Raw genomic sequence first — 72089 nt, forward strand, 5'->3', positions numbered from 1 at the left:
TCTCTACCTGTCCTCTGCGTTCTCTTGTTTTGGAATCACACCTCAACCATTATATTATAAGATATTATTATAAGATATTATGTAAAATGCATCATCGAGGACACAAGAACAGACACAAGCGCAGATTGAGAAAGGCTAGTTTGGTGGATTTCTTATTCGTTTGGTGTGCAAGAGAATCAAACAAGAAATCTTCGGGTGTGGAAAAATAATTGCCACATAGATACAGCTGTTTCAATACTTCACACACAGATAAGACCAGACAGAAACACCCCTACCAAAAACAATTCTCACTGCAAGCTGTGTATAGGTGATAAGGGCAGGTGACAAGGAAGGAGTGTTGGAGGGGGAAGGTGTGGCCAACCTGAGAGAGAGAGAGAGAGAGAGAGAGAGAGAGAGAGAGAGAGAGAGAGAGAGAGAGAGAGAGAGAGAGAGAGAGAGAGAGAGAGAGAGAGAGAGAGGCATGAGGAAAGACACAAGCGAGAAACAGAGTGCACAGCAGAGACAGAGAGATTCCCCCATCACCAGTGTCTGAAATGGAGACGTGGCTGCCTGTGGACATCGCCGCACACTGGAGCCAGACTGGGAAAACATGAAGCCGAGCAGCAGGTGGACTTGAGTCTGTCTTACAACTCTACAGTTATATGGATTACAGGGAGAGCAGAACCACATGCTTTGAATACTGGGAGCACACAGTGTTTGACACCAGGACTGTCCCGGAGAGCTGGCCAGGTGAGACGACAAAGTCCGTCAAGTCCACTCAAACACTGTTGATATGGGAATTAGAAGCAACCAAATCCGGACACACACTCTTTGATGATGTGATTTCCAGTATTTTAGCACAGATTTTTCCAACAGTTTCCTGCTGAAAGGCATGTGACACGGAATCACCGATATTTGAGAATATGAAATTTCATATCAAACAGGGTGTGTGTCCGGATTTTGACAGTGTTACGGTAACTTTTAGGCTCCTATTCATGGGGTATCATGTGTGTCTTTGTGTGTGTGTAATATTATATGTGTAGTGTGTGTTTCAGTGCACTGTTTTGTGTGTTTGTGTGCGTGCGTGCCTGTTTGTGTGTGAGTGGTGTGTCTGTTGTATTGCATTACTTTAATGCGTGAGTGTGTTTTTATGTATGTATGTGTGTGTGTGTGTGTGGTATCATCATATGTGTGCATGCTTGTGTCTGTGAGTTGAGAGTGTGTTTTGATGCGCTGTTTTACTTGTGTCTGTGTTTATGTGTGTATGTGTGTTTTGAATGCATTGTTTTGGTGTCTCATGCCTGTGTATGTGAATGGGGTGTGTGTGTCATGATCCATTGTTGTGGTGTGTGTGCGTGTGTGTGTGTGTGTGTATGTGTGTTGATGCAGAAAAGGTACACGGTGCAAATGAGAGTGAGAGAACAATGCAGACAGACTGGTTCAGTGACACCAATCCTATCGTGCCTACAGGGTAGAGGAGAATGTCAAGGTGTGTGTGTGTGTGTGTGTGTGTTTGCCTCCAAAAATGCACAGTTAGAACATTCCTGTGCGCTTTTGTAAGGGTGTGTGTGTGTGTGTGTGTGTGTGTGTGTGTGTGTGTGTGTAATGTCACAATGGGAGTGTTCTCCATAATAAGAACAGAATTTTTCCATGCTGAGAGAAGCAAGGATGACAACGCATTATTAATAGGCTGCAATTAATAGGCTGCAATGAAGCGCAAAGTGGCGAACACACCTTGGAGACGAGTCGGCGGACACATGTCTTAACTCTGATGTAAACCATACCATTACATCACCGTGTCAGCCTGTAGTATACAGTAGGCGACTGTCACTCTGTTGAAACACAGCTCTTTGGATGACAGAGGACAAGGTAGGCATGAGAATAATCTCTTAAGCATTATTACCTTGAGAAACTACAGGCTGTGTTCATAGACGAAGGTAAAGCCTAGATTTTCATCACTGAAAAACAGGTTAAGTAAGGGATACAGCAGCTATCTCACTGTATTGCTTTTGACAAAAAATATTGATTTAAAGTAATTTCATTACAAAGTAATTTACAAGCTTCCACCAACAGAATGTCTGCAGTAACCAAGGAGAAACTGATTTTTAGCACAAGTTGTCACTAGTTAATTCTAGTCACTAGTTAAAAATCAATAAAATGGTGTAGACTTCTTGACTGTGGAGTGAAATGATTTGATGTGAAACCGCGGTCTGTTATTCACAAATACCAGACCTCAGAATTTGCCATCATTTGCCACAAAACCACGCAATTATTTAGGATAAGGCTTCATATCGGTCTTTAATGTATTCAATGTTGACACCTCTACAACTGCTAGTATAACCAAACGTAGAGAGCAAAGTACTTTTTGTTTTGTTTTCTTGACTAGAAATGAGGAAGTTTTCTCTCTTTCCCACCACCACCTCCCTCCTTCTCTCCCTCTCTCTCTCTCTGTAACTCATGGTCTCATGGTTAAACCACCTGTGTTTATTTTGTCACTTGCCGTTATAGAGCACTTTGATATTTGCCCAGGTAGATAACATCTATACATTCAGCATTGCCCGCTTATCTGTTAGCTTAACCTCATTTCTGTTTCTGGGTCACATTAGCTCTCTTTTAAGACCATTACCATGCTTATAATTAATAGTAATTATACTTACATAATGGTTAATGACAGTGGGTTCAGCTAAAAACTTTGAGCATTTGATTTGGTCAGATACTGTGGTGACAAACTCAGTCTCCAGCTGTCATCGTCTTGACTCTGTCAAACATGCAGGCAGACAGACACACTGTTACTGTTTGCCACATTTGATAAACAAATTGAATGGACAGGAACACTAAGTGGTCCTCTAATTGGCCGTGACAAAGTGGTTACTATGGCAGCCGGGAGGCAGCACAGAGGGCTTTCTATCAATCCCATAATTATTATCTAGTTGACCTTCCTTTTACCTTTTGATTTGAATATACTGTCTGCTAGTTGTGTGGAATACACTGGTTTGATAGGCTGTGTACGCCGATTTAAAATATACAGGATCTAATGGGTTCAGGGGATATTTGCATACACACTCACTCTTGCTTGCATGCACGCACGCACACACGAACATACACACACTCCCACTTGTTACCACACTCTCACTATGACACCTATGACTTACTGTTATCCGACAAGGATATTTTAATCTAGAATATTTCCCTTGTTGTTATGCATCTTCTTCTCATTCTGCATCCGAATAATGATTTGAGTTTGTTAATCGATGCATTTTATTACTGTGTTCTGCACTAACCTACACCTACCTTTTCTTTGCCTATAATATAGTCAGTCTAGTATTTTTTACTGCTTGTTTGTATAGAGATTGGTGGTCTTAACGTATACCAATCTCCTCAAGTACCACAACAACACTGTTCACATTCTATCTCCTAATAATAATCACAATAATAACTCTAGCTGGTCTTCTTTGTATTTTCTTATTTGAAAATAGTCCCATTGTCGTGTGCAATTGTCATCCAGTGCGTAATTCACTGGATGACAATTTCAAATATACAGGATCTAATGCTGTGGAAGGATATTGAACCAAATTGAATCATATGACTGAGTTAGTTCCATTTGTGCGTAACTAAGGGATTGTCAGGTGTGTGTAACGGTGTGTGTAACGTGTTGAATGTTGAGTCTGTATGGTGGAAGTGAGCGCAGCAGGTACTCTACTCCTAGGACTGTCTGGCAGACGGGTTTAGATCACAATCCAGTGGTTGAGTGTGTGTGTGTGTCTTTGTGTGTGTGTGTGTGTGTGTGCCATGCCTCCTCCGGCTTGGGGCTCTCTGAACTCTGAATCGTCCCCAGCCAGTGTCCAAAATTAACCTTTTGTCTCACCTGCCAAGGGCTGGAAAACAAAAGAAAATTACCTGCCAAGAAGAATAACTATTCTATAATAATTACTGATTCACCTGCCAAAGACAAATGGTACTGGCATTTGGCGCTTGGCAATTTTAGACTCTGTCAACACCTTTCTCACTTCCTTCCCCCTCAGGTAGTCTGTTAGCCTTTTCTTTTTTTTTTAAATGGAGAAAGACAGGAAGGATGGGAGAGAGAGGAATGATACACGACAAAGGTCCTATGCCGGATTTTAACCCAGGATTTTTTGTAATTACATGGCACAATCTGCTGAGTCGCTCTAAACTTTGAGGATTTAGGGCAAGCTGACGAATGGGGGCACTACTGATTAATCTGAGACAGATCATAATGATCTCTAGTGTGTTCAGGACTCCTGTGACTGGGCTTGGAAAAATACAGGAATATGAACGTGTGCATTCACATTGTAGGCATTTTTGCAGACACTCTTACCCAGAGCAACTCAGAAGGAGGGTGACAACAGAGTACGCTTCAATTTCTACATCGCCAACATTACTTGGCGATGTACTGCAACCAACAGTAAGGAGACCAAAGGTCAGAACCACAGTGGAGCAGTTTTGGTTACTCTTTTGTTTCTCTACTTGCTTAATCCCAAACAGATAACAACTTTTCTATATGAACCAGATAAACCTAGCCAGTTCAGATGGTTGAGCACAAACAGACTATACAGTCTGACTATACTATACTATACTATTTAACCCAGGCATTTCATTCCATGTGAGTTTTTGGTGGGTCTCAACATAAGCATAGGGCACTTCCAACTGCAGTTCACAAGTTTTAATGTTGATTTTAGTGTGTTTCTGTACGACAGCACTAGAGAGGCCAATGGATTTATTGGGTCTGAGAGAAGGCAAACAAGCTGTCAGCTGAAGGGGGTAAATACAATTACAACTTCTATTTCCTTGTGCGATTTTGAAAAAAGGCCAGCTGAGGTCGTATAAACCAGGTACTTTCTCCATGTGGTACAACTGCTTTTGGTGGGACTGTACCAAGTCACTATCTAAGCTCTGGGGATTTGGGGCTGCAGCTGAACAAGTAATAAAGTTGCTCTCACTGTATTCCTCTACTCTATGGTAATTACAACTGGATGATATATTAAACATAACCAGATAAGCTAATGAGGTTACTGCATTAATTAGCAAATATTACTATGTCAACATACTTGGCTTCACACAACACATGGGTCGTACTAATATGAACTCTGTATCTTAAAGCATTAAGGAGTTAGAGTAGTTTCATGAAAATTAGTTTCCCCTCATTAATATGCTCGAACCACACCATCTAGGGGAACCTGTGGCGTCAGTGTGAAGTTTCTGTCATGTGTTGTTCTTGAGGTATTGTGTTCACAGGAATGTGTCCGCACAAAGACGAGAGAGAATAAAAAACGAGGCCATCAGGACAACATGACTCAGATACTTTCTGTTTTAACATCAAGGTTTTTAGGGAGGAGTAGCTGTCAGAATATTCCTGAAAGCGCTCATTGGGCTCATTTTGGAATGAAATTTTAATGAAATTTTTAATCTTTTTTCTTGTACCTAGGGTACATCCAAAAGTTAACATAAATGGGGCCAGAATATTCTTGAAAGGGCTCATTTTTATTTCATATCACATCACAACAGGATTACAGTAACCAAATAACAGTCATTGTAAATGGAATCTGCTATAGTTACCTAACAAAAGAAATAGCTGGTCATGGGTTTTATTTGGCTACTCAGAAACGCTTGAAGGGAAAAAGATAATTTGATTCTTAGACTGTACGCTCAAATATAATTTACCCCACTTGAAATAATGGTAAAGAATGGTACAATTTGTTATGACAGTAAGATCAGAACCTAACCAATTTTACAAAAGTCGGTTAGGTTCTGGGTTGGGTACGTCAATGTAGAAAAGACTAGTCTACACACCTCTGCTCATATATCTATTATTGACATTAACATTTCGGGCTGCTGCTGATCAGTTACTGTGTTACTCAGTGTGTTTCTCTACTTTCTCTACTCCATTCTGTGGTCATGATAGCTGGTTAATCACAAATGACGATGAGCTCGGTTATACGAGCTGTTGAACCCAGACACTTCCTCCATGAGATCTGAGAGGTTTATTAATGGGCCTGCTGGATGCCAAGTCAATCTATCTCAGCTTTTATGGATTTTGGGTCACTGCTGAGCGATGGTAATACTGATCTCTGCTCCTGTATTCTCTGTGTTGGCACAGATGTCTGGTTAACTTTACTAAATAACTAGTCATACTACTCCTCATATTTGCCGTGACATTTACTTGTTTTTACCCATTTGTCAAGCACTTGAGCTGAAATATCGGTGCGTAAAATAAATGTCACAGCAAATATACAGAGGGTGCGACTAGTTATTTTCTCCACTGCAAAAAATGACAAGTTGTCAAGTAATTTTATCTTGTTTCCAGACCGATCAAGCTTATTTCATGATATTTTTAGTCAAATTATTTCACTGAACCAGCAGATAATCTTGCTGGTTTGAATACATTTCACTTGATTCATGCCAACATGACTTCTTTCAAGAAATCATCATAAAACAATGAAGAAACAAGAAACTTTCTCCAAGACAATTTCACTTAGAATAAGCTTGATATGTTTGGATACAAGATAAAATAAGTTAGATAATCATTGCCAGTCTGCACCTCTTTGGCTGTTTTTTTGAAAATGACTGATAGCTGGTGAAACAAAACTCAACTCACTGCATATACAGTATCTCCCAGCTACTTTGTCCGTACAGTATGAGTTGTTGTCAAGTCACTCTGTCTAAGCTTTGGGGATTTAGGGTTGCTGCTGAGCAGAGGTAATGCTGATCTCTTCCTCCAGCTGATGGTAACGTTGATCTATGTGTGTTCCTCTCCTCCTCTCCAGCATGTCATCCAACTCCACGGCCGATAATCTGTGTGCACCGGAGGACACCATCTGTGGTGAGGACACGCCTGCCACTCTTCATCTCTCTCCTCTGATCGTCTCCTACACTTTCTGCTCTCTTCTCTTCGTCTCCTACACTTTCTGCTCTCTTCGTCTCCTACATGTTCTCCTCTCTCTTCTCCTCGTCTCCTACACTTTCTCCTCTTCTCTTCGTCTCCTACACTTTCTCTTCTCTTCGTCTCCTACACTTTCTCCTCTCTTCTCTTTGTCTCTGACACGTTCTGCTCTTCTCTCCGTCTCCTACACGTTCTCCTCTCTCTTCCCTTTGTCTCCTACACTTTCTCCTCTTCTCTTCGTCTCCTACACTTTCTCTTCTCTTCGTCTCCTACACTTTCTCCTCTCTCTTCTCTTCATCTCCTACACTTTCTCCTCTCTTCTCTGTCTCTGACACTTTCTGCTCTTCTCTTCGTCTCCTACACGTTCTCCTCTCTCTTCTCTTCGTCTCCTACACTTTCTCCTCTCTTCTCTTTGTCTCTGACACTTTCTGCTCTTCTATTCGTCTCCTACACGTTCTCCTTGCTCCTCTCTTCGTCTCCTACACTTTCTCCTCTCTCTTCTCTTTGTCTCCTACTCTCTCCTCTCTTCTCTTCGTCTCCTACCCTTTCTCCTCTCTCCTTTGTCTTACCCTTTCTCCTCGTCTCCTACCCTTTCACCTCTCATTGTCTCCTACCCCTTCTCCTCTCTTCATCTCCTACCCTTTCTCATCTCATCGTCTCCGACCCTTTCTCCTCTCTCCTCTGTCTGTCTCTCAACTCTGTGCCTCTATTCTCCTCTTTCCTTCTCTTCTGCACGTTCTCTACAGAGCTGAAACGTGCCAATTTCCCGTTCGTTTTCTCCGTACACATTTCAGAAAATACGATTCAGACACATTTCAGAAAACAAGATTCAGAAAAATATATATAAGAAAAATGAAAAAAGGCAAGGGTACAAGACTGTGTGCATAACGTTTTTTAAGAGTGATGTAATTTTCAACAGTGATTAGTAATTCAATAATATACCACAGCGGAGTGGTGCTAATCACCAATACAGATTGCTTGTCAACTAATGTTACTACACTCACACTTACTACACACATGTTGGCTACCAACCATGTGCAACTCTGGAGTGACCAGCGACCTCTCTGCAACCTCTCCAATTTGAAACTCGCTAAAAGCTTGTGGGTAGTGTAGTATTTCACAAAGAACTTGGGAATAAAACTCAACAAAGCTGAAATCGGACTGGCTTCTACAGGAACACACTGTACTTGTTTCACAATCTAATAGCTCATGGTAAGTCTACCTTACACTGTTAAAACATTACCGCTGATAATAGAATTCCCTGTGGGAAAAATGAAGGGAAAATTTACTAATGGAACCCAACATTTCAGCTCTATAGTCTGTTTACTTTCGCCACTTGTATGCTTCCACTACTGCTTCTATCCTCCCCTCTCTTATGCCACTCTCCTCCTGTTTCCTCTGCTAGTCCCTTAGTCTTCCTCCATTATCACTCCTCATCATTCCTTCATGCATGCTTTTATTGATACTCTCACTTCTCTACTCACTCTCTACTCTCACCTCCCGCCGTCAAGCTGAACTCAAGTTAAACATCTTAAAACTCAACAGTAGGCTCCTTTTTCTTTTCGTTCACTGGGAAAGTCATAGACTCCATTATTTTTCTTTTTTTAATCTTTAATCCTTCTTATTTTCATTTATTTTCATGCCCCCTGCTGTGCTTTACTTGGTTTTCCACTATTCAGCTCTGGTACACTTATTTCCATATAAATTTTTTTCTCGTCTACCCTTCTGTCCTCTCCATCTCTCCCTCTCTTTAGAGTGAACATGCTAAAGGTTTTTGCACCCATGAAAGGCTTTAGCAAATCAGGACCTGAGGTGCAACACCCAGCCTTCAAACAATGTCACATGAAATACAGGTGGCTGAAAAAGATGTGCGATTACACAATCAGATGGAGTAATAGCTGCTGATTTCCTTGATATTGCTGGGAAGACATTGTGATAACAGAGTTAATTATTATATAATCTAGATAAGGCTTTAAGGGCAGATAGCATATCAAGGTAAATAACCGAATCATAGTAGAAAAGATTACACACTAGGATCTCCATTCCTATATTGCCAATAGCAGATATATGAGTTCCTAGATGTGTAGACTAGTCTTTTCTACTGTGACGTGCCCAATCCAGAAGCTAAATTTTACAAACTGTATTTTGAATAGTATTACTTTCATTACAAATTGTACCATTCTTTAGCATTATTTGGGTTAATATTTGAGCTTCTAGTCTCTTCTTGAGCTTCAAAATGTCTTTTCCCCTTCAAGTGTTTCTGAGTACCCAAATCCATAATTATCTTTTATAAAGTAACTAGAGTAGATTTCATTTACAACTCTGTTATTGGGTTACTGTAATCTGTTGTGATCTGTGATATGAGAAAAAAAAAGCCCTTTCAAGAATATTCTGTCCCCATTTATCATTAGTTTCACATGTACCCTTGGCACAAGAAAGCTATTACAATTTGATTCCAAAATTAGCCCATTTGGACTACTACTACCTACTCTTAAACATGGGAGCTGGCATGAATAAGTTATGATCCATTTTAAGATCTTTTGAGTTTTTGAGGAGGAGAGAATGTGTTTTTGAAATAGTGATTTCTGTATTCTAGGTAGAAAAATTGTCTAAAATAGATAAATAGCATATTCAATAGGCTATAGCATATAACAAAAAAGAATGGGTTAGGCCAAACACTCTCCTTGACACATCTCTTAAGACTGTTTACACTGTATTTCAAAGGTTTGTTAGCCTAAGATGTTGGACTTGCATTGAGACTTTGTGGGGCAGAGGTGTGGAAAGTTCAGGCTCAAAGAAACTCTTTAATGAGAAAGACAGGAAACGATTACACCACGCTGCAAATTCCCCACCACACCTAAGAATGTACCAAAACCAGAATGCATTGTTTATACAGACAAGCCTTTTTACATTCCAGTTTTAATCCCTCCAACAACAGTGGATTCAATTCAGTATGATTTACTCAACAGGAGGCATGTGAGATGATATATTTGATTGCTACTGCTATTTTAGTAACTTTGTGTAAAGGGAGTGTGCATCCGTCTGAAGTGTGGCAATGGATGGCTTTCAGTGACGCAGCACACCCTCTCCCGGCCATAGAGGAGGCCCAATATGGAGGACAGATCGAACATAATTAGAAATAAATTAGTAATAAATTAATCTATTAAAAAATACAAAAAATAATAAATGTATAAAATGATATGCAGAGAAAAACAAAGCGTACTCAAGAATCTATTAATACAAAAATAAACTAGAAAATGTGCTCAGTAGAGCACAGACCTCCGCCATGTCAGACAACACCCCGCAAGGCAGTTATGCACCTTTTGGTGATATGCCACGCCCACCTCCACACCCCCTTTTGGCCAATCGACATGATTGCCCAACTTTGCCCAACCGGACGGACAGACAAACACACAGACGTGGGTGAAATCATTACCTCCTTGGTGGAAGTAATGTAGAAAATGATGTGCAGAGAAAAACAATCTGTACTCAAGAAAAAATAAATAATATATTTCCTTATTCATGTATTTCTGTATTCATCTGTGTATTTCCTGCTGAATGGCTGATGCTAATAAGATCAGTTTCAGTGCGCCTGGTGTCCCGACACTAGAAGTTGACCGACTTAATTCTCTGGATATCACAACAGTGTTCATCATTGCAGCAGCTGGTCCGGCCAGTCTTCTTGGCAGTGAACAACTTATGGCCTAATAGTGAAGTTATGTCAACAATGCGGCGGGACTTGAAGTCTGTTGCAGACAAAGTTGTTTTTGTTGTCAGCCAAGTAAGACAATCCAATCCAGCAATTCACCATAACCATGGCTAACCAACAGAGTGTTTAATACCACCCAAATGTGTTTGACTACAGCCTGATTATCATAATAGGGAGAATAACTGAATATATAAGGAAATAAATAAGTAGGGAAGTAAATGACTACACGGATCATTTCTCTTGTTGCATCGTCTTACTTTTTTTTACTTATTCATTTATGCTCACTCTTACATATTTATATAGTTATTTCCAAATGTATATGCATTTTGTTTTTTAACATTTATTTTTGTATTCATCAGTAGATTTATTTAACCATTCATCTATTTCTAATTATGGCCGCTTCTGTCCTCCTTAATCCACAGCTCTTGGGCAGCAATAGCATACTTATTTGTGATAGAGCTGCAAAGCCTGTATAGACAAGATGAGTCTTTAATGACGGGCTTTTCAACACAGGGGTGAGAAGAGGGTGACCTGGTGGTGACAGACTGTCCTGTCACCAAGTCACAAGTCCAACCTTTGCAACAGCCAAAGTATTGAGTATCCTGTCAAAGTGTTCTTGAGCAAGACACTGAAACCCTGCCTGCACCATCTTACAAACAGCGCAATTAGGAATTTGTCTCTTTGCATATTCCTCCGAGACACAAACACATGTACACACTTCACTAGAGGGGTCAGAGTGCAGCACATTACTGTCTCGACTCCAGGATCAGCAATAAAGGGATTGGACCTGTGACCCATTACTGTGTTTGTTTACAGCATATTACAGTGCTGTGAAAAAGTAAAATAAATAAATATACACAGTACATAAAAATGAATACATTTAAAAATGCATATGGGTGCACTTTCACTGGAGTTTGTCCTGTCCAGTATCTTGTAAGATAAACTCCAGTGAAAGTGCACCTGTATGTATTTGCAGAGAGTGTGAGGGGAGCATAATAATTTATTTTTTCTTTGAAACTTGAAAACCTGGACTCCAATGCCATCTGCAAGTGAACCTTACATTCCACATTATATTCATGTTTTCTAAGACTGAATCCATCCTACACCCTAAAATCCATTGAGATTCCATTGAGACGTGTTATCAGCTTCTGTTGGCTAAAAAGTCAGAATAACTACAATTTTGAACAGCAAATAACATTCAAAACCTATAGTTACAACCTGAATATGAGATCTGAGCAGCATAAGATATGAAATGTTGATCAAATATTTGTCAGTGACACAATCTAGCTTAAGGGGTGTACTTACTGTTGCACACCATATGTTTGATTTGAATATTCTAACTTCATAAAAATATATAGAATTTTCTCATTACTTTAGTGTAATGAGAAAATATAAATGTAAACATTGTATATGTCTCAGACAAAAAAATAAAAATCATTTTGTAGCACAACAAATTGTACAAAAAGGGGTTTGAAAACTTTTTCCACAGCACTGTATATACCTGGTAGCCTACTATGCAGTGTTTTGCACTCTCTCTTGGGCCTAACATTTGTCCATGCCCCCCTCTACTCTCCTCCCCTCCCCTCCCCTCCCCTCCCCTCCTCTCCCCTCCCTCTCTCAGTGATCAGGGTGTATGAGCAGGAGGTGATCATCGTTCCCACACTGCTCCTCCTGTTCTTCCTTTGCACCTTGCTGGCGGTGTGTTTGCTGAGGTATTGTCCCGAACGCAGGCGGGCTCGGAGTACGGCGCCCCAACCCTCCCAGAACCAGCACCCCTACCAGAGGTCGACCCACAGACAAACACAGAGGAACAGCCGCAGACAAGACTTACAGGGCATCGACGGTGAGCGAGCCAGCAGGAATCTGTGTTAGAGTGTATACTGTAAGAAAACATGACTAGGATTTGACCAATATGGGTTGAGACAAATTCTGATATAGATGATATTTTGTGCTGACATTCAATATTCTTAAATTTGACAATTTTCATACCAAAAAATTAAGTACTCAGTCAGGGAGGCATCTCCATCATATCAGAGGTGGATGACATTTACTGGTCGATATCTGATACTTAATAGAAGGCCAATATTGGCCCAACATATCTGCAAACTAATATATAACTCTAACTGTAATTAGGACAATTGTTGGGATTTTTTCCTATTTATTTATTTTTACCATTCACATTCAGTCAGTCTCGGCTTAATTTGTGGCTTCCATTTTCCCAAATGTACAAATAGTGCATCTAAAAATTCCCAAGAGCCTTCAGTGGCTGAGTGTATTAATATAAAATATTAGGATCACCTGCTTTTTCCATGAATTAGACTAATAAAATAAAAAAATAGACTCACTAGGTGAATCCTGGTGAAAGCTAAGATTGTTTTTGTTTTGCACCTAGTTTATTCTCAGTGTACCTTCCTGCTTTAATCATTTATGATGCTGTCATGAATGATTTTATTGTTTATCTTATTTGTTTTTATCCATCAGTTTTATTTTCTGTAGAGCACTCACTGACTATCTTGTCAACATACTAACAAATACATTTTATGCTCTTATTTATTATTACTCTGTGCCCAAATCTCTCTCCCAGCCCCCCCTGGACTGAACGCACTGGAACATGAAGAGCTGCCGATGACAGTTCAACAGATCCAGCAGAACGTCAGGCCGACCCTGGCTGCAGTACCGCAGACGGCCACAGCGAGGCAGCATGCAGACTTTAACCAGTTCACCACCCTGCCGCTGTCCTTCTGCGTCAAGACTGACGACTCAGTCCACCTCTACAGAGCCCGAATGGACAGCAGGGACGTCGTCCTGCGGGTCCTGAAAGGTAAACTCAGCTGTGCCGGGCCAAATCTACTACCATCTTAGTTTCATGTATAGAATCTGAACTATTGCTGCACCCGCGCTCGATCCCAAAAACAACTGGTTGGAGAAAAGTTAGTGTTGCCCTCTTTTCAGTTGGAAAGTACAAGGGATGGTCTGTTAACTAGTGGGTTTAGAGACACTAGAGGTTTGTATTACAGTACACTAACTTGGTTCTACTGTATGATCACAAAGCGATACTTCATTGATCGACATAGGGAAGTTCTCTTTTCACTTCTCCCACTTCTACAGGGAGGTCAGAGGTCAGGCTCAGCTACAGAACAGCAGCCCTGGCATGAGTCAGGGGTCAGTACTCACAGACAGTACTAATGCAGGATAGATGATTGATGGGATAAATGCATGAAGGAGGACATCAATAATGGCTGCTAATGTAGCATACAGCATGTGACTGTAGCATAATACTCTAAAAACGATCAGTAGTACCTAAGAAACAAAGGGCCTCAACTGGCAGCCAACAGCTGGGTCTAGTGAGCAGAAATAGTGAAGACGAGTCACTTCTATTAGAACATGAAGAATCGTAAACTCTATGTAATACATTTTTAGCAGTAAGGTGTTAAAACTATAGAGCTACAATGACAAAGTTACACTTCAAATTTATTTAAATTGATTATGCTTAATTAATACCAAGTGGCTGAGTTATGTGTTTTGTTGTGTAGTGTATTGTGTGCTGTCACATGACACTGTAAATAAATCATACCCGCTACACACCTCACCCAATTTTTGTTTTTGTTTTTTTCATTCTGGATCACAAATGACAATTTCATAATCTTGCCCAGGAACACATTAAAACACATAGGACCCACTGGAGCAGAAGGTAAAGGGCCAAAATTAATATGGGTGTTATGCAACACAGTTGGCCAAAACTAATTTTATTTGACACTGATTATTTAGATACATTTATGTACATAAATAATAGTACATAATCATATTCCTTATGAATATACTTTCACATGAGCCTTTTTCTCAAACTTTTAGATTTTGTTAAGTTCAATCACAATAGATTAAATGTAGAATACTTTGGAACGCCAAAATCTTTTTATGAAGAGTAAAACGTCTCTCTCAGGTGACACCTCGGGTGGCCCAGCACTACTACTCAGTCTGGCTTCTGACTCTACATCAACACTGCAGAAACTAGAACTTATTCTGTCATCTAACCTCTTCCCCAGAGACGGCAGACGGCAGCGAGAAGCAGCACTTCCTGGGTTTCGCTTCCTTCCTGTCGGGGTTGGGGCCACACCCCTTCCTGCCTGCCCTGGTGGGCGTGGTTTCAGTGCAGGCGCCCCTGGTGATGGCGGTGGAAGAGCTGCAGCACAGGGACCTGCTGGGCTTCCTGTGGAGATGCAGACAGGTACAGTAATCTATTACTGACCTAGAGAGAGACAAGTTACCTATTCTTGACATAAGAGATAGGTATGTTAGCCCATTGCTTACTTAAGAGACAGCGGGTATCTGCCGGTTTCAGAGAGCCAAATATAAGACTTTTTAAGACCTTTTTAATGCCACCTGCAATTGAATTTAAGTCCAATTTAAAAACCAAAATGGTATATTTTCGATTGAACATGACTAATGAAAGTTGTGATACTATAAATGGGCAGCATAAGAAAAACATGACATGACATCCAGTTGTGTTTACTAAAGCAGATACAATGAAAAAACAACTGACTTGAAACTTCTCCTACCCCACCAAAGAACTGCTGGCACATAAATGGGCTGCATATCATTAAATATAATTTATACAGGGTTAGGGTTAGGTAAAATTATGTTGGTATGAACTCTAAACCCTGGTCAAGACCTTTGACCTTTAAAACATAAAAAAGCAGTTACTGCTGCTGGCCTACGTGTGGCAGTATAGGGCAATGTAACCTGTTACTGACAGAGAGAGGTATGGTTGCCTGTTTGTGTTGTAAGAGACAGGTATAGTAACCTATTAACACATGAGACAGGAGCGGCAGTCAATTACTGATATACATAAGAGACAGGTTTAACAGTATGGCTCAAAATATTACCCTTCAACTGAAAGGAGGTTCACAAAAACATTTACCTTTCCCCTCTCCTTCTCTATAGGATAACTCAGGTGGAGAGTCTCCATGTGACCTGACAGAGAAGAGGATCTTCACCATGGCAGGACAGGTGGCCTCTGCTCTGGTTGGTTAAACTGCTGTCTGTCTGTGTCTGTCTGCCTCACTGCTTCCCTTCCCTGCCTTGTGGTAATTATTTGGTAAACAGAGCACGTCCTGTCTGTCAGCTTGTCTCTCAGTCTGTCTATGTCCTGCCTTTTGATTGCTTGGTAGAAAGGAGAACATAAAGTCTCTCAGTCTGCCTCTGTCTCTCAGTTTGTCTCTCTGTTAGTGTCATGTCTATCTGACCAAAAAAATCTTGTTGCTGTTTAGCAGACAAGTGAGAGTGTAGCCTCTATCTGTTCATCTGTCGTGATGTTTGTCTCTTTCTCTCAGTTTATCTATCTTCAATTTATCTTAAACTCCAGTAGTGGCGTTGTCACAATAACTGAAAGTTTAATACTACTTCAATACCGTTGCAAATGATTGAATTCAAGATTGAATTTTAGAAACATTACGACACTTTCACCAAATGTGTTCTGCAAGCTGAAAATCCATTTCATTGTCAACTCCAGAGGGCGTAAATGTGCAGATCGCACATGGATTGGATAGTTAAAAGGAGGAGGAGGATTGGGATGGACAGAGTCAGCACAAAATTCAACAACAGCTGAAAACATGACAACAGTGTCAAACAGTCTGCCCTGAATCCCAGTCCACCTAAACTGGCTGACAAAACTGGTGCCAGGGGAAAAATATGCCCCTGGAGCCGACAAGCAAACAACAAAACGGCTGTGCTAATACAAAGCTGTCCAGGTCAAATACCCTTTGCTCAATGGTTTCTCTTGTTTGCTGTGGTATCTAAGTAGTGTTAGATTTTTAGATATTAAACAAAGTATAAAAGTCAAAATTGTGACAACACTACTCCACAGTCAGTCCCTAAAAGAACCAAATTAAGGCATCCATTTGTTTCTCTTTCTTTATTTGCACATCTTCCTAGGAGTACCTGCACACTCAGCGCTGCATCCATGGCAACGTGGCAGCTCGCAGCGTTCTGGTTGGGGGAGACCTGACGGCCAAGCTGTGGGGATTGGGCCCCGCCTACCGCAGGAGAACGCAGGCCGGGTCGCCGGGGGAACTGGAGGACATGGAGATGAGGAAGTGGCAGGCGCCCGAAGTGCTGGCCAGGAGAGCGGTCACCCAGAGCAGCGATGTGTGAGTGACTGAGCCTCCTGAGAGAATATCACATCATGCAGAGAAGACGACTGAATATAACAAAAGTCATTAAAATGATCCCAGCCAGAGCCATTACATTACACTGCAGTTTGATTCTATCCCGGCTGATTTTTAAGATGTTGGAGAGCTGATGTATGTGAATTAATGCTTCTACCGCATGGCACACCGCAGTTAACAGATGTGGCGTCTCAGCAGCACTGGCATCTGCATTTTAACATCATCATATCACATCTTCTGTTCCATAGCCTTTTCCCAGTCTACTTCATATACTTGGAGATCAGCTAGACCATAGTGTGATTAAAAATAGGTCAATGGTCACTGTCAGTCCAGAAACCTCACAAAAAACAGAATTTTTGATCCTCTGATATTCCAAAATGAAAGAGCAGAGACTTCAAGATGTTTTGAATCACCACTTGATATTTTCAGCGCACACTGGGCTGCTGAACAATCGGTGGGTTTGAAAATCCACAAGTCTTTCAAAGATATATTCTAATCAATGGTCTTGATTTGAACGTTTGAACGACAATAAAACAGGAGCTAGGCCCATATGGTATGAAAGGCAAAAAGAGGTTCATCCCTCAACCCAATAAGCTTGATAAACACTAGTTCAGATGTTCTGTGGGACAAGAACAGAACTTGGACCACAAAGACCTTTTTCATTAACATGGTTATACTGTCTGTACCTATGAAGAGAAAAAATATACACATATATATATATATATATGTAAAAAGATCGATTTTTTTATTGAACCAATTCCTAGCCCTTTTATGGCCATGACTAATTCTAACTCTTCCTCCTTTTGGCAGATGGTCCTTTGGTATCCTGCTCTTTGAAATGGTCACATTAGGTGGGTGTTCTGAAATTACAGACTTACCTGCAAGAGCAGTTATTTATTTATTGATTCTTTGAAATCACATATCACTATATCACCACACAAGATTGCAAGCAAGTATATTGAGATACCCAAACTGTTAAATGTTAAATATGCTGTAATAGTTGTATTTGGCATTGGTTTGCTTAACATTTAAGGAAAATGTTGGAATTTTGATTATCATTAAAGCAAACTTCAAAGTAATTTTAAAGTAATGCAACACTTCTCACCTCTGTGTTTACCTCTTACTGCTTGAGCATATTCATTACACAATGTAGGCCCTGTTCAGCTTTGATCTAATACTGCCCTCCCATGTGTGTATAGGTGACCCACCGTTTGCTCAGCTCATGGCCAGCGAACTTCTGCAGTATCTCCAGAGAGGGAAAACACTGAAAAGACCAGCTACCTGCTCCAACTCACTGTAAGAGCAACAACAGACAACAGAGAATTATTGTTAAAGCTGTACAAATGCAGCTTCGCACATCAGCGGCCCTAAGTAGCAGCAGGATATAACCGTTTACATTTTTTGGAATGTTTGAAGAACTTTGTTACCCAGAAATCATGTAGTGTGACGTCAGGAAATTGTACACTCTTCTTCGATCTAAATCTCTTTCTAATGGATGGAAGTGGTGAATAGCATCTTTTTGCAGTAGCCATCACTGATGAGTCCAGCTTTCTCTGGACAGAGGACTCACTCACTGCAGTCTAGAAGACATTTATGAATTTTGCTCCTAAGTGTCAAATCGTTACTTCCTGTCCAGTGACCATACTTGACACCTAAAATCAAAATGAAATTTAATTGGGCAATTGAGGCAAATCTATGGGGTCTCAATTAGGGGGATAGGACACTCTCCTTTGTTGCAGCCCCACTGATTTAGGCTGATAAGACTAATGCTAAGGAGGATAAAAATCATGCCTAGTTTGGAAGAAAAGCAGACTGCATGAGACAAAATTATCTTTATTTTCAGTGTGTGGACTAGTGCTTCTTTATGTCACCACATTATTGCAATTAAAACACAGCCACAATTAAATAATAGTTTAAACATCCAATACTGTCCACTTACTATTTTGGCCTGTATAGCCAACTCCACCCACTTTAGAACTATTTGTAGATGCTTACCATTTGTCCCCTGGGTGTTTTTTTTCTTTTTTTTTTGTGGTTGTTTTAATCACCATTGTAGGCAGAGAAACTAATTTTGTTTAACCACAAACACTACACAGTGCTTGTTTGGAGTACAAATGCTTGAGGCCTGTTTGCCTAACTGTTGCCAAGGCAAAATTCAAATAATTTGTTAACTAGTTACTTGTCTAGTTAAGTTAAAGTTGGTTTTGCTGAAACAGATTAGCACTTAGCTAACGGTTAACATTAGCCCAAACAGCCTCGATTACTATTAACAGCAACAGCGCCATCTTGAGGCCGTTGGGGCGAGTTAGCACAATGTTTGGCTAGTGTAACGGAAAAAAACATCAACTTTTACCGAAACAAAACATAATTTTAACTACCTAAAACTCTCCCGTGCGCTGTGAAACTCCGGTGAGATAATATAGAAAGGGGTGAGTTAAATTATTCATGCCACTGGGTCATTATATCACCGGTATTTTTTACCGTCTCCAGGTTCGCCATCATCCGGTCCTGCTGCCAGTGGAATACGCAGCAACGTCTGTCCATGTCGGAGCTCATCAGGAAGCTGCACGCGGGGGAGAAATCAGCCAATGGGAGGACAGTCATCCGCGTGCCCGAGCCGCTGGACATGGAGAAATACCTGAGGGAGGCGGGGTATGGAGAGGCCTACAACTACGCTGTTCTCTGATTGGCTCCGAGTCGGATCAGTCAAAAAAAAAAAAACTGCTGCTCGGATTCAACTGTGCCCGTAGAACCTCCTTGGTCCCGCCCACTGGACCGCTCAAGTGATTTGCGGTACATTTCTTTGGGCCAGTTTCGAAGAACTTTGATATAAAAAAATGCACATTCCAATGAATTATTATTTTGCAGGACACTCACCTTCTATAAAGAGACTGTTGAAAGGTGTTATGAAGCACACTCACTTTACAAGAACTATATATTGAAAGAGTAATATATGATGAAATGTAAATACCATATGTCTTCTGTCTGTAAACTATATGTACTTTAAAGGGCTTATTATAAAGAAAGAGAACAACGCATGTTTCCTGCATGTTTTAATTGTAAAAGAGCTTATGTGTCATGAAGCTGCTCAATAGCTCAATAACAGGAGAGGACAGGTTGTACTGTACCTTTGCAGATCCCAGGAGTGACTGTGTGTGTAACTGGATGAATGTTAAGTGAAGCAGTGTTGAAAAAGAGCATGTGTTCCCAGCAAAAAGCCTTTCTCTAAGTTAAGGCTGAAAAAATAACCTGCAATGACTTGTTTTAACTTGTCATCACAGGTCCTGTCTGCAACCAATCTACATTTCTCCCTAGTATTCAGTTTAACTCACTTGGGGAAGCAAAATGGTGCAAGTGAAAGCAACCCATACAAAGTCTGACGTGTTAAAATAAATTAATAAACACACAACACAACAGTCCCTCATTCCTCACACAGGCTAGTTCTCCCATTTCAAAAATAAAAGCACAACCATCACGGCTTTTAAAATTGCTCCTTGATTATTTATTTGCATGATGATATTATTAACCTCGCCTCATCAAAGCTTCAAAACCAGTCCCCCCAAAGATTTTGCAGTTTTTCTGGGATTATTGCAAGCAAAAAAAAAAATGTTGATTCTGCAGCAGCTTCTTTGAAAAAGTTTCAAGGCCTTTTGCAGAAATCGACTGTTATTTTGTGAGAAAAGTGCTACGTTTTAGGAGAAACGATGAGTCGAGGAACGAAACTGCAATGATCTGCTTAACAAATGCTTTTGTTACACTGGTTATCGCCTCACGATGCAATGATTTGGAAAAGAAACTGGGGCTCATGTCACTTTAATGCAGTACAAGTGCAGTTTTTTGGTAAAAAAAACCACAAGCCCTTTCAATATGCGGAGGGACCTGTTGATTTTGCAGAAAAATCATGATATTAATACTACAAAATCCTGGGGCGACTGTGAAACATAAACACACAGCTATCAAAGATTATTATCCGTTTGGAAAGAGAATATTGTAATAACCACAGTCACTAACAATAAAGCCAAAGATAGCTAGCTAGGTAGGTATGTAAATACTGTAGGTAGATACACAATATGTGACAAAGCTATGAGGAAGACAGCAAGTTTCCTTGATCAAGGTAGCTACTACTTTTCAGTCATGGTTTTTTGGGGAAAGGCAACAGATGTCATTGCTTGAAATGACAATTGTAAAAAAGTAAGCACTAATATAAAAGAAGGAATGATATGAAAAGCAGTTTTAAAAACAGACAATCCTCGTCTAAACCTATTGTAGAGACTACTGAGAAAGGCCACAAGGTTCACAGATAGATAACATGAAAAAACTTCTACAGTAAATAGCTTAAACAAGGCAGTCCAGCAAACAAATGTGCATTTAAATATAAAGGCAAATATTACACTTATTACAGTATAGTTTTAAGGTATTCTCACTCGCAAACTCATTCACTCACTCACTCATTTTTTCTTCCCTTTTTCATTCATCCTAAACTTCGGTCCACATCCTGTGGCTACGAGCCTCGCTTTCTAAACAGACTTCCTTTTTGCTCACAAACGCAGCTTAAAGATACTTCAAATCAACATCATGATGCTGTAACTCCTTACTGTGAGTCTTTATCTCCTTCAGCTTTTCTTTTTAATCTTCATGTCTCTGCCCAAAATCAAGCCCCAGGCGTTTCCCTTTACTCAGATAAATCCTGCTGTAGAGCAGGAGAAGCTGCTTCCACCATTTGTACAGAAAGTGACATTTAACTCTAGAAAATGACTGACAGAACAAAATGAGGACAGATTATGGTTCTTTTTAGAGGAGAGTCGGCAACTGAGTCCTTGGTTGACAAATTATAAAATTGTTATTGGCTGGATCTTCTATATTTTAGAGACACTGAATGAAAATTTTGCATTTTGTGCTTTTGTCTACTGTTGATGTGCTCTGAAATATGTGTGGTCAAATGTAAAAATCATTGCCTATCATGGCTGAAAGTGGAGCTGTGAGAAAGTCATCTCAAGTCCCTTGCTTACAAAATACTCATGTATTTGAGTATGGATTTATTTGTGTTTTTGAGATATTGACTGGTGAATTTCAGGGAGCTGAACTTTAATCAAACCCTTTATGTGTTTCTAAACAGCATTTCAGACTTAAATCCATGCCGTTTGTGGATTAAGTTAGGGCAAGGGCTGTAATCAAAAAGTCAAAATAGAGACAGAAGAGTCTTATTTGAAACCAGAAGAGTTGGGAAATCTTTCAAAAACAGTTGTGAAAATGTTTCTGTGCAATATGATGCAACAATTGAAACAACAATGGTAGGGAAAACATTTTCTTTCTTTCTTTGAATGTTTGTGTTTGCCTTGAACAGAAACACAAGATGCAACTAAAAATAATCAGAAAAAAAACCAACACAACTCAAAGGTCAAAGTCAGAGGAAAGACAAGAACTTTAGCCCTTTCCACACCGGACTAGTGTTAAGCGTGGACCTCATGTAATTAATAAATTCACCCCCAAATGATGTATTAGTAGCAAAGCAAAACTTAAAGTTTGCATCAAAAAAAGCCTTGAAAACCTTCCTCTAGAGATTTTACCACTGCCTCCACTTTTTATGACAGGAGGAAGACAGAAATCACATATCTAGAAGAAGAAGAAAATGAAAATCACGCAGCAGAAATAAATTAGTAAGTTATTAGTTTGATTTGCAGAGGACATCCATCTACTACATAGAGATAAATAATTTGGTAGATAATTTGCATCAGAATTTTTATTTTCCAAATTAAAAATCACAGATGATCTCTGTAATTATCACAAATCACTGGACATCCCCAGGTAACACTAGTCCTGTGTGAACCGGACTTTAGAGAACGCGGTCAAGACTTAAGACCGGGAACAGATCCAAGAGCTAAAGCCCCAGTTAAGGGCTGAAGAGCTTAGTCTTGGTTTTTTAAAAACGTACCGGATACGTTCCACTGCAGGACTCGGTTCCATATCTGGGTACGGGACAGGAGTCTGGGGTAAAAGGTAAAGACCAGGACTTGATTTTGGACATGGAAGTAGGGAAACATTCACATCAGTCTCTCAGGTTGTTAATGTGGGCGCAGATCTTGAGGGCGGGACCCAGCTTGATGTTCATGGTGGACATGAGATGCTCCTCCTTCAGCAGCAGCAGCGCCTGTCCGTCAATCTCCTGAGGACAGGAACTGGGAGGCGAGCTCCTCACATCCTGGGAGGAGGAGGAGGAGGAGGGAGAGGAGGAGGAGGGGGAGGAGGAGGGGGAGGAGCAGGAGGAGGAGGAAGAGGAGGAGGAGGGGGGAGAGGAGGAGGAGGAGGAGGAGGGGGGGGGGGGGGGGGAGAGGAGGCAGAGGAGCAGGAGGAGGAGGAAGGGGAGGAGGAGGGGGGAGAGGAGGAGGAGGGGGAGGAGCAGGAGGCAGAGGAGGAGGAGGAAGAAGAGTAGGAGGAGGAGGAGGGGGGAGAGGAGGAGGAGGGGGAGGAGCAGGAGGCGGAGGAGGAGGAGGAAGAGTAGGAGAGGAGGAGGAAGAGGAGGAGGAGGAGGAGCAGGAGGAGGAGGAAGAGGGAAAGGGAGAGAAGAAGGGGAAGAAGAGAGGATTGCGAAAGAGGGAGTGGATCGGGAGAAAGGGATGGGCGGAAGAAAGTGGGAGGGGAATTAGGAACAGAGAGGGAAAGAAGACAAAAAGTAGAGAAGGAATAGAGAAAAGAGCAGTAGAGAAAGTGGATAAATAGACATTAGAATGAGAAATAGAGTGGGAAAGAGAGAGAATACAAGAAAAGGAGGAGTTAAGTAATACAATTTAACAAGAATGAATGCAAATCACATTCTGGACTTACTGCTTATCACACCAGTCTTTAAATGGAAGCTATTAGCAACATATTTGATTACAAAGAAACTCATCAAAAACTTCAATAATTCGATCTGAATATGAAGCCGGTGCAAGATAAAATAAACATTAATGATAGAGAGACTCAACTGGAGCGATTAACGAGGGATTGTTTTTACTTTTTGACTATGAATTATCTGTCACAATATGCACTGAGCGAAACTCCAAGGCTCAATAACATCAGTATTTTCCTTTTAAAAGGTCTCATATAAACCTTCCAACCTTGCAGCGAGGAAATAAACTGAGACACTTCCTCCACGCTCCAGTGGGCGGGGCTTCCAGGCAGGCAGCCGGGAGCAGAACCCTCCAATGGGAGAGGAGGAGGCGGCTGGTGGCAGGAGGCGGAGGAGGCGGGGGAGAGGGACATGGGGTCGTCTTCCTCCTCCTCACCGCTGGATACCTCGTCTGAATGGCTGGACTCTGAACGGCACTGTGGGAAGGAGAGAGGAGAGGAGGAGAGGAGAGGAGAGGAGAGGAGAGGGGAGAAGAGGAGAGGAGAGAGGAGAGGAGAGGAGAGGAGAGGAGAGGAGGAGAAGAGGAGAGGAGGGGAGAGGAGAGGAGAGGAAGAGAGGAGAGGAGAGGAGAGGAAGAGAAGAGACGAAGAGAGGAGAGGAGGAGAGGAGAGGAGAGGAAGACAGGTGAGGGGAGGAGAGGAAGAGAGGAGAGGAGAGAAGAGGAGAGGAGGAGAGAGGAGGGGAGGGGAGGAGGAGAGGGGAGGAGAGGAGAGGAAGAGAGGAGAGCAGAGGAGAGGAAAGGAGGAGAGGAGAGAGAAGAGGAGAGAAGAGGAGAGGAGAGGAAGAGAGGAGAGGGGAGGAGAGAGGAGAGGAGAGGAGAGGAGAGGAAAAGAGGACAGGAGAGGAGAGGAAGAGAGAGGAGAGGAAGAGAGAAGGAGAGGAGGAGAGGAAGGGAGGAGAGGAGAGGAGAGGAGAGGAGAGGAGGAGAGGAGAAGAGAAGAAGAGAAGACAAGAGAAGAAGAGGAGAGGAAGAGAGGAGAGGAGAGGAGAAGAGAAGAAGAGGAGAAGAGAAGAGAAGAGAAGAGAAGAGAAGAGAAGAGAAGAGAAGAGAAGAGAAGAGAAGAGAAGAGAAGAGAAGAGAAGAGAAGAGAAGAGGAGAGGAGAGGAGAGGAGAGGAGAGGAACCCTTCAGCAAGGCATTAAACCAGCAGGTGCTTCAGTGCAGCTCAGTGGAAGGCAGCAGAGGTCGGTGGTTGTACTGGTTACACTGGGAAGCTCCCAGCTGTGGATGTGTGAGACTGTATGAATGTGAAGCAGGGCGATGCTGGAAACCCTTCGCTGAATATAGAAGGATTAAAGCTTCTATTACAGTTTAAAAAAAAAAAATAGAATAAAAATTAAATAATATATGAATTATATTGTACTTTCTATAATATATGATTTCATTTTTATTATTTTTGTTATTATATTATTCTAGTTAAGTTATTATTTGTAGGCCAAGCATTTCATTGCCAGCTGACAACTGCTTTATGCTGTACTGTTACTGAAATAAACTTTGATTTCAGTTCTTTACAAACCTTCCTTAGCGTGCTACATGATTTCTGGGTAATGAAGTCTTTCAAACTTTAAAAAATTCATCAGCTGCCACTTGCAGTGTGCAAAGTTTCCCAGTGCAGCTTTAAAACTGCATAAACTGGGTCTTGAATTAAACGTTTTTCCCTACTTTTCCAGGCTGCTTTATGCAATTCCCAAACTTTCAAGAGTCTGAAATGATAAATTAAGTTCCAGATTTCCAGAAGTCTGCCGTCCCGCCTCACCTTGACAGGTATGGGCCTCCCTGCTATCTTGGCGCTGGCGATTTCTGAGCTGGTCCTGCGGGGAACCCTCCGCCTGCCGACCCCTCCCTCCTCGTCCGAGAGCGACAGCTGACCCGGGCCTTGATCTGGACCCTGGACCGGACCTGGACCCTGGCTCTGCCGCAGGCGGAAGTGCTGGCTGAAGCTGACGTTGTACCTGGGGAACCAATACATACTGTATCGTAGACAAACAGTAACATATACGGTACTGAAGCCAAGACGAGCAACACATCTTTTTTTTCCCCTTTGCGCCATACAGAGTATTTAACCAATACATATGTAGTGGCCAAAGGGACAAATGCAAAGCAGAAGAATGTAAAACAATATATATTCACAGTATACTATTTCAAACAATGCAACGTATGCATTGTTTACATAGTGTAAACATATGACATCATACATACAGTGTGTGCTGTAACGTGGAGCAAATTCAAAACAGAGAAAAACAGGAACAAAATTGGATTGTACTGTGATTTGACATAAAAAACACAAGCTGTACATTTAAAAAGAAACATATTACACATGCCAAGGTTGTAGACAAAAGTGAGTGAAGTGGCTCTGTCACAGTTTACATCAAACAAATAAAAACAGACACAGCTTACAAACAACTACATGCTATGAAATATACAGCTGTAGCCACCTCAGAAATCACACTTCTCTGCATGCTTGCTGCACTGCTGTCACACTGTTACTTCCTTTCTGAGAGGAATTGCTTGGAAAGTTCTTTTTTTTTCCCTCTTTCAGTTATCAAGAGGCAAAAGGAATTATCTGAGAACCAAGTCTTATGCTACAATATGCCTTTCTGGCTCTAATCTACAACATTTGAGAAGGCAACAGTGTCTGCTGCAGTAGTAAATTGATTTCTAAGATGGCTGCCGCGGTATATATTAGACTTCATGCATGTCAAAGTACCTCTTGGCACAAGTCATGGAGCAGAACCTTTTGGTGCCTCTGAACTGGCTGGCAGGAGCGAATTTCTTACAGTACTCACACTTCAGAACTGAGAGGGAACACAGAGGAGAGGAGATGGTCAGTCTATGAAATGAATTTCTATGATTGGTACATAAACAAGTGTAAGTGCAACTTCACATTTCAAATTTAAATGTTTAACCATTTACCACAGGGGTGTTTTTATAGATTAAAGGCCATGCAATGCTGAAGATCAAACTTGAGTGTATTTTGAGGATTGTAATCAAATTAAAAGTACTGTTGTTGGCCCCAGTCAGAATTTCAACTTGAATGTCTGGAAGGCAGCGTTACTATCAGAGCAGTTTGTCTGTTACCTGTTGCCATGGTCACAGCCTCTGATTGGTTGGTGTCTGGACTGTCATTAGTCAAATCCTCACCAGCGGGCTCCTTCACTGGACCACACACCTGTCAATCAAACACAAAGGCGGAAAGAAAAATGAATGACCAACAACCAGAATATTACTACGACTAGTTTAAAAATAAAGAATTTTTTAAAGAAAATTAATTATTGCGGGTATTTATTGTCCTTTGCAGTATGAAAAAAAGCTGTTTTTATAGTTGTTTGAGATGTTTCTTTTCCTAAAAAGAGATTCTAATTAAAACACACCAAACCAAGATATAAGTCTACTTGAATAGTGATGATAAACTTAATTTATAGAGCACAAAACAGAAGTTACACTGTGCTTCATAACAGGCAATAAAATGAAATGGAGGAAAAAAACAGCAGTGAGAAAGAAAAAAATAGTATAAAACATGCATGTCAAATTATGCAGATGCCTTTTGAAAAGTGAATTAAAGGATGACTCCAATTTAGCCGGTCTAAGCTGTTGGGTGGGGCAAACCTCAGGAACTACAGGTCCCATGTACTCACGGGGAACGGCTCCGCCCCTTCCTGGATGACGAAGCCCTCGATGAGGTGCGTGAGGACGTGAGGTTTGACCACGGCCTGAGGGGGAGGGGCTCGCTCCCCCTGGCCGCCCCCCCCACGGGACACCACCAGGGCCGGGGAGGGAGAGGGGGAGGGGGAGGGGCAGGGAGAGGGGGAGGCAGGGGGGGCGCCGGGGCCTGGACAGGACAGGAGACAAGAGACAAGAAGGTTTAAGGTGACTGAAGTAGTTTGGTCTGACCCCCTGACCCCCTCCCTTTTTTTTTTATTTGGGGCGGGAAGGGTCAGTGGGAGGGGCTTATTTGAATATTAATGAGTGGACAGCAGTCTGCACTTGAATATTCTCTGCCTCCATCTAAAATGATCATGAAAAATGTGTGAAATGGCATTTAAAAGGGAGAGGAGGGGAAATGATGGCAAAGCAAGAGGTGAAGAAAGAAGAGGAGAGGAGAGGAGAGGAGAAGAGAAGAGAAGAGAAGAGAAGAGAAGAGAAGAGAAGAAGAGAAGAAGAGAGAAGAGAAGAAAAGGAAAAGAGAAGAGGAAAAGAGAAGAGACAACGAGAAGAGACAACGAGAAGAGAAGAGAAGAGAAGAGGAGGAAAAGAGAAGAGACAACAAGAAGAGAAGAGAAGAGAAGAGAGAAGAGAAGAGAGAAGAGGAGAGAAGAAGAGGAGAAGAAGAGAAGAGAGAAGAGAAGCAGAGGAAAAGAGAAGAGGAAACGAGAAGAGAAGAGGAGAAGAAAAGAGAAGGAGATGAGAAGAGAAAAGAAGAAGAGAAGAGAAGAGGAAAAGAGGAAAGGAGAAGAGAAGAGAAGAAGAGGAGAAGAGAAGAAGAGAAGAGGAAAAGAGAAGAGAAGAGAGAAGAGAAGAAAAGGAGAAGAGAAGAGAGAAGAGAAGAGGAGAGGAAAAGAGAAGAGCAGACGAGAAGAGAAAAATAGAAGAGAAGAGTAGAAGAGAAGAGAAGGAGACGAGAAGAGAAGAGAAGAGAAGAGAAGAGAAGAGAAGAGGATAGAAGAGAAGAGAAGAGAAGAGAAGAGAAGAGAAAAGAAGAGAAGAGAAGAGAAGAGAAGAGAAGAGGAGAGAAGAGAAGAGGATAGAAGAGAAGAGAAGAGAAGAGAAGAGAAGAGAAGAGAAGAGAAGAGAAGAGAAAAGAGAAGAGAAGAGGAGAGGAGAGGAGAGGAGAGGAGAGAAGAGAAGAGGATAGAAGAGAAGAGAAGAGAAGAGAAGAGAAGAGAAGAGAAGAGAAGAGAAGAGAAGAGAAGAGAAGAGAGCTGCTTTGGTTTGTCTGGATACAAAAGAAATTGAGAATACTGAGTTAGTTTGAGTCTAATTTACAGCAAACCAGATTTATATTAAGAATACTTTATTTGGGCAGTTTACAGTAAGTAACTGTAATTTGCCTCCCTAAACACACACAGAACTCCCAGATGTGTTCAAAGCAAGCAGGAGAGGCGTAGGTACAACAAACAGATGTGAGGTCTTTTTGTTATTGTTACTCTGTTTATGTGTCTTTTCCACATCAGTCAGTTCATATTGGTACCAGATATGGGTCATATCCTAGAATAGATACACTCTGAACATTCATCCAAAAAAAAATCTGTTTCCTCTGTAATTGTCTGCAGCTGCGGTGCTTGGGGGGATAATTCTAGTTTTATCCCATATCTGTCTCCGTTTGGGTCCAAGTTGAGGTTGTACTGCTAAAAATGTTTTTGAATCATAATCAAATCAGTACTTCTAAAACATCTGGACCGCATTTATTTTAGTTTTAGATGATTAGACTAATTTACAATGCTAATATCGGTCTGCACCCAACATGAAACAGTACATTTTTTTAAACTAAACCTAACCACAACTAAAGCATCTATTTGCTGCCAAAATATTTATTGCACTTGGTGATTTCAGTGATTCTGATTTCCTGTTACCTGCTTCGACGGTATTGGCTGGGAGTGCCGAGGCGTGATCTCTGACTGGCTGGAGCCGCGGGGGGGAGGGGCCATCTTCGTCATTGGCCGAATTGGATTCCGACTTCCTTTTTAGCGAGCCAGTCATCTGCTTTCCCTAAGAAAATAAATACAGAAATAAAATCTGATCACGGCATTGCAGGCAAATAAAAAATATCAACTAGTAGCAATGAGCGCAGTGTATTTCAGTGTGTAATGGTATGGAATGGAAAATAACAAAGCAGAAAAGAGAAGAAAACAGAAGAAAAGGAAAAGAGAGAAGAGAATACAACAGCTTTACGAAGAGAGTTTCATACATCCATAACAATATGAATGGGGTATAACTAAGAATTAAGCTTGTTATGGCCAGTTAGAGCAGAGGTTCTCATACATTTTCATGTTATGGACCAAAAAATAGACCTCAGACCGCTATTGGATACGACTTTTGTGCCAGGGACCCATATGGGATGAGTTTAGTTGTTGTTGATTCAGTATTGAATTGTTTAACTATTGTTTAGCTATTTTCTTTTCTACTTTTTATTGTCTACTAAAACAGTGGCGACAATAAAACTGGTGTTTACAACAGTCATTCTTACATATTCTCAAATTGGGATAATTTCCAGTGGATTAAATTGTTGTGAAATTAAATTACATCTCATTTATCTCAAACCCCCTCAAAGACCCCTGGCAGTCCCCCGGACCCCACATTGAGAACCACAGAGTCAGGGGATCAGGGATGTGAGGGGGAAAAAAACAATCAGCAAAGTAACTGTGAACAGAAAAAAGAAAAAAACAGGAGGAAAAGAATGGGAGTTGTGTGTCGAAACATACAAAATCCAGGTCTTTAAAAAAATAGCAGACAGCTTGCCAAGTTTGGGAAACACAATATTTTGTTACATGTGAATAACAAAATACACGTGTTGATATGACATACACACACAGATGGGCTGAAAACAACACATTCTTTTTAAAGAGTGTACTAAATCTGAGCAGCTGACCTGTGACGTCTGACTTCCCACTGACTCTCCGTTGGTCGTCACGCCGGGTGCCGCTCCTCTCTGCTCCTCCACCGCGAGGGGGAGGGAGAGGGAGGAGCGAGAGAGCGAGGGGGGCGGGGAGGACACGGCGGGGGAAGGGGAGGGGGCGGGGCCTGAAGCCAGGGCTCCGTTCTGCGTCTGCGCCGGGCTCTGATTGGCCTGCGGGTGAACGTGAGACACCTGGGCCAGCGGGGGCGCCTCCTGGGGCGACTGCAGGGTCTTTAGCCCCACCCCCCGGCCCACGACCCCGCCCTCTCTGGAGGCGATGGACGCCACCATGGTGAGCAGGCTGGACGAGCTGCTGAGCACCGGGGCCCCGTCCTGGCTGCAGCCGCTGCGGGCCAGAGCCAGAGCCTGGGGGTTTCCCAGCGTGCTCTGCCTGGCGCCCACGATCTGCACCGGGATGTGCGGCGGCGGCGGCGGCGGCGGCTGGGCGGAGCTGCAGGGCGGCGGCGGGGCAGGCAGGATGGGAGGCGGGTTCCTGGAGGGCAGCTGGAGCGGCAGGCGGAGCCCCTGTAAGGTTTTGGGTTGGATCGGGACGGGCCCGTTGCCGTGCCCCGACTTCTCGCCGCTGAGGGAGGATTTCTGCAGCGGCTGCACCACCAGAGTCTGAGCGTTGACCGCCGGCTTGATGGTCGCCGTGCCGACCGGGTAGCCGTGGGGCTGGGACGGCGCGCTGGACGTCGGGACCAGGATGTGTGTGGCCGTGGCGGCCGTGGTTACCGTGGTGAGCGCCCGGGGGCCGTGCAGCAGCAGCTGGGACAGAGGGATGGAGGAGGTGGAGGAAGAGGAGGAGGAGGAAGGGTGAGATTTGAGGTTGGTGGGCTGGGGGTAGGTGGGGATCTTGATGTGGGGCAGCTGGGCCGCCGGCTGGCTGGGCTTGGTGGGAGACTGGGGGGTCGACTGGTGGGACGACTGGATCAGGGAGTAGGCAGCTGGGGGGAAAAAAAGACAAGAAAAGAAAACACATCAACAACGGCAATAATCCAATTATAATGACATTAAGGCAGTAAGCAGCTGGAACAGGCAGATAAAAATGGCAGATATGAAATGGGAGTACAGCAGAGTGTTGCTTGTTGTGGTAGAATTTGCTGATGGCGGGGCAATAGAAGTATAAACTGGCGAGACAGATTTTGAAACTGCCCACCCCTGCAAATAATCAAATAACCACAAGCAGCATGTAAGCGGGATCTTAAGGAATTGCCGAGTCATGTAAACATCTTAATCGGAGTGATGCCTTACTCTGATTATCAGACATAATCACATTATTAGTGTGCATGTAAACATAGCCATTGATTTGACTGGTTAGGCCTAGCAACAGGTGTTCATGGCAAGGCAGGAAAATTAATAAATGTCTAAATGACTAAGTTTCTGGTTCTGTTTTCATACTGTTGTCAGTTGTGCCAAATCAGGCCATCACTGGTGCCTCTATCATGATCCACCGGCTTACCAAATATGATACTGTACATGCCACCAATCACCCAGCCTCCTCGCTTGACTTAGCAGTGATTAGGAGTCATTATGCATTATTGCTGCCACTGTTCATGAGTTTGGACGCTTCACAGTCAAAGAGTAACAGACACAGAAGCTGGTGTAAAGGACAGCAGTGCAGTTGGGCGGACTACCTGACTCGCTCCTCTCTGGGGCTTCGGTCTTCACCCCGACACCCTTGGGACTGGAGACACCCCGCATGGCCAGGTTCTGCACCTGGGAGACCGGAGGGAGAGGTGGAGGAAATATCAAGCAGAGGCGAAGAAAGAGTGTGAGGGAGTAGAGATGCAACGCAGAACCGGTGAGAAAACCGACCGGTTGAACTAAAGAGACACAAAAACTTTTCCTATACAAAGAAAAATAAATGTGTCCCCAGCTATTACACACCACACACACACACACACAAAATAGGACAGCAAAATCGCCATAGAAACGTTTAACTTAGAAACTCAGCTGGAGACAAAAATCATCCAGATTCAAAAAGTGCAATAAAATTATTTTGTTCCACATTCATTCCACAAACCTGGTCATTATCTGATTGGCTGCTGGAGGAGGAAGTGGGTGTCACTTCCTGTTGTTGTTGCTGAGCCTGTGGTTGCTGGGTGACCGTTGCTACGGCGGCAGTCGCCGTGCTGCCAGGCATGAAGATGAGCTGTGAGGAGATGGGGGCCCTCAGAGAGCGGTTCACCTGTAAGAGGCAACTCATTTAATTTTATTCAGGTTTTTTAATATGTATATTTTGTACTGTATTCAAAGTGATTCATAACAATTCACCCGTCACATGACTGGGCAGTGTAACAGCAGTCCAGTGAGACTCACCCTCAGGTACATCTGGCCCTGCCCTCCTGCCGTCCCGCTCAGCAGCACTGATTGGCTGATGGTGGACGTGGCAGAGGCGCCTTGACCAATAGGACGGCTGCTGGTTGTGGACCCTCCACCTGAGGTTACATTGGCCTGACAAATAACAAAGTCTTGGTAAATTTACTGAGTCGACTGAGCAAAATGTTGTTTATGTATAAACCGATCAAAGTATCTTCAGTTTTGCATGAAAGTTGAAAGCTACTGTGATACTGTTAGTCTGTAAACACAAACTTGATTCCTTAGTGTTATCTATAGTGCTGAAACGATTAGTCAATTAATCATTTTAGTAATTTATCAAGTAAAATTTGCTGGTTGCAGCTTCACAAATACTAAGATTTGCTTTTCTCAGTTTCATATCATTACCTCCGCCAAGTTATGTTTTCAGTGCCGTTTGTTTGTTTGTCTGTTTGTTTGTTTGTCTGTTGGCAGGATTACGGAAAAACTACTGGCCCGATTTTCATGAAACTTCATGGAAGGGTGTAGCATGGGCCAAGGAAGAACCCATTAAATTTTGGAGCGGATCCGGATCTGACTCACGAACAAGCAATAATAGCATGAACCTTGGCGGAGGTCTGCGCTCTCCGAGTGCCCTTCTAGTTATAAAATGAATACTTTGGGGGTTTTTTGGCTGCTGGTCAGAATAAGGAAGACATTTTAAGAATCACTTTGCGTTCTGGGAACTTGTGATGTGCATTTGTTGAAATTATTTTTGATATTCTATAAACTGAACGATTAATCGATTAGTCTTTATTTAAAAATGTGGGTCAATTGACAGCAAATGTTTTATCAAAACTGATGGTCTGGCAAAAAGGCAGAAGAAAGTTGTATTTGTTTCACACAGATCAGAACAGAAGAGCAGAGATCAGTGTTGAGCTGGAGGTGGAGCGGTGGTACGTACAGCTGAGACTGTGGTGCTGCTGGTCTGAGACGAGCTGCTGCTGGACGGACTGGACTGACGACTGGCTGCCAGAGTGGCCTGGGGGGGGGGGGGGGGGGGGGCGGAGAACACAATAGAATAGAATAGAATAGAATAGAACAGAATAGCCAGTCAACCAAGGCTGTCTTTTGTAGCGTTCTACACACACACTGAGATCCATATCATGTGAAGTACAGCCTGCACACCTTGATCTCCTTCATAACACAACTTGATTTATGACAACGTTTCGATCCACACTAGAGGTCTACAACCCGACCTGAACCCGACGGGACCCGAGACTGATTCGGGCTCGGGTCGGGCTTGGTTTTTAAATAAATAATTTGAGCTCGGTTGGGTTTTTTTTTCATGCGTGGAAAAAAGCACAATGTTTTATGCTCTCTCTCTCTCTCTCTCTCTCTCTCTCTCTCTCTGTTGTTTTTGGTACTGTAGCCGCTGTACCAAATTTTTTTTTTCATTTTTGTTTTACTACTTCATTTTCTGTTTTACAAATGATAAAAGGGAGAATCAAGTCCTTTATAAATGTTGTAGTATCTGCAGTTTCTGACCAGCAAAACGGAAAATGCCTTCTATTTCCGTTTTTCATTTGTGAAAAAAAATTACACGGACCACGAGGCTATGACTTTTAAATAGGAATGTTTTGATTTCGGGTTTCGGGTCGGGTTTGGGTTTCAAATGTTGCGTTACAGCCAGGCTTAGTTTTGGGTCGGCCCTGAACATCGCGGGCTCGGGCTGAATTTCCAGGCCCGTGCAGACCGCTAATCCACACTGGATATTCATCAGGTCAGGTGAAAAACAACAGGCCTCCAACCCATATAGACAGAGACAGACAGAAGGAGGAGTCACCTGACACAAACAGGTGGTGTCTCAGTTATCACAGTGACCGATCAATACATCAATATGTCCATAAACACCTCCTGTGCATATAAGAACAATGGTTGGAGGCCAGTTGTTTTTAATCTGACCTGATGAAGATCCACTACAGACCGAAACGTAAAGTAAATAAATAAAGTCCAAAGTCCAAAGGAAATCCAGCTCTTCAGGCCCGACTTCACATGATATGGAAAACTGTCTGTGGCATAACCTCAGGCACAGTGAAATTACGATTGAGAAAATGAAACAACTCAACACACACACACATACAACTCCCACTCTCGCTCACACACACACACACACACACACACACACACACACACACACACACACACACACACCTTTACCTGTTGCACGGCAGCCAGGTTCTGCAGCTGGGCGTTGTTGATCTGCTGCTGCAGCATGAGCTGCTGGAAGTACTGAGCTGCATTAGGCTGCCGCTGTAACGCCTGCAGGGCCTGGAGGAGGAGAGGAGAGGAGGAGAGGAGAGGGGAGAGGAGGAGAGGACAGAGGGGAGGAGAGAGGAGGAGAGGGGGGAGAGGAGAGGAGAGGGGGAGAGAGGAGGAGAGAGAGAGGAGAGGAGAGAGGAGGAGAAGTGAGGGGAGAGGAGAGGAGGAGAGAGGAGAGGAGATGAGAGGAGAGGAGAGGGGAGAGAAGGAGAGAGGAGGAGAGAGAGATGAGGAAAGGAGAAGTGAGGGGAGAGGAGAGGAGAGGAGGAGAGGAGAAGAGAGGAGGAGAGAGGAGAGGAGAGAGAGATGAGGAGAGGAGAAGTGAGGGGAGAGGAGAGGAGGAGAGGAGGAGAGAGGAGAGGAGAGAGAGGACAGGAGAGAGGAGAGGAGGAGAGAGGAGGAGAGGACAGAGGAGAGGAGGAGAAAAAGTAGTGTGAAAAAACAAAAGGAGGATGAGGAGGAGAGAGAAGGGAGAAATTAGTGAAAAGCAGAGGATAAGAAGAAAATGAGGACATTAAAAAAGAAGAGTAAGGAGGAAAGGGAGGAAGAAAGGAAGGAAGAGAAGGGAGGAAGAGGGGAGAAAGGAGGAGACAGATAAAGACAAAAAAAACAAAAATGAGAAAGGAGAAGATGGAGGAAGACAGAGGGCAGAGAGGAATGAGAGAAACGATCACAAAACATCAGAAGAACGGAGTGAAGCAGGTAGTGAAAAGGTGAAGGAGGGAGAGGAGAGGAGGAGAGGAGAGGAGGAGAGGAGGGGAGGAGGGGAGGAGATGGAGGGATGATTGAACACAGTCAGAGGCTCGTGGCGGCAGGCTGATGCATGATGGGACGCTGCTACAGTAATAAGTTGCGTCTGGGACCAGTCTGCAGGCCGACAGTGACAGACGAGCCTGATGAACCACATGAACCACCGGACAGTCTGAGGCTCTTCCTCTATCTCCATATATCTGCCTCTCTCTCTCTTCCCCCCCCCCCCTCCCCTCTCTCTCTCTATCACTTTCTGTCCGTCTGCTGACACATAAATCAGATTTTTGCAACACAGAAAAAACACTTCCTCTCTCTCTCTCTCTCTATCACACACAGGCTGTGTTCACACTGCAGCTCAAAGTGTCCCAACTATGATTTTTTTTCCCCTCACATGTGACACAAATAGTCCTGTGTGATATAAAGATTTCACAGTACGGTTATCTTGGCCAAAATTATCCCGATATATAATATTATCCCGATGATTATCAATAAGATGAAAACCTTAAAACCAGCACTGTAGTACGCTTCAATTACTTAAAAACATTTATCACATCAATCACAAGACGTTTATCTTTTTTAAACACATTTTAATGTAAGACTGTAGAACATATGTAAAATATAGATTTTTTGCATTTGTTATTCAGCCTCCCAACACGTCGGCGGATATCTCGGTCGTCACGGTAATAAAAATTAGGGCCAGTGTCATAACTGTTATTGTTTTTAAACCGTAATATATAGTCATACTGGTTATTGTCCCGTCCCTAGACATAAATCTGATTGTTTTCTGAGTTCATGAGAAAACAAGGGAATGACGGCACTCCATAAAACTTGTTTCATATCAATCATATTTTTATTTATGGCCAACATCATGGTAGTGAACATCTTTCAGCAAATAATGCTTTCATGAAGGCTAATTTGCGGAAACGCATTAGCCTAATGTTGGCCTTTAATGAAAATATGGTATAATTGAGGTTAAGTCATGTCATATATTTTGTCTGAATAATTTTTATGGAATGCCATCATTCCCATGTTTTCTCCTGGACTTGTTGGAAGTCGTTTAATTTGATTGACTAAGCACAGAAGAAGAAGAAGAAGAAGTTTGTGTTTCTGATGTTTTTTAGTGTGTAAATCTCAGTCTCATTTTCCCAGTTCTGACACCCAGCTGACATGGATATGTGCTACAAAATCGTTTCCTGAGGCATGAGACCTACATTTGAACGCTCAAATTGGAATCTATCAGTGTCACCATGACTATAAGGAAATCTTATATCATTCACCTGAGACAGTTGTCATAATTGAGGCAGCTTGGCTGAGCAGCGTTAGCATGGAGGAGAACGAGACTCAACGATGGAAAAAAAGACAGCTGACTTGATTGGTATTTGGGGAGATGATTCAGTTCAACCAAAACTGAAAGACACAGACTGTAACTGAAATGTGTTGAAACAAGCGGGAGAATGTAGCTACAAACACAGATGTGACGTCTTTTGTTGTTGTCTCTTTTCCACATCACTGTCAGTTCATACTGGTATCAGATATCCTAGAATAGATATGACAATTCATCCAAAAACAAAAAAATCAGATATGAGCAGCAATTCAGAAATGGAGCATGAAGACCTGCAGTGTGAACATAGCCTTAGACACACACACACACACACACACACACACACACACACACACCTACCTGCACCGCCTGTCTCTCATACAGGGACATGGAGTTCATGGGAGAGGGGCGGGAGCTCGTCCCGGACGCAGCGTTCCCATTGGCCGAGGCGCCCTGCTGGCTCTGCTCCCCGTCTGTCTCCATGGCTGGGTGGAAACAGAGCAGCTGTCAGTCAGTCAGACACACACACACACGCAGAGTGAGAGACAGCCTCCACTTTCTCTGATGGAAAACAAGCCGCCGCTCAGGAGAAAACACCATCAGTCACTGAGGCACAGAAACATAACTCACAGGCAGAGGAGGCAGACGCAATATGACTGAGCTGTGGATATGAGTTCCACCAATATGGGTTTTTAAAGGCCGAAACTGATAGAAATATTTTAAGAATGAAGTTGCCGATAGTTGGAATTTCTTTGCCAATATCCAATATCTTTAAATTTGAGCATTTTTAAGCCAAAAAATGACAATGATTGAGTGTTTTTCTTCTTTTCAGGGTGGAAAAGCCTCTGAAACAGCATTTAGAGCATCATGAGACACTAAGACTCTCCACTGAAAGCCAGACTGATTAAATTAGTGTGGTAGAGGAAACTCTGGGTTACATCAGGCTTTTAAATGAAGAATTAATTTCTAAAAAAAAAAAAAACCATTATTGAAAAATTAAATAAAAGAAAAAATGTTAACCAAAAGAAAAAGGGAAAGAAAATTCATTGTAGGTTTTGCAAAATCTGTCTTCACTTATAAGAGCTTTACAGATTTAGATTTTGTTTTCCAGCCTGTTTCTGCTGTTCTGTTTTTCAGCTGTGGCCAGAAAGGAAGCTCCATCATATCACAGGTGAACGATATTTACTGACCGATATCCAATATTTGACATAAGCCAATATTAGTCTGATACATCAGTCTATTCTGCATGTTTAACCAGCACTGTAGGACTTTACTTTTCAGTCTCCAGATTACTTTCCTGACATCTTGGACTCGTTTACGTTTCCGCCAATTTTGCATGTTTACTAAAAAAAATTCAAAGATACATCTGTCTCCACCTGGTCCTCCACACTGTTTTCTCCCCAGCACTATATAAACAATTCAACAGATTATGTATATGTGTGGAGCTCTTCATGGTCCTCAAACTTACATGCAAAATCCTACACATCCTGCACATTCTCCTGCAGAAACTGTAAACCTCCATCTCTGTCCATCCTTAAGAAACTCCTTTAGCATTGTGTTACTATAGAAAGACATGAAGGCTGTTTATTGCTTGTTTTGGTTTTTAGGATTTGATTTACTCTGGTTTTGGAGTAAAGTGGTCTTGATACAGACCTTCATTAGGTCTGTAACCTGCTTCAAGCTTGCATTATCTTTCTGCTCCTGCACACACGCACGCACGCACGCGCACACACACACACACACACACAGAAAGATAGAAAAGCACATATGCACACACATACAAACATACACAAACACAGTCAGTCACAGAGACAGACAGATAGACACAGACTCTCTCCCTCTCTTCCTCTCTCACACACACGCACGCGCACACGCACACAGCTGGCTGTCCCATCAGCCCTACCCGTCAGTTTGCCAGCTCTGAGCTCAGGTTCACCTTCTAGCTGCTCAGCTACATTAGCTGCTCGGCTAATTTTTTTTTACCTCCGGAGCTGCAGCCAGTCCAGCTGCTGTCAGATCTGTTGCAGGCTAACCATCCTGCTCCTAGCATCCCGCTAGCCGCTGCCTGCCTGTCTGCCTGTCTGTCTGTCTGTCTGAAACGGGCTGAAGTCTTACCGTTACCGGGCCTGAATGTGTCCACCGGCCTGCAGCTGCAAACCCCTCCGACCGCCTGCAGCTTGGTTTATTGTGGTTTTATTTCCCTTTGCAACACGGCGGCAGCAGCAGCAATGCTTTCAGTATTTTGCATATATTTGCAGCTGATGTGGGCAACGCCTCCTTTTCTCACTGCTCAGCCTTTTCCGGCGCGACGGAATGACGGAGGAGGAGAGAGGAGGAGAGGAGGAGAGATGGAGAGATAAGAGAGGAGAAGAGAGGAGGAGAGGATGAGAGGAGAAACACACTTGACTTCAGTTTATCACTAATCTATGGTCACAGTTACATTTCCCCAAAAATTTCCCCAATTTAAATGTCTGTAATTGGTTTTATGTCGTTATAAAGTCTCTGAAACAAGAAAAGTTGATCTACAATCCAATATTATAATGAGTTACTGGCTGATGGATTTTTTTTTACCCTTCATCCCCTATTGTTTATGTCATTATAGTGAACTGGCTTTGTTACTGATGTCTTCCCTTCAGTAGGCTACAGTCTGTGAATTTGATCATTAATCTTATGGTCTTCATAGCTACATTTCCTACAAATCTAAATTCCCTAAAATTTCCCCCAACTTACAAGTATTCTTAATTGGTTTTATTTCATTAACAGAGTCTCTGAAATGTGTAAAGAACAAGAAAAGTTATTATTACAGTGAGTTAGGCCTATTTGCTGACTGAATATTAATCATTTGTTAGAGTGCTTTCCCTTTCTCCCATATTGTTTTATATCATAATAAAGAAATGTCTGAGTTTTGTAATTCTTGATTTTCAATAATATAAACAAGAAAATCCTGACGTTCCCAGTCATATTCATCACATTCCTGGATATTCCCGATAGCACTTGAAGGCATCACAGCAGTGACCTGTACAACAACAAAATGAAGTGAAATCTTGCTTCACCCACCTAAACTTTTTTACCTTTTGTTTGCAGAAGAAAGTTTACCAGTTATTACATATAAATTCATAGTAAGTTGTATTAAACTCATGTAAGTCATATGAAGATAGGCTCATTTAAGGGGAAAAAAGAATAAATTAATGCTTTCCTGAAATTGATTTTTGTTTACAGTGGTTGTTGTTTGCCATATGATGATCGTTTACCCGCCTTTTTATTTACCACTACGTGCTCAAAATGAAGCTATATACATCTTACTATGAAGAAAAACTTTAACACACTCACACTGTGTCTTGTTACATGATGTATATTTTTTATTTAACAACATTATATCTGTTATGTACAAACACAAGTGAAAGAAAACAGTTGGGGTGCATCACTGGACGTGTGGCACAGAGGAAAGAGCAGTTTGACAGCTACAGCCTCGTCTGGTCACTTCAATTCCTCACAGGCAAGACGTGAAAACTGTCACGTTACATTACAGAACCCAATGCTGTTAATTACCCAAAAGTGTCATCAGCATCCTTACACATCCTGCAAATATCGGTTATTTTGATTTATTCTCATCTCAGTTATTTTCTGACTATAAGACGTGAACAAACAGCTTTACTGCCGTGCCGCTGAAATAGCAAACGCATAAAGATCACATACAGAAGCAGAGGGAGGTTTTCACACACACACACACACACACACACACAAAATAAAAATAACAGTCCACATATGCATGAGGTGCAGAGAGGCACAGATAGCAGAGACTTACAGTACATGATGCTCAAACATACAACCTTTACATTTAATAACACAGGGATGACACACGGGTCCCGGACCGAACAAACAACAAAACAAACGGAAACAAAACAAAGATCACAGGAGGCGAAGCACGAGTCGTTCTTTCTCTGAGTCAGATCTGAGGCGGTGACACTACATGATTCATTTCGGAGACATTAATTCAAAATAGTTTGGACGTTGGACAGTTTTTAGTCGGCAGCCATGTTTTCACTTTTGGCCAAAATGAAAAATAAAATGCGATGTTTTTATCTCTGTTAAAAGTTAGAGTTATGATTGAGTTCTCCAGTGTGGTTAAGGTTAAAAATCCACTTTTTTTTTTTTTTTTGGTGAAATTTTGGCTGTGAAATGTCCCGTCTTGGCAGCTGAGTTGCTCCCTGGCTGTTGCTTAGTAACACGATTCTACGGCAAACTGGCAGTCGCCATGGCAACGTCACGGAGGGCAATGTGTTACACCTTAATTGCTGCCAACACTTTTTAGATATACAGAGTCGGGGGGGGCGGCAATATGGCGGCCAAAACCTGGGCAAACAGCTCCGATTATATTTAGGCACACAGAGAAAGTACATGGTTGGGATTCAGGAATGAAAGGGAAGGAAGAGAGGAAAATACAAGAGAAAAGAGGAGACTGTAGTGTTAGTCAGTGGCTGGAGAGGACTGTTCACAGAGCGAATTAAACGTACCAAGGGACTATTTGAACAGGATTTTAACAGCCTGAAATGAGAAAGAGGGTTGTCTTCTCACTGTTAAAGAGCCTCAGCTGGAACAAAATGGCTAAAACAGCTGAAGTTAACGTGATTCCTTCTTTCCGTTTCCCACTCTCTCCGCTCTTCGTCACTCTCAGGGAAGATGTGCACCCCAAAAAACACACAGGACGAAATGATCAGAACACACATTCGACCGTGGAGGTCAACATATAAATAGTACTCTTTTTAAAAAATACATATTTACAAATGAATACTTATACTCTCCTATCTTTGTACAGTGAGTGGAGTGTCGAGTTCGCACATGTGCATAAGGTAGCTGGGTATGGTTTGGAGCTGCACACCTGGGTCCAGACACGTCTTTCAAATGCTTTTGTGATACTCTGCAGCTCATCCGAGGGGGAAAGTTGTCTTTTAGGGTGCAACAAGCATGTCTGGAGCGGTTAATTCCTTCAGTTTGGTTTGTTTGGCCAGGTGAGAACGATGCTATTCGAACTCTGGTGGCACCAAATAAGCTTTTTGGTAAAAGAAACTGGCTCAGACCAAAGAAAAGGTTTGAACCTTGGTCTTGCATGTGGCACACCAAAGACAAATCCCTCCTCATTAACTGCAATATTTAGGCTTTCTGTGGAACTTTAAAGCACTTCAATAGCCAAATTGCATGTACATTTGCATGATGTTCCTTCATATGTACCTCTGAGACACCCACTATGGACCGATTTCACCATAGGAGAAGAAGTCTGATATCACGAAACAAAGCTTGACTAGGCAAGCTGAAAGCAGAAAGCATTGTAAATCCACAGTAGACCCAGGTTTGGTAAAGTTCAGAGTTAGTACCATCGTCAAAGTTAACAGTAGTGAATGCAGAGTGAGGGAGCGGTGCAGCTGTGGACAGAAGCTGGGCTTTGCAGGAGAGGCTGAATACAATACTGAACACGACCATGAGAGGAATGTGCCACGCATCTCCCCCAGTGCAACACGTTACGTCATTACCATCCACAAATACAGCAGTGCACAACAAAGCCATGACCCAGACCGGAATCGAGCCCTTCACTGCAAAAATATTCATCCTAACAAGCCCTTTCACCTCGTATTAAATGAGTCTTACTATCTGCTTTTTCTTCTTTCTTCCATATCTTGAAGTGAGCATTAAGACTGTCACTTGATTCAAGGAAATTCTTCAAACAAGCTGAGCTGACTCTATATTTTAAGTGTAAATTAAAAGACTTGTTAAGATAGATATTTTTTCAGTGCAGCACAAAATAAATAATAAATACATAAATAAATAAATCTATCGTCAAAGTGCAGCATGGGTGAAACTTGCTTGAGAAACTACAGTAATTCACGCAACCACGACTGAATATAGAAAATATACTTTGTGTCGCACATTTAACACATTTACACGTCACACGTACGGATCATTAATAAATAAATCAGTAAAGATTAACAATGCTTCACATGGCTAATTTTTCAGACAAAGCGTCACAAAGTAGTGAGAGTGTGGACCCTTCAGATAAAGCCAGAAACGCACTGGAGGCGTCAGACGCACCAGTTGTTTTCAATGGCCAAACAACAACACCGAACGCCAAGCAACCAATTCCGCTTCCATTTATTTTCTATGAGAAGTGAGCAATTCAATGCACGGTCCATTCAAGGACAGCTTGCGGGGCAAACCAAGCAATTTCGATCAATTTAAATTTATTTCTCCAACTCCATGTCCTGGTATTACACGTTTATACAGCTATCTAAACTCTTTGAAAATCAAAATATTTGGGTCGGACAAAGTAGATTAACTCCCACTTGCTACCGCTAGTCGACGCCCAGAAGCAAACGATTGGAGGACCTGGTCTAATGCAGGTGCGTCTAATGACACGTACAATGGTTGCGTCCAGTGCGTTTGGGCCTTAAAGAGTCGTACAAAGGATTTTAAAAAACGTTTGAACAAATTCTTCATGTTGGGTCACATCTACACTTCATGGTTAGCATTCTGAAACACATCGGACATAAAATCAGTACATTTGAGAGTTCTGTTCCAAAGTGCTATATATGTCCATTTTGAATACAAGAAAGATTGTTAAGTTTTACCTGAAGGCAGATTGGAGATTTAGTTCTACAAACTCAGAGTCAGAGCTGCTTTGGAGGCAGAAACTATCTGATTGGTTGAGTTAAACCTCAGTGGGCGGAGCCAGAGAACCACAGTTTTTCATAGCGCAAGTTAGCTAACTGGCAAATTGGAATGGCAAAGAAGGAACTCTGGTCAATATATAAATACAAAATATAAATAGCAGTGTCTTCTTTTTTCATTCATTCATGACCATGACATCATGATGTTGAAGCTCAGCAGCTAGCTAACTAGCTTACCTAGCTAGCTATAGGCTAGTATAGCTAGTTCGAACTTGAAGGTCAGCTAGCTAACTAGCTAACCTAGATAACTTAGTATGGCTGAACTGCATTTTTTTTGCTAGGCTTCATATTGTTAGCTTCCTCCTCTCTTACCTCTTTTTCACTGGGCTTCAATCTAACATTAGCCAGAAAAACTGTGGTTCTTTGGCTCCGCCCACTGAGGCTTAACTCAACCAATCAGATTATTTCTGCCTCCAGAGCAGCTCTGCCTCCAACTAAACTCCAATCTGCTACCTGAAGTCCATCATTCAGTTTCTCTAAAACACAGAGGATCTGGTCTGTTAAAAGTGTTATAATATTCAATAGTCAACCAACTTCATATCCTTTAAAAGTACCATAATATAATTTTGTACTGCCAATCATTTAATAAAATTAGGTGTCAATTTTTTTCAAAATGGTGGATATCTCATTTTGGAACGACACTCTTCATTTAAATTCAACATTTAAAACTTGCAGTAGAACGATCAAAAACTGTTCTCTCTGTTTATCACAGAGGTCGACACAATGCAAGAGTCGGTTTTCCCTCAGTGAAAAACCTAGACTGGAAAACTTGCTATAAATCAACTATACTGACTGGTCGTTCCACCCTTAAAGAGGGGAACCGTTCAGGACATAGTTACATCAGACCCTCTGTACTAATGAATGCCATTCTACCTCAAAGTAGATCTCACCATCATCCAGGCTGCCTGTTATTTATTCAGTATTAGCATTTTCCCTTCAATCCCCTCTACACCATACCAGATCTTTTAGGTTTAGGCTCAAGTTTCTACAGTGATTACACATTTAATGCAACTCTTAGCTATCCTAAAGTCAACTAGGCCAGATATAAGCAATCGCTCAGGTAAATATCCTGTTGAAGTATTTGTTAAAAGTTGGTTAATTTGATGTAAAGCGCCTATTGTGCTCAGTGAGGTGTATATTAGCGATTGTGGCTCTATAGGCTGCTCTGCTGTGTATCAGGTTACAAAGTGCATCTTAATACAGAGTAACAAATTAGATTTACAGCGGTAATCTCTCTCTCTCTCTCTCTCTCTCTCTCTCGTCTCTCTCTCTCTCCCTCTCGTCTCTCACTTTCTCTCTGTCTCTTCATCCAAATCACTGATCTGCACTTCATGTAGGTTCATAGGTCTTTCTCCACCACTGAGTGCAACAAACACTACAGACTGATCAATTCAGCATAATGTTGGGCTAGTCTGGAAGCATTATCATTTTAAATTTGCTTTAATTTGTGTACTGGTCAGGTCAGTGTATACTTTATACAAAATAAGCTAAATATATACTCAGTCTTTTCTCTTCAAGAAAAGATATACATTGCACTTTACCCTAATCTACAGGATTAAAAGGATTCAACCAGGGCAGGAAACTAACAGCACAAATTTCATAAGTCACTTTCACGATTTTATCAGCTTGCAAGGGTTTTACAACACTAAAGAACCTCTAAAGACCAGTTGGTTAAAGTAATAATCCGCGAAATCATATAAATAAATGTCAGTTTTGCCACTCTTTATCGTCAACCAGTCCATGAAGGATTTTACATTTGCTGTTGCCTGGTAGCTCTTTCCCAGGAAAAATCCTCTAGAAAACAGGAAATGATGCGTTTGACATTTCCAGCAGCAGCAACAGCAGTTTGTTTGGAATCAACAGAAGAAGAAGAACTGGGTAGTTAGCATCAACAGGAAAATCCAAGCTCCGCCCACACTGTTTGATTGACAGGTGATCTCTGGGAAGTGCAGTGCAGAAACACCACAGCGATGAGGCTAAGCAACAAAGATGGAGACTAAATAAAACAAAATCAAAAAACGAGGTTCTCGCGGATTATCACTTTAACTCCCGAAGTGGCTGGCACAGTTGATGGACATTTGACCTGTGGCTGCTGATAACTTCCCACCCTGACTCCTAACTACCAGAGGAAACACATCTGAGGTTGCGTGTGTTCGCCAGGCGGCGTTCGAAACTCAACACTTTGGCATTGCTAACAAGCTCTCCCGTCTGTTTTAGTTTTAATTTCAACAGCTGAAGGCGGAACATAAATTCAAAAATCCCTTTTTTTGACTTATGAATCGAGAACACTTCCGAAAAGATACCAGCGATGAATAAATAAATCGATACAAAATAATTCAGTTAAATAACTCTACATGAACCTACAGCTACACAGGTATATTGCACTGAAATATCCACTAGAATGCCTGTCTAAACCTTAACAAATGAATAATTAAAGTTTAAGAAAATGTGCATTGTCGCTCTCCATATGATCTCCCTTTCTCTACTAAATGAACCTGAACTCAGATGTTGTGTTGTTGTATTTCCCTCCACACAACTATACACTCCTGAAGACTGTGTCATTTTCAACACATCCGCGTTTATAGTTTGTGATGATGGACATTTACGTTACGTTTACGTGACACACGTTAGTAAAGACAACTTCGGTTAGCATATCCAGCTCTGGAAAAAATGAACAGACCACCCCATATTTTTTGAATATCTGTATTTTTCTATGGCAGGTGGTTCCCAAACCTCTCTTCAAGGCTCTGACAGGACTGCAAAAACTAAATATTTTTCTGTGAAATTTTGCACAGGCATTCTTGGCAAATACTGGACTTCAGAAACTCACATTTTCTATAGTGCACAGGGAACAGATTTTGTGTGTTTGTGTGTAATCACATGCAAAGATGTGATTACACAAATCCACCACTATTATATACAAATTATCTATTTGTGTGATAGCTGAGTCAGTAATCACACCTTTGTTCTCTTCGCTCTTGTTTCTATTTTCTATTTCTATATTAACATACAAAGTTTTTTTTTTTTTTTTGGGAATTGGTAACTTATAATTTACCAGCCGTTAAAAGCTGCTGTTGATGATACAGTGGGCTTTAGAGGGTGGTATTGATTAGTTATTGATTGAGCATGCCAAGACGCATCAAAACTGTGATAAAGAATCAGGGTTACTATAAGCAAAGACATTGTTATTTTTAGGATTTTTTTCTAGGTATAAACTTGTTTAGTTTGCATTATTCAATGTATACTGAGATTGTGTATTTTGGGGTATTTTGACAAGTTGTCATTTTCTGCCAATAAATGTTCTGAATGTGAATGTTTTTGTTTGAAATTACAATCAAATGTGGTCAATAATTCATAAAACGTTCATCAAAAGTTATATTTTTCACAGATACGCCCATAAACTGTGAAAAATTGAACATTTTGATGTTTTTTCCCAGAGCTGTACATGTTCGTAAGGTGTTGTGTTGAAAGCTACAGCAGCACAAATGTGTCTCGTCCCAAACCAGACACAGCCGTCTTGAAAACGACACATCCTTCCTCAGAGTGTACCTGAATTACTAAGGATGAAGATTTAATCTGCAGTATTGTACAGTGACCTCTAAACTTCAGCGTTTAACCGTTAACAGAAGGAGGAATTTAAAAGAAGGAATCGTCTGAAACGTCACAGAGAATCAAAAAATGATTTGATGTCGGCAAAAGTCGAGTCTGACTCTCTGCGGAAGCGAAAAGCGACTGTTCAGAGGCCAGAGCCTATAGCTATGGCTCTCTAGTTCTATTATAAAATTAATGAGTTTCTATTGTACTGTGTGACGGTGAATGAAAATTTACAGTGTTTTTGAACTCTCTGTGACGCTTCCTTCATTTATAACCCCCTTCACCCTCTAAACCGCCTCTCTACAGACTCTCCTGTACTGTGGAGTTAGATTTATCCTCGAGGGGCGTGCTTTCAGCCGCAGGAGGCGGAGCCGCCGCCGCCGCCCCCGACTCAACCAACGGGACCTTCTCCTTCACCGGCGAGGCGGGAAGCGTCGCCGCGGCGCTGGTGGGCGGGGCCTCGATGGACGGGGAAGAGGGAGGCTGGCCGCTGCTGAAACAGCGGGCGATCTCGTCGAAGGTCTTACCCTTGGTCTCTGGGACTTTGAAGTAGGTGAAGATGAAGAAGAGGATGAGGAAGATGGTGAAGATGATGAAGACCCAGGGACCGCACCATTCCTGCAGAGGAGAGAGAGGAGTCTGAACTGTATGGAAACATTTGATTTCATAATTGATTTCACATCTGCAGTGTTTACTAAACAGAACAGAACAGAAAAGCACAAGTTAAGAGGAAAAAAAGTCAAAAAAAAAATACAAGAGAAGAAGATGATCACAGGGAACAAAAGAAAAAAGAGGGGGAGAAGAAGAGAAGAGGAAAAGAAAAGAGAAGTGGAAAAGAGACAAGAAGGTAATAGAAGACAGAGGATAAGAGAAAAGAAAAAAGAATGGAATAGAGGAAAGTAAAACCGTAATCTAAAAGATTACAAGAGGTGGGAGGAAAACAGGAAACAACAGAAGAGAAAAGTACAAATTAAGAGAAAAAACAAACCAAGTGACAAAAATGACGAGAAGAAGATAAGTGTAGAGAACAGAAGAGTAATGAGAGAAGAAGAAAACAGAAAACCCCAAACCTAACCCAGACCAGAGCCTGGCCGGTCTCCCTCTCTCACCACTAGCTTGGGGAAGCTGATTCCGACCAGGAAGTTGGCAGTCCAGTTGGAGCAGCCGGCCACAGCCATGGCGGCGGGCCGCGGCCCCTGGGAGAACAGCTCCGCCACAATGAACCATGGGATTGGACCGGGGCCCATCTCAAACATCGCCACGAACATCATGACGGCCATGATGGCCACGTAGCTCATGGCCACGATGTCCTTCTGCTCAGAGGGAAGGAGAGGGAAAGACTGACGGTTAATACATGAATTCACTCACTGATTGATTGATTTAATTTGATTGATTTATGTTTCAATGGTCACTGACTAAGAGAGCAAGAGAGAGAGAGTTATTAAATACTTTGTTGAATACTCAATTCTGATTGGCCCATAAATGCATTCTGATGTCTGTTATTTCGGAATAACAGACCGCTGTTTCACATCTAATCACATCAGTCTGCAGTCAAGAAGTCTGGGCCATATTATTGATTTCTAATCGAATTAAAATAATGTCACTCCTTGGTTTCTCGACTAACCAAGTTAGAAACATCGAAGATTTTTCCAATATTCATTTAAATTTATTTAGAGAGCATGAAGTTTTGATTGCTGGTTAGAGGCTGAACGGTAATCTTACCTAATTTGTTTATGTTGCCATGGTTACAGTTCTGCTACATGATAGCTCATGGATGCTAGCTACAGACGTTTCTATGGTTACAGTCCTGCTGAGCTATGATTTTTTGTGGAGGTTTGTACTGTAAATTACTTTAGCTTGTAATAAAATCACTGTAAATCAATATTTTGTGCCAAATGATTCATGTCTTTGTTGTAATATCCATAATAATAATACGGATAAATATAATATTTGTTATATCTGTGTAATAAATGGGATAATGTAAACGGAGCAGGTCAGTATTACAATTTTTTTTATTTTGTGGATATCTAGTCAAATGAACTAGAAAAACCTTGTGGCAAAAACACGATACTTGTTACTGCAGACGGTCCTTCTGGACTGTTCTTTGTTTGTTTGTTTGGCAGAAGCTTGTAAATCACTTTAGCCTGTCATAAAATCATTTTAAATCAATACTTTGTGTCAAATGATGAATGTCTTTGTTAAGTAGCTGTGTAATTAGCGGGACGATGTACAAGGAGTCTGTCATTATAACAAAAAAAATAAAAATAATGGCAAAGTGAGCCCCTTCAGGCTGATAAAGAGCCGTCATGAATCATCAGGGCTTCACTTGTGATAATTACCAGGCTGCTGAACATTCTGCCTTCATTACACTGTATGTATTCATCTAATGACTGACTGATTCAGTCGCTCGACCACTGATAAGTAACCGAATCACTACTAGAATTAGGGCTGCAACTAATGACTATTATCAATTCATTATCGATTAATCTATTGATTATTTTTCTGATTAATTGATTAATAATTTAGTCTATAAAATGTCAAAAATAATGACAAATGCTCATCACAAGTCACCAGAGCCCGAAGTAATTCTCAAAATCACTGACAGCCAAAAACAATTATATGAAACAGAGAAAAGCAGCAAATTTTAGCATTTGTGAAGCTGTAACCAGCAAATGTTTGGTATTTTTACTTGTTAAATGACTAAAACGACTAATTAATCAACAAATAATTCCAGTAGTAATCAGAATATTATTATTATAGAATGCATGGTATTTGCATCTATATTTTACATGCATATGGTTGGGGGTTTAGTGCCTTGTGTACGGATGGATGAAGAGTTTTCTGTGACTCACCAGCAGCAGGGAGATGGTCATGAGCAGAGCGCTGACAGCCATCCCACCCAATCCCAGCAGGTGCAGCGTCCTTCGACCCGCCTTCTCAACCAGGAAGAGCTGCAGGAGAGAGAGAGAGAGGAGACTGAGTGATGTGCTGCTGGAAACACACACACACACACACACACACACACACACACACACACAGACAGACACACACATCAACGGTACTCACAGAAACAATAGTGAAGATGGTGTTGACGATGCCGGCGCCGATGGTCGCATAAATGGGCTTTTTCACTCCAGCTGACTTAAAGATCCCAGTAGAATAGTAGAACACCTGAGGGAGAGAGGATGGAAAAATAAAACATGGGGGACAAATAATAAATTCATCTAACCCTTAATAATAAATGTCTTTCATTTTCTTCACCAGATCCAGGTTTCAAGTAGCTCATAATGCAAAGTATTTTCATTTTAACTTAAAATGTGAGCAAAGTCTCTTTTACATAGGTGGTTTAACTAAGTTAATACTTAATTGTTTACTATTACCAATTGGTATTAGTATTATATTTAGTAGACTAGTCTTATGCAAGAATGTGTGCTCCTGTTTCTGATCTAAATTGTGATCTTTTGTTATTGTACATATTTGTGTATTTTTCTTTTTCTGTACTGTTTTTGTATCTTTTATTGTCTAACCCTCTCAGTGGGACTTCCTGGTAAAATAAAGGCTAAATAAATAAAATAAAATAAAATAAATTTCCCATAGAGAACTGCTCTACTGTTGCATTCATTGTAAGTCACTCCATCAGGCCGACAACCACAAAAATACATGAACAGCAATTATATTTTCAATTTTTCAATTGCTGTTATCAGTAAGGTACAATTTATTTGCGTGTAACCTTATGATCCTATTTTATTATAACTTAGATCAGTGATGTTTACTCATACATGGAAGGTTTGCTATAATGGATATCATGAATTTAGATCATAAAGGCTTATATCAGCTCAGAAAGGTGTGTGAAATTAATTTTTGTGAACTATAGGAAATAAAGCTCATTCTACTTTTGCACTGATTGTAAGTCACTCTGGATAAGTGCGTCAGTTAAATACCTACAGGACATTTTTACATTTTACAATTTACTTAAAATGAGCACAACCATAGATAATGGGTAAAATCTAAAACACATACAGGCAGAATGCAGCTGACATTTGAGTCTGCAGTGACCCAGCTGGACTAAAGCTGCATTACAAGTCCTTCCCTCCACTGAGAATCACACAGTGACCTTTTGACATTGATTGAATGGAGTGTGTGTTTGTATTGAGTCTTTACAGGACCTCAGTTTCTCCCTAGTGTGTGTGGACAAGTGTGTGTGTGTGTGTGTGTGTGTCCGATGATATGTGTATCCCTCTGTGTATGCTTGTGTGTCGATACGTATTAATCTCTGTATTCATCTCTGTATGTTTGTATGTGTTCTTCGTGTGTGTGTGTGTGTGTGTGTGTACGTGTGTGTGTGTGTGTGGCTCACAGCGTTGATCCCGGACAGCTGCTGGGAGAGCTGCAGCATGATGGCGATGAGCAGCGGCTGGCGGTACGCCGCCGTGCGGAACAGCTCGGGGATGGTCACCTTCTTCTCCATGGCCATCTTGGCGCTCTCCTCCTTCATCTCCTGCATGTCTTTACTCACGTCCTCGCTGCCCCGCAGACGCACCAGGGCTGGGCACACAGCAGAGGACAGTTATGTTATTGTATATCATATATAGTGGGTAACGCTTTATTTTCCGGGTCCACAATTTCTTAATAATTTCCTAGAAAGGAACTGTTCATTTCTTAGTAAGCTTCCTAGAAAAAGAACCATGAAATGATGCAGCAGTTATACAGAATATGTGAGCAGTCTGATAAGATACTGAGCATTTCTAAAGAATTTCCTGGAAAGAAACAAAAACTATAAACTTTTCATTGGAAAAATAATAGGCAGAGGTCAAGTATCACAAGTCATAATTCATATAATTAGGATATAATATAGTTATTTGCTGGATTTTTTATTAGATTTTGTTTGATATAACTACTACATAATTTCATTGTCTTGGAAACAACAGAAGAAATTGGAGGAACTTACCAGCTACCAGCTACCATTGAACTCTTTCTCTATTTTCCCTATAAACACTACATAATGTAATGGTGTAATGGTTCTTTCCAGGAAACCTCCTTAAGAAATTAATAGTTGCTTTCTAGGAAATTATTAGGAAATTGCAGACCCAGAAAAATAAAGCATTACCTTAAAGTGGTCTATGTTTTCTTTGTCACACAAACATAAAAACAGGAAGAAAAGTTTACACAGATAAAGATCAGGCTCTGTTGTTCTCACAGGCTGCTGATGTTGAGTCAGCGCTGTTTTGGCACACAGGCGTGAAAAACAGCTACAGTAAATAGTGGGAGTCGAGTCACACTAATGCTAAAACTGTTAAATATTTCTGTCTGAATAGAGTTATTTTGTAGCTTGGTTGTTATTTTATGGCCAAGCTTTTAACCTGGAACTTTTGGCTAAATCTTTTTTTTTTTTTTCTAAAATAGGTTATTATAAACCTAACTCTAACCTTAACCCTTACCTTAACCTCACTTGAGACATTTACATTACATTATGTCATTTAATGACTTAAAATAAGTGCATTTTGTCAACATTGCTAAGCCTTCAATAGGAATAAGTAGCATTCGTAGAATCAGAGTTTTTTTATTTTTTATTTTAAGACCTTATAACTAGTCTTAAAGCTGTAACAGGCAGCTTTGCAGTTTGTTGCTGTTGTCTGTTGAAAATTTGAAGTACTTCATTACCCAGAAATCATGAAATGTGATGTCGGTAAACTGAGCACTCCTCAGGCCTAAATTACTACTTCTTCGTTGGTGTCATTATCATCATTGGTGAGTTCAGCTTGCTTGCTGCTGTTAAGGAGAAAGTGAGCATGGAGAATATTTCCTTCCGCAACCCGAGAATTTAATTTGAGCAAATCTCAAATAGGGGGGATGGGACATTCTTCTCTTTTGCAGTCATACTTTGTGATTTACACTGATAACAGGAGTATTTTCACCTAAACTCTTGCCCAGTGCAGCTTTAATTGCGCAGCCTGAGCCGTGTGTGTGTTTGTTTACAGTCAGAGTGGAGGTGTGAAGGAGAAGTGGGTCAGAGCCTCGGAGTCGACCCTGACAGGCTGCCTGTTGAACTGCTGCCAAAACCTTCTGGCTGCTCAAGGACTCTTCTCTCCAGGCTAAAACCAGATCCTGACTCACCTGATCTCACTCTATCTGTACCTACTGTATCTCTCTCTCTCTCTCTCTCTCTCTAGCCCGCTTCTCTTTGATGTTTCTCTCTCGCTTTCCCTCCCTCTCATCTGCTCTTTTTCTCCCACCCTCCTCCTGTTGCTCCATCTCCATCTGTTTCTTTCTCTCGCCCATTCGTCTGCTGCTTCTCCCTTTCACTCTTCCTCTCTCTCTCTCCATTTTTCTCTCTCCTTCTCCTCTCTCTACGTGTATTAAACAGATCAGGAGTAAAGGAGAGATATTTCTGCCAGAGGCCTATACAGCAAAGTATCTGTCAAGGCAGATTTAGGAACAATGGGGTTCAGTGTTAGAGGGAAGTGTGGGTTGTGCCTGGATCTCAGTTGCAGAGGTAAATTGTAATTAAATGATTACATGCTATAATTAAATTTGTCCTACAGTCAATTTGAGTAATAGCACTTTATCCACCATGTAATCAAATGTAACCAAGGGAAGAAACACTACTTCTTATCAAAAACTGAACATCCAAGGAACACAGCAGCCAGTTCAATAGACTCCAGCTGAAATAACATTTTGAAGTGAAAAAAAGAAGAAAAAAAAGTGATTTCTTCACATTCCAGGATAGCTGCAGCTTTACTGAACTTTTAACAAGGAGAGGACTTTTACTTTATAGACAGATGCAGATAACAGTCCAACTTTATTTTAGTGTGTTAACTACCCTTAAAAGCCTCTGCTGCTTGTTTTTTCTTACTTCTATACTCACTTATATCACATTTTATCATTCTTACCATTCTTACATTTAATAGTATTCCTCTATATAGTTATACTGTGTTAATAGTGGTAGTAGCAATGTATATTATTATACATATGGTGGCTTTGTCAGTGCCATGAGCTGACTTCTAGTACTGTAGTAGTAGTAGTAATAGTAGTGGTAACAGAAGTAATATTAGTAGCTGATGTAGAAGTAGAAGCAGTAACACCAGTAGTAGTGGTAGTGGTTAGTAGTCATAGTAGTAGTAATAGCAGTTGTAGTAGTAGTAGTAGTTATAGTAGTAGTAGTAGTAGCAGTAGTAGTATTACTATTAGTAGTTGCAGTAGCAGTAGTATTTGTGGTAGCACTAGTAGTAGCAGTAGTAGCAGCAGCAGTAATAGTAGTAGCAGTAGTAGTTGCAGTAGTAGTTGCAGTAGTAGTTGCAGTAGTAGTATTAATATTAGTTGTAGTAGTGTTTGTAGTAGTAGTAGTAGTAGCAGCAGTAGTAGTGTTTGTAGTAGTCATGGTAGCAGTAGCAGCAGTAGTAGTATTGATATTAGCAGTAGTAGTGTTTGTAGTAGTTGTGGTAGCAGTAGCAGTATTATTAATATTAGCAGTATATGTAGTATTGGTACCTTTGCGTGCCTGCTCCTCCTGGTTGAGGTTGATGAGCAGGAAGCGGGGGCTCTCGGGGCAGAAGGGCAGCAGGATGCACTGCAGCACAGCAGGAGCCACAGTGAGAGCCAGCAGCAGGGGCCACAGCCTGTCTGAGCCCAGCAGGGCCTCCAGACCGAAGATCTGAACACAGGAGACAGCAGGAGGGTCAGGTCACATTACAGGTCTACTGTCAGCTACGCCCTGTTAGAGACTGAAATACAATCATCTGGGTGGAGAATATGAATGAGAAATGCCTTCCTCTCCCTCAACAGCTATTATACAGTTAGGCTATTGACTAAAATATGTACTACAACAACAGTAAGGAGAACAACAGTCACAGACAACAAACATAGTAGCAAATGTCATCTGTAAAGTGACAAAACAGACAGTTATCATTATTCCTGTCTAGGCGTGTTAGGAAGCCTCCTGCTGACCTGTGCGATCAGGATGCCCACCACCACGCCCAGCTGGTGCAGGGTGCCGAAGGCTCCTCGGAGGGGGGTGGGCGACACCTCGCCCACGTACATGGGAGTCAGGCCGGTGAAGAGGCCGCAGAACAGGCCGATGACCAGCCGACCGGCGATCACCATCTCATAGGAGGAGCAGATGGTGGAGAAGCCCATGAGGAGGCCGCCGATCACCGCCAGCACGTTGACCAGGAACATGGAGCGACGTCTGAGGGGGAGGAGGGAGAGACAGGACCAAACAAGAGATTATTAATGCATTGTTTGATTGATTATCTAACAAATCATAAGCAGCCGACCAATCGCATTTACAATTTACATTTTAGGGCATTTAGCTGATGCTGTTATTCAGAGTGATTAACAATGAATACAATAAAGCTTAATTCCTAAATCAGCAACATTACAACCAACCACTAGAGGGCTTTCAGCTGACGTAACACACCCTCTGGCGGCCATGTTGGAGGTCCTGAGCTCATGGGCAATAGTGTGGCTGTGAGCAGCTGATTATAATTCTAAACATACCACTTAGCCGTCTCAACTGAATTCAGTACACATGGTTAATTTCTGTGCTGTTTTTGAATGAGAACTGATAATGTTTCTACTGATGAATCGGATCGATTTTGTCATCTTGTTAGCTAGCTAATACCATCTGGTCAGCTAAATATAACAGTCTTTTTGTAAACACATCTGATTTGCGTAGATTTGTGTCTAGTATTGTGATGCCGTGCATCACCCAGGTGGGTGCTACACATCTGTGGTGGATGAGATGAGTCCCCCCCCCCCATGTGAAGTGCTTTGAGTACCTAGAAAAGCGCTATATAAATGTAATAAATTATTATTAGTAAAAGCTAATATTAGTACTGGCATGTTCACATTAACATCAGTGTGTTCGCTGGCTAGTTAGCTAGCTAACAGTTTGTTCAGGTTAACTGAGCTGACTCTTCTCAAGCTACAACTCAGAGTGTTTTGGAGTAGAGACTAGGGCTAAAGACAAGACAGTTTCAATTTGAAAACAAATCTACTTTATCAAATTACTCACTTTTACTGAGAACGTTACTGATGTACAGCCACACCACAACAAGCTATCTCTCTTTTTCTTGCCTGGTTGTTAGCGATTATTTGCGTACAGCCAATTCTCTGCCGGACCTCCATAATGGCAGCAGTTGCTGGAAGATTTGTGATGCAACTGTAAAAACTCTATAGTAAGGAGCACAAGGGTCAAAGGTCACAGCGCCCTGACAATATCCATAGAATAATCATGTAAGTGCGAAGTGCTGGGAAAATAATAAACTATGAGCAAAGGAGAGGAAGGTGCTAGGTCAGACAGAGGAGGAGGGGAGGGAGGGAGAGGAGGGCAAGTGAGAGGTTTGTGGGTGAAGAACATAAAATTGACAGATTTATTGATTAAGTGAGAAATTCACCTGATTGCATTAGGATTGATTGGCCTACCTAAGTGCATGTGAAGGTTAGATGTTTTCCCGACTAATTAGTTAATTGATTGATAGATGTTAGCCCAGTTGTGGAGTGTAAACATCTTGCTGTGTGGGGGGTTGTCATGGTCAAGGTCAGGATACCTGCACTGCTGATACAGAATAATCATGATAACAAGACACTCAGAGAGAGAAATCATTCTTTCCTTTTCTTTTCTTTTGTTTTATTTTAATTTACTTTTTGTTTTTAATCCAAATGAAGAATAAATGAACTGTTATTCAAACAGTTTATACAGTTAAATTGTGAATAGATTGTTTGTATTGTTATCTGTGATTATTTTTTTAACTTTTTTTTTTTACCTTTTAGATTTTTATTTGATTTACTTAATCACTTTAAAGCATGGGTGTGTTAAGCATGAAAATAATCAGTGGGTTAAGACAGAAATTATTTTCCACTGAGATCACACAATTTGCACTTTCTCTGTACGTGAAACACGTTTCTGGTAGCAAACAATAAAAAAATCTAGTCTCCTCACACAGAATGGAAGGAATGTGGTATAAGGAGTAGAGAGAAGCCCAGTGAGGGTAAAATGTAAAGACAAATGGAAAAAAAGGAATAACTCCAGGGAACAAGAGAGCAGCGAGGTCAAGAAAGTCACGCTCCATAAACTCCATTAAGAGTAATGGCTTCTGACGTTTCAGCTCAGCCAGACCAAGGAGAGACAGAGAGACATGAAAGGAAAATACCATTCAATGTAAAAGAAAAATCCTGCATGTTGAGCCCATAAACTGAGACAATCCAACCAGTATTTGTGAATATAATCAGAACTCAGACAATCTTTACATATAAGACCAGCTGAGAAGAACTTTGATTTAAAAGAACGAAGCCTACATTTTGTTTAGTTAAGTTTAAAAATGTTGCCAAGCCTCATCCCTCACCTTCCAAACCGGTTGGCCATGACGCCCACACTGAAGGAGCCCACCATGCCGCCCACACTGAAGATGGCGACGGCGAAGCTCCAGACGATGGTGCAGACGCCCGGGCTGATGGGCTCGCCGTAACGCTCCATCCAGGTGTTGTTGAAGAAAGAGCGCAGTTTCTGGATGAGTGGAGGGATGGAGGGAGGGAGGGAGGGAAGAGGAGAGGAGAGGAGAGGAGAGGAAGGGAGAAGAGGATTAGATGAAATCCCAGACTTCTCTTTCAACAGTCAAACTACAGAGCAAAAGGGAAGAAAAGGATTGACTGATGCTGCTATTTTCATTTTTTTTATTTAACCTTTTTAAAAGCTGCACTAGTAACACTCTGTTACTGCGTTACTTAAACCTTAACCCCCTTTCAACCTTTTCTTTTCTCTCCTTTTTCTTTTTCAAATCCGTGTTTGTTTTTTCCTCATGTATCTTAAGGACATGCAGCAGGTTTATGTCAGCTGTTAGCTAAAAAAAAATCAAAACAGAAGACGGAGGGTGAGGGAGAGACGCAGACTTTCAGCAGACTGGATGTTTTCCCATTACTTTGAAAATCACAACATCTAATTCATCAAAGCATCTAATACACAACACAGCAGTGTGAAACTCAAAGAAACACAAAGTAATGGAACGAGGAATGGAACTGCTACTGCTGCTGTTGACGAATTACTGAGGAATTAGTGATTACTTTTTAAATGAGTAATAAGTAATGAGTAATTGATTACATTTTTTGAGTAACTTGCTCAACTTGGCTTGGGAATGCCAACTACTACGAAACCAAACCCCTGAAATGTCCTTAATTTCTCATGACATAAACGTTGATTATCCATTAAAAATAACGTAGCTTTAAAAAAGTAAGGTTAGTATCATGGGGTTTTTAACCCTAACCCTTATTCATGGGTTGGTTTGTGGAGACACTAGTAATTAAGGGATTTTTCATGCCTTTTGTGCAGGTTTACAGGTTATTAACGAGTTATTACATTATGGAAAGTTCCTTGAATTTTACATTAAATTAGAAAGTAAGCAGTCAAACATTAAGGAGTGTTTAAGGTGGTTTTGATGGGGTCTCCTCCCTTAACTCATTTTAAGGGGATTTTGCGTGAATGAATGTAAATGTAAGTGTATTTTAAGGGATTACTGGTTCGTAGAGAGGATGCAGAGTTGCCTCCTGCAGCTTTAACCAGGTGGGCTTCGATCTTTCTCCTTGCTACAGTATTATACTGATGTTGCTGCTGTTTTCTCACTGCAATCACCAACCTGCTCCGGAGCGTTGATGACTCCGGTGTTGTAACCAAACTGCAGAGAGCCGATGACAGCGGTGGACAGGGAGAACAGGAGATAACCTGTTACCTGCTTATCCTGCGGGGAGAGGGATGGGGAAGCGGAGAGCAGGAGGAGAAAATGGCGGGAGAGAGAGAGAGGAAAGGGAGGGAAGGGGAGGTAGAGGTCGAGGTGGGGGAGGAGAGGAAGAGAAGAGAAGAAGAGGAAGACATAGAGACGAATTAAATATGCCATCAGAGCTTATAATGAGATTTTTCAGCAGACAGACACACAGATGCAGTGCAGACACACAGGCAGAGGTCAGTGACGCAGCACATATTCAGAGCGGTGACACACTACAGCATGTAAACAACAGCAGCTTCCTATCAGGTGTCAACACAGTGAACTGGTGCTCAGTCTATCTATAGCTCGCTACGATAAACCCACATGAGGCTGCACAAGGTTACGCATCATATTCAGGTGGTGAAGCCACTACGTCTGCGGCTACAGAGGCTCTCAATGCTGTTTATGTTTTCAATTGGAAAAAAAACACACTTTCTAAAGGACAGCAGTAGGTAAATGATTTTTATGCACTCCATCTTAAAAATCTCCATCTTAACAAGTAATTTTGTCTGTTATTGGGTCGTAAAAATCGTAATTTTCTTAAAACAAGTGAATAGTTTCACTTGTTTCCAATGCAAATCAACTTGTTTCAAGAATTTTGTAGAGTCAAGTGTCATTGTTTTGATAGCAGTGCAGTGATCTGCCTTATTCTGACTTCTGATTCAACATTCTGACTCTCATTTCTAGAAAATTACTGAAAGAAGTGAAGCTGCATTGGAGTTATCTCATCTCACTGACAGCATTTTTCTCTTGGTTTAAGAAAAATAAGATTTGAAGGCTGAGTATGTGGCTAAATGACTCGTTAAGATGGATGTTTTTTGCAGTGTGGATGGCAACATAATGAAAAATACCAGCTGTTGAAACGGGAAGGTTTATTAAAACTCCTAAAGATGAAAGAACATCTGCTTCTACTTTGTGATTTGGGAGAAACCGAGAATGATGATGATTCGTTTTAAGTTTTACTGTCAGTCCAGCATAATGTTGATCTACGAAATGTGTTAGATAATTATGAAAAATCTGAACTGTGTTTTAGAAAGGGCAGCTTCCATATCGCTCGCTTCAAGCATGGGGGAAAAAAAGCAGCATATTTTGTCTGTGTGATATCAGAATTTGCTGAATATTTTCTTTTTTATGATACACCCATGTAATACTTAGTAGTGTCATGTAAGGACTGGGCATCTTGTGTGTGTATGACACTTTCATAAACTAATCAATCAATCAAAAAGCACTTTTACAGACTGGATCCTCTATATTTAATACATTGAGAGATGAACTTGAGATAACTACTTTTCCAAAATGGATACACAACATTTAGAAATGAACCTCCGCAAACTCAATTCTCATGAAACAATTAATGTATTGAGGATCCCATCTCCGCTGGGTAGAGCATCATTTTAGTGATCAGTTGTTTTTATGACTGTCTTTTTTTCCTAAACATAATCATTTAATGCACATGAAATTCAATAGTGAACGGTCCAGCTGAGCCGGTGGCTCCACAGCTGATCGATGCGGCTCTGTAATGAGATCAGATGAGTAGAAAGTAGAACAGGAGGATCCTCTCTCTTCAGGAGGGGCGGATGTTATGATTTTATGATTAATAATGTCTGAGCCTCGTTCAAGATGTGTTTAGTTTGGAAACAGTGATTTGGGCTTTGACTGTGTGGCATTTCATAAAGCGGCTTAGTCGGAAATACATGGAAACGCCTCCCTGCTGAGTCCTGTGATGTCACTGTGATGTCACTGACTCCTCCTTCTCTACTTCTAGTAGTCAGTAACCCTAAAAGTTCAGGATGCAGGTTTCTAACTGGAAGATCACTGACACAAATCCCCAAACTGATGGTGGGGAAAATTAATTAGAAACCAAGAATGATCTGTTGAGCTGCCCATGAGCAAGGCACTTCACCCCCAACTGCTCTTTAGCTGCTTTTATATTTCGTTTCATTTATTTATTTATATAGCACTTTTTTAAACATGCTGACAAAGCGAGAATAAAACGACCTGACAGAATAGAGATATTAAGAAAAAAGGGAAGCAACAGCAGATAATAATAAACAACAATAAAATGTGTATAAAAGAAACAACACAATAAAAAGGCAAATATATTATATGTACAGTACTTGCTGTCTATCTACACTGTTTTATAACCTGCATTGTTTTATGTACTTTTTAATATACTGCTATATACATTTTTCTTTTACTCGTTTTGTACTTTATTTACCTGTCTGTTGTTTTTTACTGGTTGTGAATCACTTTGTAAACTTGTTTTAAGAAAGGTGCAATATAAATAAAATTATTCTTATTATAAACTGCTCCAGCAGGCCGACAGACAGCAGAGGACTGGTTGTACTGGGCGGCTCCCAGGTGTGAATGTGTTTAACTTTCTAAAATGAGATGAGCTTTAGTGATTCCCTGGGGGAAAGTTGGATAATGATAATGATAATAAACTGGGTTATGAATGTGAAGCAGGGTGTTCTTAAAACAGAAAAAACAATTCCCTGGATAAAGGAAACGTAATTAAAGGGGCAATAAGTAAGATTTTTACTGCCCCATGGCACAAAATGACCATGAAATATCAGGAATATGCAGGATTTGATAGGTTTGTTGATCAATACCAAGGACTCAATGATCACTTCACCAGCTCCTGAGATTTCTGGCTTTCAAAACTTTTCAGTCGTACTCTATACTTCAAAAAAACCAAAAAAAAACGTCCCACCCGGCCTTTCTACACACTGCCAAGTTCTATCACTGCAGATCATTTTCCAGTGGTTTTATCATGTTATGAGATATTTGCTATTTTTCCTTCATCTTAGTTGTTTTCCAAAATAAATATTTTCAAATAAACACTGTCTAAATATCACAAGGTACTCCCAGTAATGAAGAAGAGGGCAGCAATTTTACGCCGTAATTTGTGTAAAATCTAGCTTTAATTTGTGTTTCATTTTACACACTATAGCTGGAGGAAGTGTCTTGTTTTGGTTTGTCTGTTGGATTGACTGGCTATCCGCAGAGGATGTTAGCTATTGGCTGAAAGAAGAGGAAAACAGATTATTGTGACCCAGAAGCGGTTTGTTTACAAGCAGGAAACTGAAGTAAGACGCCCCCTGCTGTCTTATCTCGGCTCAGTTCCCGAATGCGACGCATTAATATGAAACAGTGACTGGAACTTCTTTAAAAAATGTAAAAGTTTAGCGCCTGATATCAGCGTGGAGCCGGGCCACACCCACAGAAACCATAAATCAGGCGGCTGAGTCTTGGTTTCTGCTGAAGCCGGTAATACAGGACAGAAAGAGACACAGTGCTGAGCGGGCAGAATGTATTGTTGGAGGTTATATGAGACAGTTTGAGACCCGGACCGGACTCAGGTGATCCGCCGCCCTTCATCCACCTCCAGCAGGCCGAGGTCAGATAGTATTATAGAGTCTCACGATTCATTTTATCCTGCGCAGGAGCCAGACGGGCGGAGTTTACCACAGAGGAAGAGAGGGAAACAGGCACAGGCGACGATGTGAAGGTCAGGGTGGAATTATTTAAAAGTGAGTCAAGAATGACTTGAAACTGCTGTGCAATCCCTGCTGGACTGCCAGGCAGCTGAGGATGACTATATTTACTTATTTTAGGATTTAGGTATTTAGCTGACGCCCTTATCCAGAGCAACTTACAGTATGTTGATATTACGAGGTAGAAAAGCTACTAAAACATTGTCGCCAAAGGAGCAGAAAAGTGTTGCTGGCTGGTTGTTGACGGTTCATGTCGTCACGTTGTGTGCAGCAAATAATAATGTCATACTGTCAGCTTTGTTTTTGTCTTGTTTTTATTTTATTTGGCAAATAATCGTTCTTGTTAATTGAAATAATCAAGTAAATAATAATAAAGTAAATACAACTGGCCTACGCTGCCTTCCCTCTACTCTGATTGGTTCGCACTTCACGGCATCATCAGACAAAGCAAACACTAGTGAGAAGGTCAAGGGTCAGGATCACAGCGCCATGAAGACATTCCTGTGACCCAAGAAGGATCATGTAGAAGAAAAAACTTAAGAGTTAAGGAGAAAGGTAGAAGGGCTTTTTTTGCCCATAATTAGAGTGAGTATAGGGTTATGATCCAGTGGATTCAGTGTGATGAAGAATAATTATTTTTCATTTCATTAACTTGAGTAAATCATTCAGTTGATGTATAGCAATAACTTCAGTAAAATCCAAATAAATCAAGCCTATAACTCTTCTTTTCAGCCCTCAAAGTTAATGACATTTGCTGCTTAGCCGACAGCTTTTTCTATGTTGCTCTCTCCTCTTGTATGCATACAGTATATCCTGCTAGGATTTAGGTGACATTTATGAGTGATCAATAATTGGATGAGGCCACACAGACTGAAAGCCACTTCATCTGTCTGGGTGGACTTGGAGTGGAGAGATTCGTCTATTCTTGTTGTGTATCTCAATATTTAAAATGGGAGCAGGAGAGACTTGTTTCAGGGGTTTCTCTTTAAGTCAAGTCTCAAGTCTAAATGTAGAACAGCAAGTCAAGTCAGAACAAATCAAGAGTCCAGTATCAATTTAATATCTTAAAGAAAACTAAATATCTAGGACTTTTCAATGCAATATGGTTTTAATAGGATAAAAACTTGGTAAGAGCATCATGAGTTTGATTTCTATAATCAGTTTCAACTTCAATAAATTCAATCATTCCATACAAATTCAGAAAACAGAATTTAAATTCAGTCGTCTGCTGGAACAAATCTCATCACTTTCAATCTAAGTCATTTACACAAACACAAGATCTCAAGTCAAGACTTTAGAAACATTTTCAAGTCGTCAAAGTACAAGTCAGAGTCGAGTCCCAAGTCACCAGAACCCAAGTCAAGTCCCAAGTCTTCTCTTCATGCATCGAGTCAAGTCTCAAGCAGTCTGTGACTCAGCACTAAAAACATGAGTCATCTCAAGACCTTTGCTTAAAAAATAGCAACGTTTTTGAGGATAGTGTGAATTTCAGAAGGCAAAATCTTTGCAAAATGGGTATATATACAGTAGCATTTTGGACTGAAACCCTTTATGGATGAGGGAATTTTTATGCTTCATCATCCGTCTGAAATCATCATCATCACTTTGCATAACTGACAATGTTAATTAGCTGAGACAGAAAGGGTCATGAGCGCATCACAAGACCCGAACACAAACTCCCTGTGGTGTTTCGGTATATTGTGGAGAATGATAATATCTATCATCTCCACCACACACACACACACACACACACACACACACACACACACACACACACACACACACACACACACACACACACACACACACACACTCCTCTGCTGCTGTGTTTGCCCTGGAGTTCACCTTCCCCCCCCCTCGCTCTCTCTCTCTCTCTCTCCCTCATCGACTTTGTCCGTCTCTCTGTCTTTTTTTTGTCAAGTCACGGTGACTCATGAGTAGAAATGATCGGTCACATGACGGCGCCCCGAAACGCCTCGGCTGAGGAGGAGGATCAGTAACGAGAGCGTCAACAGGTCAAACGTTTGTGTCATCTGATCTTTATTTAAACGACTTCGTCCCACTGAGAACAGCTGTTTTCAAAGAGAGACCCGACCAAGACAGCAGGAGGAGATGCAACTAAAAACTATGAATATTTACTACATCATCTATTGTTTACAGTCACTTTGCACTTGCCTCTCCTGATCCAAACTACACACTTTCATGCTCGCCCTGGTCAGCCAATCAGCATTAAGGCTTTAACTGGATCCGGAGTGTAAGAGTAGAGGTGGAACAAAAACCTGCAGGATAGAGGCTAATGAGGACTGTATTGGAAAACACTGGCATAGTAAGACAGTTCACTAGGGTGTGACTGATAGTTGTTTATGAAGGTTGATATTTATGGACTGATACTTCTGTATTAAACCTGCTGATAGCTGTTATTTTGAGCCAATATTCAATATCTTTAAATGTCAAGAAATTACAATAATTCAATGTTTGAAACCACTGAAACCAGACTGATGAATTATTTTAGTGTCAGCAGCTCTTTAAGGCATTAAGACCCACCACACCTATTGAATGGTAGAGGAAACTCATGGGATACATGTTTTAAATGAATAATTAATTTACTAAATGCATAATTGAACAATTAAATTAATAAATCAAACGTGCAAAGAAAATACAATGTCATTGCAGGGTTTACAGGTTTTTCAGCACACAAATGCACAAACTGAATTAAAAGTTATTGAACAGCAAGACACTTCTGTTTTGGCAAATTTAAGAATACAAAATGTTATCGCTTCAGCATGCAGTGACATCTGAGTTTTATGGAAATTGGGTTTATGTACTAACATTATATCATTTAGGTGACAAATGTTATGTTCTGCCAAGCAGCTCAAATCTGATTGTTTTTGCATTTCAGATGCAAGTTGGATATTTTCTCTGAAGTCTGAACAGCTGAAGAACAAACAGAATCAGATCTTTTTAGGCGGCTTGTGATTCAAATCACATCTCTGGAAACTCAGTCTGATAACCACAGATCGGATTTCAAGTATTTCATTCCCGTCACTCGCCACGTGACGCAGATTGGACGTCACACATCACGACACGAAGAAGTAGAGAACAACAAACATGGAGGAGAGAGATGAAGAGGATTCTGCAGCGACTAGAAAACACCTCGCAAAACGTCAGAAAAAAGTCAGAATCAGCTACGGTGACATGTCCATGTTACTAGCAGCATCCAGAGTTGTTGAACAGAAAACACATCCTCAGTCAGCGTTCACACATCTGCATCGTTACCATGCCAACCAGTGTCATAACGACAGCAAAGGATTACACTCCCTAAACACACAAATCCAACCCGGTCACTTACGATGTGGACAGTCAGCCTCAAAGATCGAATTCGGAAAAAGAAATCGCATTTAAAAGCGAACAGCGTACACTTTATATTTAGTATTTAATTTTTAACTGCATGAGATTTTACTACATGTACTGTGTTGTCTTTTTATGTGCACTTATGTTCTTATATGTACTGTATTGTGTCTCTAAGTGAGCTATGCACCAGCGAAAGACAAATTTTCATTATTGCCTGCACTAATGGACAATAAAGTTTTCTTGAATCTTGAATCTTAAAACCCTGAATCCTTAGTCTTTTTACAGCCAAAAGCATCAACACTCCTGATGAAGGTCTGAAGACCAAAGCGTCAATTAATAATAAGAAATTACATTATATTCAAGAGCAGAATGTATGGGAGTCGCTCTCCTTGGCTCGTCTAAAGTGAACAATGTTGAATTAAAAAACGCGGAAAACATTCACAACATTCCTACAAGTGTCTCAAGTACAAATAAGTATGTAAGAATCAAACAAGTAGGCTATAAGTCATCTAAATGTCCTTGTCAAACTACAATTCTGTAACGGACTACAACTCCCTTCCCATCTTTCTTCCTGCTTCACTTCTTAATCCTGCCTGCATTCGTTCGCCTGAAGCTTCATCTCTCTCTCTCTCTCCCTCTCTCTCTCTCGCCCCATCCATCCATCCATCCGAGAGTGTCCGCATCCCTCCCTCATTCCTTCGTCGCCATGGCAACATCCCGGAGGTGACAGTTTTATTGACACGGGCTGAAAGTAACCGCAACACACACACACAGCAGGGTCTAACACACTAAAGGTGACACTTGTGTTAATGTAGTGATAGGCTGCATGTGGGAGGGGAGACACACACACACACACACACACACACACACACACACACAGTGACTTTGTCCACACACAGCTCTCTGATGACCTACATCTGGCCGATGCCAACTGCTTCGAAATCATCCCATTCAATCTTGGGAGAGCCAATCAAATCGGCTCCTCCTGTCTGAAAGCAGGAAGTGGGTGCGGGGTATCGAGCTGTTTTGAGTGAAAGATTCAATAACATGACAGGCTGGATCTGGCGTGAGGATCGCGTATTGACGAGATCAATAGCTGGCATGAGTGGACAGAACGCAACGCCAAGTCACGGCATGTGGGAATGTATACACACACACACACACACACACACACACACACACACACACACACACACACACGTAAGGTCCTCTTTCACTGTTAAATATCATCAGTCCATGTTGAATGCATTCCTGGAGTTATTTAGTGATGAAGTGTGGCAATTTACTTTTTTGGTGAACTCACTTTCCCTCAGCCTGCCTCGTCTACTTCTATTGCCGTTAGCAATTTCCTACGTTTCCCAGAATGCCTTTCAACAACCCCCAGAGAATGGCCTGAACTTGTTGCATTCGATACATGTAGGTGGAGAGAGCGATAGTGATAGTAATAGTAACAGCAAGGAGAGTGGGAGTTTTTTGTGTTGTCCTTACTCAACCTCCAAACTGTCTCTCTGCTGCATTGCATTCTGGTCTCTCTCCTGCTCCTGTGCATGGAGAAACTGGTCTCTCTTCTTCTTCTACGATGGATTTCTCCCTGTATGATTGTTGAACGTCTCTTGGTGCAAAAATGGCGGCTCTACAAAGAAGCCCTCGCTCTTTGATTCTGAGGGACTGACACCAAAACCTGAAGTTTACCGCTGATGCTTTACATCCTGAAACATTTTCTCATATCAGACTCCATAGAGACACTGCAGAGCGCATCATACTTGGAAAGCCACGGCCACCGTGGAGGAAAACAATATCGCTAACAAACCGGCAAAGGTGATCGGGAGGAAATCTTTTCCGACAGCCTGACGAGGTTTTTCCTGTTTTTGAGTAGACAAGTCTTTCAAAGAATTATTTTGGCACACTTCCTCCAACAGAGAGGGAAATGTACACTGAAAAAATGAACTTAACTGGCCTCCATCAATGTCCTTTTTCATTACTCCAATAAAGATGGATAAATGATCCCACACAGTGACCTGAAGTGAAATACTTCTACATTTACCACTATTTCATTTAATCACCAGGTAAGATAATAAATTGACCTTGAAGAATTTCACTTAATATTTACAAATCTGAAATACAGCTATGCTTTTCAGACTATAATTTTGAGCGATGCTGTCGTGACATTGGTTGTTAAAGTGGATTGTTGCTAAGTTAACTATCTTATGTTAGCTAACAAGTCAGTGAGATTTCTCATTGCTTTTACACCCTGGACTGACAGTCAATACAGAGCAAACTATCCTGAGACCCACATGAACACAACTCATCTGTTGTATAGAGAGGAACTGGCTCAGTAATGTTAGCTTAGCAGCAGCCTAATGTTAGGACAGCATGGCAGCTTTTAAACACATTTAACATGCAGGTTATCTTACAAGAATATAGCTAGATAATTACTGGTAAGTTACTGACCAGTGACAACATACTGGCCACATTATAAGTGTATTTACTCTCAGGGTCACAAAGTTTCCCCCTCTTCTACCATGAGCCTGTCAGCTCCTCTCTCCTTACAGCCTGGATCCACATTTTTCTTCTTAATGGCTCCTTGTTTTGCTCGGGAGCCCACAAAACTGTAATTTGTGGTTTTTATGTTTGTTGGCTGTGCAGCCAACCACACAACAGCTTTTAGGCTGTTTAATTTGGCCAATAATGACAATGATGTGCATTCAGTCACACAAAGTGAATGAAGAGCGATGAGTGTGGCCTATTTTATGCACTGTCTCTATTGTAGCTGCACCAGAGACATCTCAACATGATGTCACCTCGTCTACAATTGGCCAGTTATCCACCAGGAAGAAGAAAAACACAACAAACAACAAAATGGACCCAGGAATGGAAGGTACATCACTAACAGTTTGTTTGTTTAACAGTGTTAAAGTGTTTTATAGGTGGAGTTTTCCTTTAATCCACACAGCTACAATCCTAAATTTAACCCGTACCCTAACCTAAAAATAATCCCAGTTTTAACCTAAACCCTAAACCCAAGTCTTAACCATAAACTAGCTCCTTAATGAAGTGAGGAGTGGCAACATAGGAGGAGTTTCCTCATCTTTCTATCATGTGGTCCTCACAAGGATGGAAGGATACACAAGGACATAATCAAGGAGTCAAACATACATATAGACATTGCCTCTCTCTCTCTCTCTCTCTCTCTCTCTCTCTCTCACACACACACACACGCTCGCTACTCGCATAATCAGTCAAACATACACAAACATACACACACTCTTCCCGCCACTCACACACACACACAAATTAAATTGCACACCACACACAAAATCCTCAGTCAAGCACTCCTACTCTACACACAAACACAAACACATTTACAAACATACACACACTTGCACGCACACACGCACACACACACACACACACACACACACACACATCTGCATTGCTCATGGGGTGACTCACAGACTTATGGCATACAGGCTTAACACCGCCCACGCAGCTCAGCATAGTGACTTTATATAGAAACACACTCTTTCTCTTTTCACATGCGTTATCTATATCTATATATATATGCGATGTCTGAGTTGTAAAGGCAGATGGAAAAAACAAAACTATACATCAATTGTCATCCAGCAAACATTTCCTGGTTTTATCTGGACCCCAAAATCCCCCCCAAAACACACAAAAACCGGGTCAGAAGCACTCACCTGTCCCTCCATCTTCTCAGAGAGGATGGACGATGTTGCTGTTAAAATTTACTCCAAAAAAAGACCGAGATGGAGAGAGGAGGTGAGATCTTCAGGTGGCTGTGGGGGGGTGAGAGCTTGCAGGACCCGCCCGGCGGCGCTGAGAGCTGCGAGAAAAGGAACACACCTCGTTAGGCGCTGTCCATGGTACCAGGCTGCTGAGGAGGACGTGACCGCTACTCCCTGCCTCCCATCACTACAATAAACCGATAACTAACAATCACTATCATGTGTTTTTACAATACACACGTTGAGTTAAAGCCTGGATCTACTTATTCAAGAGGGATTTTCTCGGTTACTCTCCTTCCTTTCTCTGTAATGTCGGTCAAACCTGCAAAAAGCACAATCTTTCTCCCATCACCGTTTCTCCTAAATGACCCCGCGCCCGTCTTAACGGCAGCACGAGCCGAGGCAACACACACACACACACACACATATTCACCTGTCGTGACTGCGGTAAATCCCTCTGGAGCTACAGCGGCCGTTTTCCAATGTCTCCCTCCGCCGTGGTTCGTTTCATATAGACACGGGAGCGCGAGCGGCGCCGCACGTCACAGCGCATGGTTTGGTATTTTGTTTTTTTTTTGACTCCTTACATCAGCCTATGGCAGCGGGGGATGCTGGGATGCCGAGCCGCTGCCCCCGCCCTTCATTTCTTTGCATCCAGAAATCCGTGACTCGTTTTTTTTTTTTTTTTTTTTGCATCACCGCATCTCGTGACATGCAGCGCGTGCAGCGTTGCAGCGTCGATCTCCTATTATGGTTATAACGTTAATCGGTTAGTTGGTCAGCTCTGTGGATCCAGGGAGCATGCGCGGAGGAAATGGGGAGAGGGAGGGGGTGGGGGGGTCCCAGCCCAGCCCGGGGGTCGTTAGCGCTGATTGGTTCTCCGTCCTGCTCCTCGCCTTCCCATGATGCCTCTCGCCGGCGACCTTGAGAGTTGCTGCTGAGTGATGGATGCTGCTGATGCTGATGCAACGCGGGCCGTTACCGAGGCAACGGGTCATGCGGTGCTGGGTGGATGCGGGGCAACTCAGATGATGCAGTTTGCATATTATATACATCAGCATACTGCACTACATTTTCTTTTATTTGATATATTGTACTGTATTTTCTATTATACTATACTCTCTATACTCTTCTATTACCATTAATCTATTCTCTATTTTACATATAGGCCTATTGTTATTATTACAAGTATTATTATCATTACCATTATTCCAATTGTTTCTTTTAATTTTCTTGGACATTGTTCATCATCATTATTATCATTACTGATCACTACCAAAGCTTTGGCGATATATATTGAATAGTACTTCATGCCACTAAAGTTCATTGAATTGAATTGATGCTCTGTCATGTCAAACATCCTCAGACAGACGTTTAGAGGCTGAGGAGTTTGACTTTTACTATTTTCTGTAAGCTGTGTGCAATATACGCAGTGTGATGGTTCTATAGCACCTGACTCATATCAGTGTTTATTCCCACAGAGGACAGACTGAATGAACTCCGGCCATATTGGATATCAACTAAAATGCATCGCTGCAGTTTCTCCAGTCTTGTGATGCGCTCCTGATACAGAAACAATAACAGAAGTCAGCTGATCGTGCGTCAGGGAAGTTCAGGCCACACAGAGGATTATGCAACCGGTTTTTATGTGTCTGTCCTGTCTAAATGGGTTTAGAAAAACTCAATGGGACAATTTCATCTCTCTCTCTCTCTCTCTCTCTCTGCCTTCAAGGATTATCAGACATCCAGAGACACACACGCATCTGTTTCTCTGCAGAATGATGACACTAACTTCTCTATCAGTGCTGCTGAATGTCTCCAATGTTTTGTCTGTTGCCTTCTCGTCTCGTCTCCCTGTTTTGTTTTTTGTTCCCTTTCCCCCCCACATCCTCATCAAGAGGCCTTTGACCTCTTGCTATGCAGTCACTGTATATAAGAATGTGTCTTAAATTGAGTTGCCTGGTAAAATAAATAAGAACACAGTCCAGTAATATCTCAACAGCTTAAGATGCATTTGACATTTCTTCTTAAATCTGAGAAACCATTGAAATGATTTAGCGTTCTTCAAAACAGAATATTAGAACAGATCAGATGCCTTGACTGTTGCTGTCTGTGTACACAACTGACTTTTTAGTCAACAATAAATCCTTTAATTTAGCACCAAAGAACTTGATTCTCAGAACAGAATCAGATGTTAAATTGATGGTTGTTACTAGAGCTGCAACGATTAATCGATTAGTTGTCAACTATTAAATTAATCGCCAACTATTTTGATAATCGATTAATCGGTTTGAGTAATTTGTAGTAATTAAAGAAAAAAAAAGTCAAAAGTCAAAATTCTCTCCAGCTTCTTAAATGTGAATATTTTCTGGTTTCTTTCCTCCTCTATGACAGTAAACTGAATATCTTTGGGTTGTGGACAAAACAAGACATTTGAGGACGTCATCTTGGGCTTTGGGAAACACTGATCCACATTTTTCACCATTTTC

The 72089-nt window shown here is 41.5% G+C and overlaps 3 protein-coding genes across 4 annotated transcripts; 1 reads left to right on the top strand and 2 right to left on the bottom strand.

Annotated features, from left to right (window-relative positions):
* The first annotated feature begins 473 nt into the window (after positions 1-473).
* Positions 474-20216, top strand: styk1a (serine/threonine/tyrosine kinase 1a). 2 transcript variants are annotated; one of them, XM_071530810.1, is made up of 10 exons: positions 474-729; positions 6762-6817; positions 12208-12429; positions 13171-13407; positions 14630-14811; positions 15528-15608; positions 16518-16732; positions 17561-17601; positions 17950-18046; positions 19241-20216. In XM_071530810.1, the coding sequence occupies exons 2-10, from the start codon at positions 6763-6765 to the stop codon at positions 19434-19436; spliced, it is 1326 nt and encodes a 441-aa protein (XP_071386911.1). In that variant the 5' UTR covers positions 474-729; position 6762; the 3' UTR covers positions 19437-20216. The 2 variants fall into 2 exon arrangements, with proteins under 2 accessions (XP_071386911.1, XP_071386912.1); XM_071530811.1 differs by lacking the exon at positions 474-729 and adding an exon at positions 1720-1848.
* Positions 20217-22852: 2636 nt separating this feature from the next.
* LOC139653825 (polyhomeotic-like protein 1) lies at positions 22853-37423 on the bottom strand. The gene is made up of 14 exons (XM_071530814.1): positions 37301-37423; positions 34768-34878; positions 33512-33589; positions 32572-32706; positions 32276-32440; positions 31896-31968; positions 30223-31196; positions 29207-29336; positions 27272-27465; positions 26715-26805; positions 26344-26431; positions 25393-25588; positions 23845-24052; positions 22853-22949 (listed from the first exon to the last, which is right to left on the bottom strand). Exons 1-14 carry the CDS (start codon positions 37421-37423, stop codon positions 22906-22908), a joined length of 2610 nt encoding a protein of 869 aa, XP_071386915.1. The 3' UTR covers positions 22853-22905.
* A 10130-nt stretch (positions 37424-47553) lies between these two features.
* Positions 47554-59138, bottom strand: LOC139653826 (solute carrier family 2, facilitated glucose transporter member 1-like). The gene is made up of 9 exons (XM_071530815.1): positions 58881-59138; positions 57597-57757; positions 55198-55438; positions 54742-54904; positions 51611-51798; positions 50320-50424; positions 50106-50204; positions 48363-48566; positions 47554-47871 (listed from the first exon to the last, which is right to left on the bottom strand). The coding sequence occupies exons 1-9, from the start codon at positions 59136-59138 to the stop codon at positions 47554-47556; spliced, it is 1737 nt and encodes a 578-aa protein (XP_071386916.1).
* Positions 59139-72089: the final 12951 nt, after the last annotated feature.

The sequence above is a fragment of the Centroberyx affinis genome, unplaced genomic scaffold, assembly GCF_046629955.1.
Source record: "Centroberyx affinis isolate AG114_WGS23_722 - 3 ecotype Tasmania unplaced genomic scaffold, CSIRO-AGI_Caff_v1 ptg001982l_1, whole genome shotgun sequence".
Classification (NCBI taxonomy): domain Eukaryota; kingdom Metazoa; phylum Chordata; class Actinopteri; order Beryciformes; family Berycidae; genus Centroberyx; species Centroberyx affinis.

Excerpts from the sequence above, each read along its gene's own strand:
- styk1a (XM_071530810.1), top strand. The coding sequence starts at position 6,763 with ATGTCATCCAACTCCACGGCCGATAATCTGTGTGCACCGGAGGACACC. Across the intron at positions 6,818-12,207 it reads ACCGGAGGACACCATCTGTG|TGATCAGGGTGTATGAGCAG; the intron begins GTGAGGACACGC and ends TCCCTCTCTCAG. Across the intron at positions 18,047-19,240 it reads GCTACCTGCTCCAACTCACT|GTTCGCCATCATCCGGTCCT; the intron begins GTAAGAGCAACA and ends TACCGTCTCCAG.
- LOC139653825 (XM_071530814.1), bottom strand. The coding sequence starts at position 37,423 with ATGGAGACAGACGGGGAGCAGAGCCAGCAGGGCGCCTCGGCCAATGGG. Across the intron at positions 26,432-26,714 it reads GGCTGTGACCATGGCAACAG|TTCTGAAGTGTGAGTACTGT; the intron begins GTAACAGACAAA and ends GTTCCCTCTCAG. Across the intron at positions 24,053-25,392 it reads GGAGGCCCATACCTGTCAAG|TGCCGTTCAGAGTCCAGCCA; the intron begins GTGAGGCGGGAC and ends TCCTTCCCACAG.
- LOC139653826 (XM_071530815.1), bottom strand. The coding sequence starts at position 59,138 with ATGGCATATTTAATTCGTCTCTATGTCTTCCTCTTCTTCTCTTCTCTT. Across the intron at positions 57,758-58,880 it reads TCATCAACGCTCCGGAGCAG|AAACTGCGCTCTTTCTTCAA; the intron begins GTTGGTGATTGC and ends CCACTCATCCAG. Across the intron at positions 54,905-55,197 it reads TGGGCATCCTGATCGCACAG|ATCTTCGGTCTGGAGGCCCT; the intron begins GTCAGCAGGAGG and ends TCCTGTGTTCAG.